We start from the raw sequence: 72,089 nt of genomic DNA, 5'->3' as shown, positions 1-72,089 counted from the left end.
CTGCTGTCTGTCATCTACAACACAACACAGTGTTCCTGTTAACTCTCAAATACCTGGAACGCGCTCGAGTCGCGTTAGATTTGAACCACTTTAACCATTATTTTATGCTTTAACTATTGAAAAATAGCAGATATACAAGCTCACAGCGCGGCACCGAGTGCCGTGCTGCGAGCTGGTAGATCTGCTATTTTTGAAAAATAGTGAAAATGAGTGCAAGTATTTGAATATCTTTGACCTGATCTTTGACCAGACTTCCAAATCCTTCTTCTAAATCATGTTGTTCTCAAACTTTTTCATGTCAAGGACCCCCAAAATTACAGGTATTTGGCCGCGGACCCCCATCTCAAAACATGTTGTTCCAGGGACCACCCAGAAGCAAATATTTGAGTTACAAATGTTCGCTTTTAAATAGGTATATTCTAAGACTTGCAAAGAAATATCATGATTTTTCAAAAATAGCAGATCTACAAGCTCGCAGCGCGGTGCCGCGCTGTGGCCTAAATGGGTTTAATACTGCTGCAGTGTTCCTGTTAAAACTACTGCTGTCTACAGGGTTCCCACACATTTTTACCAATTCATTTCCAAAACCTTTCCAGAATATTTAACCCAATTTCCAGGACTATATAACAATAATTCAGCTCAATAACAGGTCGCTTACTCCTATGTGCAATGCCCAAAGATAAGGTAGTGTAGTGTTTTCAGGCCGTGACCCCGAAATAATCATGTTTTAACTGGGGACCCCGGCACCCTGACGAGCACTAAGAGTTGAGGAATTTTGTATAACACGGTTCTATTGTGAAAATAGCAGATCCACATGCTATTCTGAATCTAAAATGTAGATCGGCTATTTTCACAATTTCTGCCTCTGAGACAATTTGGCCAATGTTTAATTTGTAATTTCAGAGGTATTAACAAAATCAATAACCAAAGACAATGCATAGCTATTTTTTCCAGGACCTTCCAGGACCCTTGATACATTCCAAAACTTTTCCAATACTGGAAAAATATTTTTCTAATTTCAAAATATTTCCAGGAATTTCATGACCGTGGGAACCCTGTGTCTACATCCATATTTTACACTTTATAGCGCAGCTTCTCCCCTTGTTAACTTGTTGTGCTTATTTAACTGTCAACCTGTTAATCACAGAACACTTAATTCCATTAGGGAAAGGATTCCAAATAATCTCCCTTTCTTTGCATAGCATCTTGTTTCTTGGATATGTTGTTCTATTTTCTTTTTCATAACAAGTTGCTAATAAACTAAACACTGTTGTTACTTCTAAATAAAGCAATTCTCTAAGTTGAAAACTGCTTGTGCTCATCAATTACCCATAATAATCATTACATGTGTATGTAGCCCTATGTTGAAAAATAGCTGATCTAGCAAAGGCCTATAATGACATGCCCGAAATATAGACACCAGGTTGAAAACAGAGATTTTCACAGTCCTTTTTTAAGAATCAGTGACCCATTTGTCATAGGTTTGCTATAAACAAATGACAAGACAACTGAAGGCAGCAGTATTGTCCATGTACCTGGTCTGTCAGACTCCACCTAAACCCATAGCACTACTTTAACACTCCCCTTCCCTCGATGACCACACATGAAGCTAGATAGCATTTTTAGGTTTTAGAAAAGTTTTGTGCGTGGTCTACCTATGTTATTGTTTTTCTAGATTGATATTCCTATGCATTTGTTGTATTGTTGTTGATGTACTGACATATTATCTTGCTTATTATAGTGATGTATTACCTGCTTATTGCAAGTCGCTTTGGATTAAAAGCGTCTGCTAGTCAGAGCACTGCATGTGAGTGTTGGAGTAGTGTTGTAGAACATGCTACATACATGTACCTGGCCTGTTGGAGTAGTGTTGTAACATACTACATACATGTACCTGGCCTGTTGGAGTAGTGTTCTAACATACTACATACATGTACCTGGCCTGTTGGAGTAGTGTTGTAGAACATACTACATACATGTACCTGGCCTGTTGGAGTAGTGTTCTAACATACTACATACATGTACCTGGCCTGTTGGAGTAGTGTTGTAGAACATACTACATACATGTACCTGGCCTGTTGGAGTAGTGTTGTAGAACATACTACATACATGTACCTGGCCTGTTGGAGTAGTGTTGTAGAACATACTACATACATGTACCTGGCCTGTTGGAGTAGTGTTCTAACATACTACATACATGTACCTGTTCTGTTGGAGTAGTGTTCTAACATACTACATACTACATACTAGGGATGCCCCGATCAGGGTTTTTTTGCTCCCGATCCGATACCGATCAAATATTATTGCTTCCGATTCGATCCCGATCTTTCCCGATCCGATCTTTTGGCAAGGCATTAAGAAGAAAAAAAAAATTCTATTCATTCTATCACTTGGTTCTCAACCTTTTCAGGCCGTGACCCCCAAAATAATCATATTTTAACTGGGGACCCCCGACCCTGAAGAGTTGAGGAAGTATATTTTGTATAACACGGTTCTATTGTGAAAATAGCAGATCTACATGCTCACAACGCCTCGCAACGCGAGGAGTTGTGAGCATGTAGATCTGCTATTTTCACAATTTCTGGCTTTAATATTTGACAATTTGGCCAATGTTTAATTTGTCATTTTAGAGGTATTAAAAAGTCCTTAATTTTTCACTTTCGAAATGTGCAGATACCCTCTATACACTTAAACTTTATGTTGATTTGTTTACTGTTGAGAGAGAAAACAATGTTGCACATTAAGTTAATCATCTGGGGACCCCCCCAAAATAATTTGAGGACCCCCCTGGGGGTCCCGACCCACAGGTTGAGAACCACTGAGCTAGTTGACAGTGCACAGAGACATAATTGCCTTCCTTTGATCCATTAGCAAGGGGCCAATTACTACTTATTGGCATCAGCTGCCAGCTGTACACAGAGTCTGACACAATCACCTTCCCTCTGCAGTGCTCTGTCTGTCTCATTTCTCCAAAAGCCCTTGAATATGATTGAAAATGATTAAGGATTACTGTGATTATGGTAAGCTTACATTTCATATCGCATTCACCTTACCTGTAACTTTCAGTACTCCCAGAAAATATTTTTTTGAAAAAAAAAAAAAAAAAAACTTTTTTTTTTTTTCGATTTTTTTTCCCCGATCTCCGATCTTATAAAAACGGCCATATCGGCGGCCGATCCGATCACGTGATCGGGATCGGGCAACACTACTACATACATATATATATATATACTTATATATTATTCGCCCCCTCTATTGATGCACCTTCTCCTTATTGGTACTGTACTGCTCTTGTCTTTGTTTTGTTTTTTTCCCCTCTTATCTATCTTTCTTACGTCTCTGTAACTTTGTAAATAACTGTATACTGCTGTGCTACTACTGGACAACTAAATTTCCCCCTTGGGATAATAAAGGTATCTATCTATCTATCTATCTATACATGTACCTGTCCTGTTGGCGTCACACTGCATGTGAGCGTTGGAGTAGGAGTCCATGGCGTGGTTGGTGACGGAGCCGTCCGGCTGGATGGACAGCTGACACATCTTGTAGTCGTCGCGGGACTCGAACCCATGCAGGCTCTCGTCCACCTGGCCCGCCAGGCCGCCCAGGTCCACGCCGCCGGCCCCGTTCACGCCGCCGCCCCCGCCCCCCCGGGCCCCCTGGTGGTCCCCGGGCCGCTCCCCCATGCCCCCCGGCCCGCCCATGGAGCTCATGGAGGTGAGCGGGGCGAACACAGACTGGCTCACGCCCTGGCTCCCGGAGTAGGTGATCTGCAGCTGGTCGATCAGCTTCTGGGCCGAGCACAGGCACTCCTGCAGCGTCTTCAGCTCCCGCTCCGACACCTCCAGACGCACCTGAAGCAGGGTGGGCCAGATGGAAAAATACAATATCACCTGAAGCAGGGGTGGGCCATATGGAAAAATACTATATCACCTGAAGCAGGGTGGGCCATATGGAAAAATACTATATCACCTGAAGCAGGGTGGGCCATATGGAAAAATACTATATCACCTGAAGCAGGGTGGGCCATATGGAAAAATACTATATCACCTGAAGCAGGGGTGGGCCATATGGAAAAATACTATATCACCTGAAGCAGGGTGGGCCATATGGAAAAATACTATATCACCTGAAGCAGGGTGGGCCATATGGAAAAATACTATATCACCTGAAGCAGGGGTGGGCCATATGGAAAAATACTATATCACCTGAAGCAGGGTGGGCCATATGGAAAAATACAATATCACCTGAAGCAGGGTGGGCCATATGGAAAAATACTATATCACCTGAAGCAGGGGTGGGCCATATGGAAAAATACTATATCACCTGAAGCAGGGTGGGCCATATGGAAAAATACTATATCACCTGAAGCAGGGTGGGCCATATGGAAAAATACTAGATCACCTGAAGCAGGGGTGGGCCATATGGAAAAATACTATATCACCTGAAGCAGGGTGGGCCATATGGAAAAATACTAGATCACCTGAAGCAGGGTGGGCCATATGGAAAAATACTATATCACCTGAAGCAGGGGTGGGCCATATGGAAAAATACTATATCACCTGAAGCAGGGGTGGGCCATATGGAAAAATACTATATCACCTGAAGCAGGGTGGGCCATATGGAAAAATACTATATCACCTGAAGCAGGGTGGGCCATATGGAAAAATACTATATCACCTGAAGCAGGGGTGGGCCATATGGAAAAATACTATATCACCTGAAGCAGGGTGGGCCATATGGAAAAATACTATATCACCTGAAGCAGGGTGGGCCATATGGAAAAATACTATATCACCTGAAGCAGGGGTGGGCCATATGGAAAAATACTATATCACCTGAAGCAGGGTGGGCCATATGGAAAAATACTATATCACCTGAAGCAGGGTGGGCCATATGGAAAAATACTATATCACCTGAAGCAGGGTGGGCCATATGGAAAAATACTATATCACCTGAAGCAGGGGTGGGCCATATGGAAAAATACTATATCACCTGAAGCAGGGGTGGGCCATATGGATAAATACTATATCACCTGAAGCAGGGGTGGGCCATATGGAAAAATACTATATCACCTGAAGCAGGGGTGGGCCATATGGATAAATACTATATCACCTGAAGCAGGGGTGGGCCATATGGAAAAATACTATATCACCTGAAGCAGGGTGGGCCATATGGAAAAATACTATATCACCTGAAGCAGGGGTGGGCCATATGGAAAAATACTATATCACCTGAAGCAGGGGTGGGCCATATGGATAAATACTATATCACCTGAAGCAGGGGTGGGCCATATGGAAAAATACTATATCACCTGAAGCAGGGGTGGGCCATATGGATAAATACTATATCACCTGAAGCAGGGGTGGGCCATATGGAAAAATACTATATCACCTGAAGCAGGGTGGGCCATATGGAAAAATACTATATCACCTGAAGCAGGGGTGGGCCATATGGATAAATACTATATCACCTGAAGCAGGGGTGGGCCATATGGAAAAATACTATATCACCTGAAGCAGGGGTGGGCCATATGGAAAAATACTATATCACCATATTTATATACAGCACCACCTCCCCTAACCCAGGGGTGGGCCATATGGAAAAATACTATATCACCATATTTTCCCAAGCTGTATCACGGTTTTATCACGATTCTTTTTCGCGTTGGTTTTTATGGTTATTTTTCAAGTTACTTGACAAAAACTAGACTCTCTGGGTTCCTTTTTGGAGGTCTAAATTGAACTTTACAAATATGTAACTCTGACAGTATACAAATGAAACCAAATGGACCCTTACAGGTCCATTTGGTTTCATGTGTATACTGTCAGAGTTAATATTAATAATAATAGAGTTAACATTATATATATATGATACCTCTGAAAAGGCATATCATGGAGACATTGTATCGTCTCAACGATAATTATCGCCATATCGCCCACCCCTAGCCTAAAGTGTTCCACAATGACATTTCTTACATTTCTTCTCGTTTCCAAAGCATTGTATCCCATTTCCAGGCCTATAGCAAGCATATACGGGGCAATAATGAGGCTCTTGAACCAGTGTTAAAGGACAACTTGTTTTTTTTTTTTCTTTTTACAACCAGGGTTCATATTTGAGATTGTAATGAGAGAAAAGAAAAGAGGAGTGTTAAAATGTTTTCATTCACTGCTTTCTATCATTTTAGCCATTTTAGAGATTTTGATTTCAGTGGGTGGGGGGCATGCGTACAAGTGGCTAAATATGCCTTTTCAGACACCATTCCAAAAACACACAGCAATCTTTCATGGGCAGAAATCAGCTGCTTATTGTGTCTAAAAAGACACATTTAGGTACTTGCACGCATGCCCCCTCCCATCAAAATCGTGGCGCGTTTCGATCTTGTGGATCTGCTACTTTTGCTACATCTGCTATTTTACAAGACATTTGATTAATAACATTTAGAGAAAAAATAACGCACATCCTCCTGTGCTGAGCTGTAACTGACAGTGCAGTAATACTAAGAACAAACAAGGTAGCTCACACTCACTTTCTTGGTCGCTCCAATTTTTATTTAGCAAGCAGCAAAAAATAGACGTTTCGACCAGTGAGGTCTTCTTCAGTAGGTCGTGTCGATACTGAAGAAGACCTCACTGGTCGAAACGTCTATTTTTTGCTGCTTGCTAAATGAAAATTGGAGCGACGAAGAAAGTGAGTGCGAGCTACCTTGTTTGTTCCTAAAATGGGTTTAATTCCAAACCCTTTCCAGGTGTGGAACAGTGACAGGCCTCACCTTGAGCCTCTGGTTCTCCTGCTCCTTGTTGACCACCTCCCCTAACCCTCACCTTGAGCCTCTGGTTCTCCTGCTCTCCCCTAACCCTCACCTTGAGCCTCTGGGTCTCCTGCTCCTTGTTGACCACCTCCCCTAACCCTCACCTTGAGACTCTGGTTCTCCTGCTCTCCCCTAACCCTCACCTTGAGCCTCTGGTTCTCCTGCTCCTTGTTGACCACCTCCCCTAACCCTCACCTTGAGCCTCTGGTTCTCCTGCTCTCCCCTAACCCTCACCTTGAGCCTCTGGTTCTCCTGCTCCTTGTTGAGCAGCTCCTGCTGGGTCTCGTTGAGCACCAGGACCACCTCCCCCAGCAGGGTGTCCACGCAGGCAGACATGGCCGTCTGGATGGTGGGCGCCAGCCGAGACTTCAGGGACGTCACCGTCATGTTACCCTGGGGACACAGACCCAAAACGCATCCGACGTCACCGACTTCAGGAATCATCATTAGCTGGCGAAGAGGCCACAGCTAGTCTTCCTAGGGTCCATATAGCAAGCAGAGGTTCCTTTTTTTGTCTCAGGTCACCCCATAAATATTTTTTTTAATCCGAGGCACCCCTACATTATAATTCTCACTCCCAGCACCTTATATTTATAGCATATCGACGTTGTCGGGTGGAAACCTTGTATGTCCAAAACCGTTCGTTTTGTATTTATCATCTATAAAATGAACTAAACTAGTGAAAACAGCAGATCTAAAAGCACACACTTGCGATTTGTGTGCTTGTAGATCGGCTGTTTTCACTAGTTTTGTGCGACAGAGGTTTCTGCCCGACAGTGATGATATTTTAGTGATTATGTTGCAAGGAAAACGTTGAGATAATAGCCATTTTGGTTAGAACTGACTGAAAATAACTTTGTACTTCAAGTTTAAAATGACACTAAGTGTCCAAATAAATTCCAAATATTATCAAATTATCTCACGGCACCCCAGGGTGCCCCGGCACCCCAGGGTGCCCCGTCACCCACTTTGAAACCCCTGCCATATAGGATACATACCTCTGTCCTCTGCTAAATGCCTACATTATATAAACTAAAGCAAGGGTTCACAAACTTCTTTGGCTCAGGGCACCCCTATAAATATCATTTTCATCTGAGGCACCCCTTCGTTATTATATTCCTCTCAGCACCTTATATTTATAGCATATTTTAGCGATTATGTTGCGAGGAAAGCAAGATAACAGCCATTTTGGTTAGAACTGACGAAAAATAACTTTGTACTTAAAGTTTAAAATGATACTAAATATATTTTTAAATGTCCAAATACATTTCAAATATTATCAAATTATCTCGCGGCACCCCAGGGTGCCCCGTCACCCCAGGGTGCCCCGTCAACCACTTTAAAAACCCCTGAACTAAAGTATTAAGTAAGAAAAAACATTTTAAAAAACTGTTCAGTGTGCCTGCAGCTGGCAGCAGACTGAACTCTTGTGCTTTGATTGTGGAAAAACTGTTTCGAAAAACTGTCTGGAGACTTTATTTGTAAGAATTAAAGAGATTTAAAAAAAAAAAAGAATGCCTGGAGCGAATGCTAAAAAGGAATGGTGATAATCATTGATCAATTCCCCTGAGGAAACGTTTCAGCAGTGAAGCTGTGTAGAAGGCACAACCAAGTATACAGAGACATTAAAGGGGAAGACCACCCATTTTCAATATTGAACTATGTCATTATATACCTTTAAAAAGTTCCCCCTCTTCTGTGTTGCCTAGAACTGGAGGATTGATTTTGGGGGTTTGTATTTGTAAGGTACAACGGTGTGATGTCATCATGTTGTGATTTGCAATACAAACCCCAAAATCAATCCTCCAGTTCTAGGCAACACAGAAGAGGGGGAACTTTTTTTCTTTAATTTCCACACTCCTCTAAGGTATACACACTCCTCTAAGGTATATTAATGACATAGTTCAACATTGAAAATGGGTGGTCTTCCCCTTTAATGTCTGCACAATGTATATACATTTAGTATACAGTACACATTTTGCAGAGACATTTGTATGTACAGGAGTACAACTCTGCATGGCCGCACTAAATCTTTTCAAATGGCAGTGAGCAGACAAATACATTCCCTTGGCATTCCTTATCAGCAACAGAGTGTGAAAGATACGTGTGTATATATTATTATACACATTGTGCCAATCAATTTTGGGAAGCATTGAAGCTTCCCAAAAGGTCTGGCTCTGAAAACACACTGATGATATTGCTGTCAATCCATGAAGCCATCGATGAAATCAATGGGAATAAAATGGATATGATGTAGTAGTGTTGGGGGTCCCAGCTTCATTTCTCTATCTCTACAACAGTATTATAATGCATATGATGTAGTAGTGTTGGGGGTCCCAGCTTCATTTCTCTATCTCTATAACAGTATTATAATGGTTATGATGTAGTAGTGTTGGGGGTCCCAGCTTCATTTCTCTATCTCTACAACAGTATTATAATGGATATGATGTAGTAGTGTTGGGGGTCCCAGCTTCATTTCTCTATCTCTACAACAGTATTATAATGGATATGATGTAGTAGTGTTGGGGGTCCCAGCTTCATTTCTCTATCTCTACAACAGTATTATAATGGATATGATGTAGTAGTGTTGGGGGTCCCAGCTTCATTTCTCTATCTCTATAACAGTATTATAATGGATATGATGTAGTAGTGTTGGGGGTCCCAGCTTCATTTCTCTATCTCTATAACAGTATTATAATGGATATGATGTAGTAGTGTTGGGGGTCCCAGCTTCATTTCTCTATCTCTATAACAGTATTATAATGGATATGATGTAGTAGTGTTGGGGGTCCCAGCTTCATTTCTCTATCTCTACAACAGTATTATAATGGATATGATGTAGTAGTGTTGGGGGTCCCAGCTTCATTTCTCTATCTCTACAACAGTATTATAATGGATATGATGTAGTAGTGTTGGGGGTCCCAGCTTCATTTCTCTATCTCTACAACAGTATTATAATGGATATGATGTAGTAGTGTTGGGGGTCCCAGCTTCATTTCTCTATCTCTACAACAGTATTATAATGGATATGATGTAGTAGTGTTGGGGGTCCCAGCTTCATTTCTCTATCTCTACAACAGTATTATAATGGATATGATGTAGTAGTGTTGGGGGTCCCAGCTTCATTTCTCTATCTCTATAACAGTATTATAATGGATATGATGTAGTAGTGTTGGGGGTCCCAGCTTCATTTCTCTATCTCTACAACAGTATTATAATGGATATGATGTAGTAGTGTTGGGGGTCCCAGCTTCATTTCTCTATCTCTATAACAGTATTATAATGGATATGATGTAGTAGTGTTGGGGGTCCCAGCTTCATTTCTCTATCTCTATAACAGTATTATAATGGATATGATGTAGTAGTGTTGGGGGTCCCAGCTTCATTTCTCTATCTCTATAACAGTATTATAATGGATATGATGTAGTAGTGTTGGGGGTCCCAGCTTCATTTCTCTATCTCTATAACAGTATTATAATGGATATGATGTAGTAGTGTTGGGGGTCCCAGCTTCATTTCTCTATCTCTATAACAGTATTATAATGGATATGATGTAGTAGTGTTGGGGGTCCCAGCTTCATTTCTCTATCTCTATAACAGTATTATAATGGATATGATGTAGTAGTGTTGGGGGTCCCAGCTTCATCTCTCTATCTCTATAACAGTATTATAATGGATATGATGTAGTAGTGTTGGGGGTCCCAGCTTCATCTCTCTATCTCTATAACAGTATTATAATGGATATGATGTAGTAGTGCTGGGGGTCCCAGCTTCATTTCTCTATCTCTACAACAGTATTATAATGGATATGATGTAGTAGTGTTGGGGGTCCCAGCTTCATTTCTCTATCTCTACAACAGTATTATAATGGATATGATGTAGTAGTGTTGGGGGTCCCAGCTTCATCTCTCTATCTCTATAACAGTATTATAATGGATATGATGTAGTAGTGTTGGGGGTCCCAGCTTCATCTCTCTATCTCTATAACAGTATTATAATGGATATGATGTAGTAGTGTTGGGGGTCCCAGCTTCATTTCTCTATCTCTACAACAGTATTATAATGGATATGATGTAGTAGTGTTGGGGGTCCCAGCTTCATTTCTCTATCTCTATAACAGTATTATAATGGATATGATGTAGTAGTGTTGGGGGTCCCAGCTTCATTTCTCTATAACAGTATTATAATGCACCCATTGTGTAGATCAGTGGTTCTCAACCTTTTCAGGCCGTGACCCCCAAAATAATAATATTTTAACTGGGGACCCCCCCCACCCTGACGAGCACTAAGAGTTAGAGTTGAGGAATTACATTTTGTATAACACGGTTCTATTGTGAAAATAGCTATTTTCACAATTTCAGTCTCTAATATTTGACAATTTGGCCAATGTCTAATTTGTCATTTTAGAGGTATTAAAAAGTCAATAAATTGTCACTTTACAAATGTGCAGATACCCTCTATACACTTAAACTTTGTTGGTTTGTTTACTGTTGAGTGAGAAAACAATGTTTCACATTAAGCTAATCATCTGGGGACCCCCCAAAAAATTTGGCGACCCCCCTGGGGGTCCCGACCCACAGGTTGAGAACCACTGGTGTAGATAGATATCTTCAGCAACAAAAATAAAAAATGAAGCACTCGTAAACAGAAGAACAAAAAAACTGTGTAAAAAAGTATTTACAATAGAGGGGTGAGGGTGAGGTGAGGCTAGGTTTAAAAGTATTTACAATAGAGGGGTGAGGGTGAGGTGAGGATAGGTTTAAAAGTATTTACAATAGAGGGGTGAGGGTGAGGTGAGGATAGGTTTAAAAGTTACCAGTTTCGAGCGGCTGCCGCCTGTAATATGAATAACCAAACCAACCTGGTGGTTAGCAGCTGCAGGGTAGGCTGTAGGCCTATATTATAAACTATATTAATATTATTAACCAATGTGCAGGCTCCCAGCTCCATGGCAGGCTGTCCAATATAAACTATATTAATAATGTTAATAATATTCATATTATGAACCTACCTGGCTCCCAGCTCCATGGTAGGCTGTATATAAACTATATTAATAATGTTAATAATACCTGGTTAGCTCCATGGTAGGGTGTATATAAACTATATTAATAGTAACCTACCTGGTTAGCTCCATGGTAAGCAGTGTTCTTGTATTAACTATATTAATAACATTAATATTAATAGTAACCTACCTGGTTAGCTCCATGGAAGGCAGTGTTCTTGTATAAACTATATTAATAACATTAATATTAATAGTAACCTACCTGGTTAGCTCCATGGAAGGCAGTGTTCTTGTATAAACTATATTAATAACATTAATATTAATAGTAACCTACCTGGTTAGCTCCATGGAAGGCAGTGTTCTTGTATAAACTATCCAGTGGAAATAAGCTTAGTCTTTTCATGGATCTCCTTTTAGTAGACAGTGTACCAGTGAACTGTACCGTCATGAAACTGTACCTTTTCCTATGCAATCTTCTAATAAAGTCTTCAATCAATCAATCAAATCAATAATATTCATATGAACCTACCTGGTTCCCAGCTCCATGGTAAGCAGTGTATAAACTATATTAATAATGTTTATAATATTAATATTAATACCTGGTTAGCTCCATGGTAAGCAGTGTTCTTGTATAAACTATATTAATAATATTCATATTAACCTACCTGGTTAGCTCCATGGTAAGCAGTGTTCTTGTATAAACTATATTAACTATATTAATAATACCTGGTTAGCTCCATGGTAAGCAGTGTTCTTGTATAAACTATATTAACTATATTAATAATACCTGGTTAGCTCCATGGTAAGCAGTGTTCTTGTATAAACTATATTAACTATATTAATAATACCTGGTTAGCTCCATGGTAAGCAGTGTTCTTGTATAAACTATATTAACTATATTAATAATACCTGGTTAGCTCCATGGTAAGCAGTGTTCTTGTATAAACTATATTAACTATATTAATAATACCTGGTTAGCTCCATGGTAAGCAGTGTTCTTGTATAAACTATATTAACTATATTAATAATACCTGGTTAGCTCCATGGTAAGCAGTGTTCTTGTATACACTATATTAACTATATTAATAATACCTGGTTAGCTCCATGGTAAGCAGTGTTCTTGTATAAACTATATTAACTATATTAATAATACCTGGTTAGCTCCATGGTAAGCAGTGTTCTTGTATAAACTATATTAACTATATTAATAATACCTGGTTAGCTCCATGGTAAGCAGTGTTCTTGTATAAACTATATTAACTATATTAATAATACCTGGTTAGCTCCATGGTAAGCAGTGTTCTTGTATAAACTATATTAACTATATTAATAATACCTGGTTAGCTCCATGGTAAGCAGTGTTCTTGTATAAACTATATTAACTATATTAATAATACCTGGTTAGCTCCATGGTAAGCAGTGTTCTTGTATAAACTACATTAACTATATTAATAATACCTGGTTAGCTCCATGGTAAGCAGTGTTCTTGTATAAACTATATTAACTATATTAATAATACCTGGTTAGCTCCATGGTAAGCAGTGTTCTTGTATAAACTATATTAACTATATTAATAATACCTGGTTAGCTCCATGGTAAGCAGTGTTCTTGTATAAACTATATTAACTATATTAATAATACCTGGTTAGCTCCATGGTAAGCAGTGTTCTTGTATAAACTATATTAACTATATTAATAATACCTGGTTAGCTCCATGGTAAGCAGTGTTCTTGTATAAACTATATTAACTATATTAATAATACCTGGTTAGCTCCATGGTAAGCAGTGTTCTTGTATAAACTATATTAATAATATTAATATTAATAGTAACCTACCTGGTTAGCTCCATGGTAAGCAGTGTTCTTGTATAAAGTATAAACTATATTAATAATGTTTATAATGTTCATATTAACCTACCTGGTTAGCTCCATGGTAAGCAGTGTTCTTGTCCATCTTGCGCTCATAGCAGTCCTGCTGGCTCCTGTTGGCGGTGTTGATGATGCTCTGCTTTCTGTTGGATCCTCCGGTGCTGCTGTTGTTGTGGACCGCCGAGCTGCCGCTGCTCCCCGAGGCCCCGTTGGCCTCCATGCCCGCCGCATAGCCTCCTCTCCGGGACGACATGGTGCCAAACAACACCCCGCTATAGCCTCTAAAGCTAGGCTAGCCTAGTTAGCTTTATAGCACCGAGCTAACACAACAAGCTAGCTCCGGCCTCGGAGAGTCCGTGTCTCTTCAGTGACCGTTATGTTGCACAATATTACTATCTTTTAGTTTATTTTTCTTATGAACGCGACATAACGACCAGGGGTTTCGAGCCTTGTCACATTGATAGAGGCCAGTAGAGAGAATGAACGGTAGGGCCAACCAAGCCTCTTCTTCTTAGCCTAGCGGAGGAGGAGGGCCGCCCGGTGTTGTTGTGCTCTGAAGCCCGGATGGAGGCTTCCTCTGTCGGCCTCTGGCTGCTGCTGGCTGCTGGTGTTAGCATTAGCATTAGCCTGCTGGCTGGCTGGCTGGCTGCAGGGCTCTGCTGCTGGGGTGTTTTCGGGTTGTTTTCGGGGTGTTTTCGGGGTGTCTACAGACAGTCCATGGTGCTGCTCATGTAGTAGCAGGGTAGGGTGTTATTTCATGATGTTATTTCATGGATGAAGATTAGAAGCCAGCATCCCATCCTCCTGCAGAACGGCTGCTCATTGGACGATCATGAAGGAGAGGAGAAGAAGAAGTTTGTGTCGCACGTAAATTACGTCATTATAGCGTCATAGAGTTGGTGAAGTTTTTCTTTTTTTCTGGGGACCCCCCAGGGGCCGGGGGTCCCCAGACTCTCCCCAACTTAATGTGAAACATTGTTTTTTTTCTCTCTCAAAAGTAAACAAACCAACATAAAGTTTAAGTTTATAGACTCTATACACTATAGAGGGTATCTGAACATTTCTAAAGTGACAATTTAAGGACTTTTTAATAAGCCTACCTCTAAAATGACAAATTAAAGATTGGCCAAATTGTCAAATATTAGAGGCAGAAATTGTGAAGGCGTTGTGAGCATGTAGATCTGCTATTTTCACAATAGAACCGTGTTATACAAAATGTAATGCATCAACTCTTAGTGCTCGTCAGGGCACCTCCGATTCCTCCATCAAGTGGGAAAGGTCATTGCCCTTTATATACTGAATAAAGTTCCCCCATATTTTCTCAAACAGCTCTTGTTTGTTTTTGAAAGTGTATGTGATTCTTTCCAATGGAAGGCACAAAGACAGTTCCCTAAACCACTGAGCGATGCTAGGTTTCCCTGTCTTTTTCCATGAAAGGGCGATAACCCTTTTGGCTTGTAGGAACCGAAAATCCAGAGATTTTATCTCGTTGTTTTTTATCCAATGGCCGATCGGGTAAAGGCCTAATAAGAAGAGTTTTGGATCTAGCTCAATGTTAATAAGTAGTAGGCCTATCCGTTGTAGCTCCTTTCTAACCTCCTCCCAAAAATCCTTTATTCTTGGTCATGCCCACAAACAATGGAACAGAGTGCCTTTATCATCGTTACATCTGATACAAGTGTCCGGGATATTAGAATTAAATTTGTTCATTTTTTCTGGTGTGATGTACACCCTCATCAACCAATTATATTGCAGCAGTTTTAAACAAGTATTACTAGTCTGTGCTTGGGCCTCCTCACAGGCTGTGTTAAACTCATCCATTGTCAGTTCCCCTTGTAAATCAGAGTTCCAGGCATTAAATCTAGATTCAGATGTTTCAGGCGAGAAGTCCACCAGGAGGGTATAAAACCCAGATATGATGCCCCTTTCAAAGGGATTCCTGATGAGAGCTCTTTCTATTATCGACAGAGGAGGAATCGTCAGAGACTGTGCTTGTTTAACCTTATAAAGTCCCTGAGTTGGAAAAATTTAAACAGGTGTGTTCTAGGAATATTACATTTAGCCATAAGTTCTTCAAATGAGAGCAGAGTCTTATTTTTGCCAAAAACATCTTTTAGTTGTTTGCTTCCTTTTCCAGCCCAAAGCTTAAAACCTCCATCCGCCCTACCCGGGACAAATGCGTCATTCCCCCAAATCGGGCTCAAGCGAGAAATGGGGATGATATCGCACAAATATTTCCGAACATCTTTCCAGACCTTAATCATGTCTAAAATGCCCCAATATGCTGTGGTACTATTGGGCAGCACAGCTGAGAACTATAATGTTCTACTATACAGAGGAGGGGTCTCCTAGTTGGAGAAACATTGAATCAGGTTCTTTAAAGATCCCGATGCCCAATTATCTTTACTCTAACTCATTAAGTAAACTTAAAAGAGCTACAACCAATCCTATTGCCTACCAGGCTTTCTGGGGGAAACCTGGTGTTCGTTCACAACAGGCCGTTTGGTTTCCGCCCAACGAGAGGCCGTTTGGTTTCCGCCCAACGAGGAAACCACTAGAAGAAGCAGCGTCGCTTTGATTTGGTTCCCTCCGTTTGTTTCCCCAATCCCTATTAAAATGCTCTAGTAGCCTATAGCAGGGGTCTTCAACAGGGGGTCCGCGACCCCTAGGGGGTCCGCGGAGGTACTGCAGGGGGTCCGCAAAATTACTGCTAAAAAAAAAAAAAAAAAAAAGATTTCAAATCTTTTTTTTTTTTTTTTTTTTGCCATTTTTCACATTTATGTTACAAATAAATCATGATTCTATCCATTTTGAATAGCTTGAATACATGATTACTATGCAATTGACAGATTGTTGATATTATTGACATTGGTTCTCAGTTAATAAGTAGTATGTTTAGAAATTGTAGTGGTACGGCCCACCCTGCTCGCTGTAACTTGTACATGTTTAAAATAAAAAATATGTCGTAGCCCCGACCCCCCCATCCTACGAGGTGGTAGGGGGTCCCTGCTCCATCTCCCCATCAGTTTGGGGGTCCCCGGCCTGAAAACGTTGAAGACCCCTGGCCTATAGTGTAGTCTTTCCAGTCGCTACGAGTTGGACTAAAATATGCATATACCAAACTAATTTTTCAAAAGCAAAACTACTCTGCATCAAGGAGTTTATTAGGTAGGCCCTAAGTCCTTGGTCTCATTCACTTACTATAGGCTACACTGTACTATAAGGGAAAAAATCACTCCCAAAAATATGCTTTAAGTAGCATGTTTGGGGTCTAACTAGGTGTTTTTCATTATTCTGAATCCATTGCAAGCATTTGTTTTGCACGAAAAACATTCATTGGGCCAAAATCAGATGAAAAAAAAACGATGGTTTAGTGATGAGTCATCACTTTTCACAAGTCCATTGTGTCCATTTTTGGCCCAAGGAATGTTTTTCGTGCAAAACAAATGCTTGCAATGGATTCAGAATAATTAAAAACACCTAGTTAGACCCCTCCCCTTTGGGGAGTGATTTTTTCCCTTATAGTACAGTGTATAGTAAGTGAATGAGACCCAGAATTACCCTAGCTGTCAAACATTTTGCTAGGGATGTTGAATTTCAATCTTTGTTAGATATGTTACTAGACACCTTTACAAACACATTGGTGAAGAAATTGTTTGGTAAGGAATTTATTCCCAGATTTGACAGGTATTCTGCAAATGTTCCCTGACTACATCGGTAGACAGTATCTCTACAGTCATGGGATCGACATGGATCTGTCTGATTTGTCCATATTCCATCCTGATTGGCTGAGATTGGCATTTACATTGAAGTGAATGAACCCAGTAGAGGCGGCTGTGATACTAGTTTTATTTTATTTTTTAAATTGGCCTCATGGTTAGCGCTATAACAGCCCATTTCACATTTTGGCCCATAATCACATAGGTTGTACATAGGCTATTTATGCCAGACTGGATTTTTTTTTCTTCTTCTTTTTTTGCTATTACTAACATGGTACACATTATCTAGCGGGTCATGAGATCAAGATGAATCAGTCATATATTTGACTAGTTTTATTATTATGATCTTTTTCTGTGTAAATGCTTTCGTCACACCACGGTCACAGGTTGTTCTGTTTGCTGTGTCATGGTCAGCAGTTCCGGAAATAAATAATGTAGCTGCCCTGCAGGAATGTGTTGAGTCATTATTCATTAGAACAGAGGCTTACTCAACTCACCCAGTGGCGTCAGTTCAGCAAAAGCTAGGGTATGGCAAAGATGGGAGTCCTCATGGAAAAGAGGCATTACATTTTGTATAACACGGTTCTATTGTGAAAATAGCAGATCTACATGCTCACAACGCCTCGCAGCGCGAGGCGTTGTGAGTATGTAGATCGGCTATTTTCACAATGTCTGAAAAAAAGAAACAAGTTTTGACAGTTTTTTACACAGGTTTCTTGGGCTGGATTTGGCAGCCTGGAATGGTTGTTCAAGTGCAGCTAAACTTGGCGGTTACACCCCGCCATTCCGAAACACCGCTATTCCGAACGTTGACTTCTAACCCTAACCCTACCCCTAACCCTAACCCTAACCCTAACCCTAACCCTTACCCTAACCCTAACCCTAACCCTAACTAACCCTAACCCTACCCCTAACCCTACCCCTAACCCTAACCCTAACCCTAAACCTAACCCTAACCCTGCTTCGGAATAGCGGTGTTTCGGAATGGCGGACTGTTGCCAAACTTGGCATGTTAGTAAACGTGCCACAATTAACAACAATGCATTGCACCTGTGCAGCTGACCTGCGGAACCTGGGAATATACCTTTCTGTTAAGATGGGGAGAATACAAGTGTGGACCGAGAATATAATTATAATACCTTGTTAAAGTGACCATTTTGTTACATTTTGCATTTGTAGTTATTTTACTGTAATTTAACAACATAATAACCAGCGCAGATAGACAAAGAGACATTCATGGATTTATATTTAAAAGTAACTTTTATTTCCCCCCCTGGACCCAGGGTATGGTAGCTGCATACCCCTGCCACACCCAATTGACGCCCCTGAACTCTCCACACAGAGACTGAATGAATCTCACTCAGTGTGGTGAGTAAGATACTTTTCATTCAGTGAATTGTCGTCACACTGTGACCAGGCAGGAACGTGGCAAAGCGCTCGTCCACTCATTGCCTACTTCGTAGTTACGACAAATATGGAAAATACAAAATAGCAGATAGATGGCCCATCCCGCCTGTTTGGTGGTCATTTGGAAACACTGGTCAACGCATTAACGGCAAGGAGTGGGAGTGGCCCTGGTGAGGTCATGCAAACTTCATCCTCTAATTACATGTGTGTGTGTGTGTGTGTGTGTGTGTGTGTGTGTGTGTGTGTGTGTGTGTGTGTGTGTGCGTGCGTGCGTGCGTGCGTGCGTGCGTGCGTGCGTGCGTGCGTGCGTGTCTAAAGGCGCCTTTTATGCCTCTTTATATGGTTTCCTTTAAGGGTGTTTTGAAGGGGATCACCACTGTCTAAAAGACAATATAAACACACAAAAAAATTAAAGAAAAAAAAACTGTCAATATCCCTCACAATCACTCAAGGAAATAAAAACGACTCATTATGGGATCTGTGTGTATTGAGTTTGTGTAATATATGTTGTGATTTTTTAAGAGGTGAAAGCCGCTTCCAAGGAGTGGCTTTGTGTGTCCCGTATGTCCATATATGGTCATTCCAGTCCAGAATGAACAGGCTTTGTCTGTCCCGTACATGTCCCGTGCATGCAGAATTGAGGATTGGTCAAGCTTCACATGACAATTTGGCCCTCCAGATAAAATCATTCAGAATTCAGAATTCATAAAAATATAGAACTAAAGCACATAGAAAGTATAGATCTAGAACACAGAATGTATAGATCTAGAACACAGATTTCATTTTTTATATCTATCTATCTATCTATCTATCTATCTATCTATCTATCTATCTACGGTATCTATCTATCGCTACCTGCTAAGGCTCGAAAATGTATCGATATCGAGGTATCGACATGCAAGGTATATAGGCCTACATATCGACGAAGGCGGCTTGAAGTTAGGTAGGCCTATTGGTGTATGTGTCAAATTAATTAACAGACACACTATGCATGCACGTAGCACATGGTATCTATCTAAAAGGTCTTATAGCACCATCCATCATGGAACATCCATCAGCCTCTATTCTGCAGGAAAACAAAAAACACCGTCCCACTCCCTCCCAGCTTGCCTCATTAGCCAATAAACCACCCACATCATGTTGCTCAACACATTCCACGAACGGCCCCCAAAAACCTCTTTAAAAGTATCATATTTACATTTACCCCAGATCTTCCTTTCTCTTGTTAAAGAAGACGGCATTAGCCAATACTTACAGTTAAGGGCTGTCAAACGTTCTGTTGGTGGTTTAACGTTATTGATTATACTGTAGGAGGAAGGAATGGCTAACGCCAACATGAATATTCTAATGTAAATGTACAGGCCAATATTACATTCTAATGTAAATGTACAGGCCAATATTACATTCTAATGTAAATGTACTGTAGAATATCGTATCGTTTGACTTTGTATCGTATGGAATCGTTTTGCAATGCAAATAATCGATTGAATCATTTGCGCGCTGTATTTAGCCATTTTACATATCGCTACATTTGGTTTTGATAAATGTCTGTAGGCTAATCTGTGTGTTCATGTCAAGATGCGGGTTTGTCAATATGTGTGCAAATATACTGTATGTATTTACCAGAGAATCATTGTGTTTACTTATTTATATCCATAATAATATTTTTGTCCCTTAACAAACCCACAATGCACACTCCACTCGTTTCACACAGATAAAAAAGCGAAATAGTTACTCTATGATTTTAAATCATGCGTATCGTATCGCTGTTAATATGTATTGTTACAGTAGCTTGAAGCTCATTTTGACCGCTTTCTTTTCGGTCCGACCTCGCCTTCCAACAATTCAGAGCTTTAAAAAGAACAACAACCACTATATTGCAGAACCAATCTAAAGTCTTTAGGGCACTGGTTCTCAAAGTGGGGTCTGGGGACCCCCAGGGGTCCCCAGACCCAGGCCACAGATGGTGGCATCTGTGGTAACCGAGGGACTAAAATGGGAGAATGGACAATATGACTTGCAGAGAACTGTACACGCCCTGACCTTTTCAGACTCCACCTAAACCCTTAGCACTACAGAAAAATCAATGCCCATATTGAAGCTAGTTAGCATTTGTTTTTTAGGTTTTTAGAACTTTGATTATGTTGTGTTTTTTCCTAGATAGATATCCATTTGTATTTGTTATATTGCTGTTGATGTACTGACATATTATCCTGTTTATTATTGTGATGTTCTATCTGCTTATTGTAAGTCGCTTTGGATTAAAAGCGTCTGCTAAATGCCTAAACTGTAAACTGTAAACTGATACTATTTGGGAAATCATGTGAGATAATGGATCCTAAATGATCACACCTTACAGTACAATCATTTCATAGTAAAATGTTGCTCAGATATTCCACAGTGAGCTCAGTGTTCCAACTAGCTGACTGGTGTTGGTGATGTTACTGTTGCAGTCATTCTGTTTTTTCCCATTCAACATGTCATACATGTCAAGGCAGTGTGGTGGCTGTCAGTACTAACTGGGTACTGACCCAAAAACTAACTCTGTGCGTAGGAATTCAGGGAGTTGGTCCTCAAATGGTGTGTCATGTTTAATTGGAACTTTGAATGAGATTTTGTATAAAAAATGTCCCAGTTCTTTTAACCCAAGTGAAGCAATTGTTGTACGGTATGTGAGGTAGGGCAATAACGAAAAAGTCGACAAGTCGAATCAGTCGACTTCATTACACAAGTCGACTCACACCAGACAAAGTCGAAAGTCGAAGTTGAAGAAAAGAAACGTTCTATTGTGAAAATAGCAGATCTACATGCTCGTTGCGAGGCGTTGTGAGCATGTAGATCTGCTATTTTCACAATTTCTGCCTCTATATATTCGACAATTTGGACAATGTTTCATTTGTCATTTTAGAGGTACTAAAAAGTCCTTAAATTGTCACTTTAGAAATGTGCAGATACCCTCTATCTATACACTTAAACTATATGTTGGTTTGTTTACTGTTGAGTGAGAAAACAATGTTGCAACATTAAGTTAATCATCTGGGGACCCCCCAAAATAATTGGGGGGTCGTGTGTGATGTGATGTGATGACGTCATCAAACGATAAAGTCGACTTCAACTCAACTTTTTACTGAGTCGAGTCGACTTGCAAAAATCACAAGTCGTTAATGCCCTAGTGTGAGGTAGATCGGTCACTTGGGAATCGGAAATCAAGGTTCTTGGTTCAATCCCCAGCTAGTGTGACTCCCCGAACTGAAACAAAATAAATTAGTCTCTAAAAGTGGAGTATGCATCGGCCCTTATTGTTAAAGGACCAGTTACCAGGACAGACCAATGTTGCAATCTTGCATGTTTTATGACTCACATTACTATTGACCATTTTTCCAAAGCATGACACGGTGTGTTTGGTCTGTGAGGAAGCCAGTGTTATCATTTTTGTACGGTTTGTTTGAATCAACTTGCAGATACTTGAAACTAACATGAGCTGCATCGATGCATCACACTAAATATCACCGTGTCATCATCTTCTGTCAACGTTTCACTATTGTTGCATTTTATTGCATTTTAACATGCAATTAAAATGTCCATGTCATTTGAACAGATCCTTTTATAGATCTTACAGTTGTTCAGGTATAAGTTCAGTATGGCATTTTTAGTTACTGGAGAAAACAGAAACAGACGTGAAATTTATTGTATTTGTTTTAATACAAATAACATTTGTATTTATTGTATTTGTTTAATACAAATCCCAACTCTTTACAAAAGGTTTTGTCTCAGTCAGTCAATCAATGAATCAATCAACGCACCATGACACATTGTGACCGGCTTGTAAATTGGCTAATAGCTTAACATCCATCTAAGAAAAAAAAATATATATATATGAAAATTCCCAGCTGTTTTGCAATCGAGCGGAGGAGGGGAGTTCCTCCGCTAGTCTGGTCTAGATGGTTTCCGCTGCAGTGAGTGGTCTCTGATGGATCTGTGGGTTGGTGCACACACACTGTATCGTTGATGTCAGCCACAAACCACGTTTCTCCATATTTCATCATTTTATGATGAAATATCATATGTTTCATCCCCTACACGCACATGCACAACGGGTGCTGGATCAAAACAAATGTAGACCGTCTCACAGCTCCCCGTATGATTTTATTAAACAGCGGTAAATATCATGTCATGCACACCTGACCAGCTCAGAGACGGGAGCGTAGACAGGGATCAGACGTCTAGAATGCAGTAAAACGACCCGCACACCGTCTACATTCTAGGACAGTGTTTCTCAACCACTGTACCTGGGGACCTTTGGTGTGCCCCTGAGAAGGGTCAAGTGTGCCCCTTGAAACTGCTTGAAAGCCAGTATTGTATTTACCATTTTAAAAATGATTTAAACTAGTGAAAACAGCCGATCTACAAGCACACAACGCCTCGCACCGCGAGGCGTTGTGTGCTTGCAGATCTGCTGTTTTCACTACTGTTGTGCGACAGCCTTGTATGATGAAGCAGGGCTTTACTTTGCCAAGAAACATACAAATTTGAAACTTGGAAAATACAAGGTTTCTTCACCGACAGTGACGATATTTACACCCCCGTATTATGTTGGTGTGCCCATGGATTCTTGGGACATGAAAAGTGAGCTCATGCAGAAAAAAGGTTGAGAAACACTGGTCTAGTGATTCTACACTTTAGGTGTAAACAGACCTTCTTCAGGCATCTTCAGATTTTTGAGCGGTGCTCCCGGAACGAGCTAAGCTACATCCAGCGTTGTCCAAAGTGTGTTGTACGCCCAGGGTCACAACGAGCTAAGCTACATCCAGTGTTGTCCAAAGGGTGTTGTACGCCCAGGGTCACAACGAGCTAAGCTACATCCAGCGTTGTCCAAAGTGTGTTGTACGTCCAGGGTCACAACGAGCTAAGCTACATCCAGCGTTGTCCAAAGTGTGTTGTACGCCCAGGGTCACAACGAGCTAAGCTACATCCAGCGTTGTCCAAAGTGTGTTGTACGCCCACTCATAAATAGCACCGCTCACTTCACACTCGGTGTGATCTTTTTATGACTCTGCCCTTTACAGTGTCGCACACAAGTAGCGACAAAAGCCAATCTACAAGCTCACAACGTCTCACAGCAAAGCGTTATGTGAGCTCGTGGATTGGCTATAGTATTTCCACCATTCTTTCAAGTGTTTGAATATTGGTTTGCCTCTAATGGTGGGTCTGAGGGAGTCCAGGTTGTGAAGGGATTAAGAGCGTCTGTAGGTTTTATATACATATATAACCCATGGAAAGTATTAACAAGATCTGACTGACTGAATATAATAACTAACCACATTGGAAAATCTTCTGAAAAAAACTAAAAAACTAAAAACTAAAGAATAATGGATTTGGTTTCCGGTCTCTTTTACTGACAACAATAAAAGTGTCAGTGGAGGGAAAAGTACTCACATATTTTACTCAAGTAAAAGTATCAATAGGCCTACTGCAGTATAGACTTCGTTACAAGTAAAATTCCGGAATTCAAAATGTACTTGAGTAAAAGGATGAAAGTGTTGGCTCCAAAATGTACTTAAAGAACGAAAAGTAAAAGTACTATTAATGTTTGAAAATAGCAGATCAACAAGCTCACAGCGCATGGCGATGCGACACGTTGTGAGCTTGTAGATCGGCTATGTTCAAACAGCCTAGGTGTAAAATAGGGCTAAAGTCGTTAATGTATGTTTTGTGATATCATAATTTATATCTGCAAAGTAACTATAGTAACTAAAGTTTTCAAATAAATGTAGTGGAGTAAAAGTTCAATATTTTGGATCCGAGATGTAATGGAGTAGAAGTGAAAGTATTGGAAATACTCAAGTAAAGTACAGATACCTCCAAATTGTCCTTAGGTAAATGTACTTATAGTTACTTTACACCACTGAAATGTGTTCTTCCGGTCTTATTTCAAGACCCATACTGTACTTACCCTGGTCACCCCTCAGTGCTCTGGTACAGTATGGAGCAGGGGTTTTCAAAGTGGGTGACAGGGCACCCTGGGGTGCCGTGACGGCAGTCCAGGGGTGCCGCGAGATCATTTGATAATATTTGGAATTTATCTGGACACTTGAAAAAAATATTTAGTATCATTTTAAACTTGAAGTACAAAGTTATTTTCAGTCAGTTCTAACCAAAATGGCTATTATCTCAACGTTTTCCTCGCAACATAATCACTAAAATATCGTCACTGTCGGGCAGAAACCTTGTATCTCCAAGTTTCGAATGTGTACGTCTTTTGGTAAAGCAAAGCCCTGCTTCATCATACAAGACTGTCGCACAAAACTAGTGAAAACAGCCGATCTGTGTGCTTGTAGATCTGCTGTTTTCACTAGTTTAGTACATTTTATAGATGATAAATACAAAACGAACGGTTTTGGACATTTTTTCAACCCGACAACGACGATATGCTATAAATATAAGGTGCTGGGAGTGAAAATTATAATGTAGGGGTGCCTCGGATTAGAACAATATTCATGGGGTGCCCTGAGACAAAAAATCGAACCTCTGTTCGAAGTGGAGCTGTGTGTGTGTGTGTGTGTGTGTGTGTGTGTGTGTGTGTGTGTGTGTGTGTGTGTGTGTGTGTGTGTGTGTGTGTGTGTGTGTGTGTGTATTGCAGTTGATGCTCAGGGCAGGCTAGACTCAACAGCACCTCTCTGGTCACCCAGGGTTACTACATACAGGCTACATACAGACCCACAGACCCACCCACCCACCCACATACCCACATACCCACATACCTACACACACGGCCACGTATAGGGTAGCTTGTGTTCCACACAGCTCCAAAAAACGTTTGGGAACCCCTGCAGTAGAGTACAGTAGAGTACAGTAGAGTAATTAGGTGAAGGGTTGAGAGAGGATATGGGCCGAACATTCAGCAGAGTAGTCCTCCTGTCCTGTCCTGTCCTGTCCTGTCCTGTCCTGTCCTGTCCTGTCCTGTCCTGTCCTGTCCTGTCCTGTCCTGTCCTGTCCTGTCCCGTCCCGTTCCTCCTGGGTGATAACAGGGTATTAATAATGTCAATACAATCACTGCTACTGTTCTGTTCTATTCAGGTTGCCTGCAACGCTCTGACAAACAGCCTCATTAAGGCCCTCAGTGGAGCGTTTCTCTAGAGCAGCACACGCCAGAGGAATGCATGAGGAGGAATGCTGCGGTGGGACCATGTGAGAGAAGCTCACCACCAGTTTACTCACTGAGTTATGAACCACCAGTCCTGTGAGAGAAGCTCACCACCAGTTTACTCACTGAGTTATGAACCACCAGTCCTGTGAGAGAAGCTCACCACCAGTTTACTCACTGAGTTATGAACCACCAGTCCTGTGAGAGAAGCTCACCACCAGTTTACTCACTAAGTTATGAACCACCAGTCCTGTGAGAGAAGCTCACCACCAGTTTACTCACTGAGTTATGAACCACCAGTCCTGTGAGAGAAGCTCACCACCAGTTTACTCACTGAGTTATGAACCACCAGTCCTGTGAGAGAAGCTCACCACCAGTTTACTCACTGGGTTATGAACCACCAGTCCTGTGAGAGAAGCTCACCACCAGTTTACTCACTGAGTTATGAACCACCAGTCCTGTGAGAGAAGCTCACCACCAGTTTACTCACTGAGTTATGAACCACCAGTCCTGTGAGAGAAGCTCACCACCAGTTTACTCACTGAGTTATGAACCACCAGTCCTGTGAGAGAAGCTCACCACCAGTTTACTCACTGAGTTATGAACCACCAGTCCTGTGAGAGAAGCTCACCACCAGTTTACTCACTGAGTTATGAACCACCAGTCCTGTGAGAGAAGCTCACCACCAGTTTACTCACTGGGTTATGAACCACCAGTCCTGTGAGAGAAGCTCACCACCAGTTTACTCACTGGGTTATGAACCACCAGTCCTGTGAGAGAAGCTCACCACCAGTTTACTCACTGAGTTATGAACCACCAGTCCTGTGCCCGGGGGTGTGCCATGCCCATGAGGGACTGAATGTAGGAGTCTCAGAAGTAATGTTGGAGAACCCAGACCAGTGCCCGTTGGGCAGAACAGTCACCATCCATGTCCAGTTGTGCGATACCCGCTGTATCCGTCTGTCTGGCTGGCACTCTTTTATGCCCATATTATAGACCAATTTCTTGTTTACAAACATTGAGACTAAATGCACAGATGGCTGTTTCATGTAATCAATTCCCAACAGATCCCCAAACCTTTTGGGGAGTGCTGGTTTCAGTTCATTCAACCTCTCACATGGCCTCACCAATGCAGCAGCTCTGAGCTTGGAGGTCTGCGCGCGACACCGTCGCAGGACGGAGCATAAATGATGCTTCATGGACTGCAGCTGGGCGAGCAGTAGACGCTCTGGTGATCATGAGGAGCTCCCTCTGTTCTGACGGTGAATGGAGGTGGGGTTTAAAGGACAACTGTTTTGAATCGCTATTATTTGGTACCGACCTGCGTGCGCATCTAGCTTCTTATCAGTTTGACGTGGACCAGAAATGATTTCATATGGTGTTCCGTGTCCAGGCCAATCTGTGATGTGATCTCCAAATTTGGGCACTGTAGTGATGTCAGTCAGTGATGTCAGTTGGGCATTGTTACCATGGTAGTATCAGTGATGTCACCCAGCAGACAGACGGCGGACGGACAGACAGACATTCGGTAAATGAATAGTTAGATGTGAGTGAAGCTAACCAGCAGTTTACTCACACACTGCGTTATGTCGAGGATGCTCACCCTCTGTGGTGGAAACTAAGCATTAAGCAAGCACATTCATTCATACTGTGGCCTACTTAAATGACTCTTTTTCTATTGATTACTCATGAGTTCAACACCCCGCCATTCCGAAACACCGCGATTCCGAACATTGATTTCCATTGTTAGGAACCCTAACAACCCTAACCCTAACCCTAACCCTAACCCTAACCCCAACCCTAACCCTAACCAACCCTAACCCTAACCCTAACCCTAACCCTAACCCTAACCCTAAACCTAACCCTAACCCTAACCCTAACCCTAACCCTGTTTCGGAATGGAGGTGTTTCGGAATGGCGGTCTGACACCGGGCTCACATGGAACACCATGTATGGGCACAAAGATCTACCCTTTGGCTGCTCCTCATTGGCTGAGGGCCCTGCCTTTGTACTGTCGGTACAACATTTTGAGGAGAACTTGATATTTTATATCAATAATGAAGATAACATACAGTATAGTATGTATTCAAAAGAATAAATGTACCCCCATTGATTCCGGATGGAGACCCAAATGCATTTGGGAATCGGAAACAATCGGGGCGAATTTAGAGTATTTCCGTCATTTGATACTTTACTCTTCTCCACTACATCTCAGAGGTAAAACATGTACTTGTTTGTCCACTACAGTTATTTGACAGCTTTAGACGTTGCACCACCGATCCGACCGATATGCCCATATATGGAAATCTCTGTATCTGTTTCTCCATGTCCCTTTTATGCCCATATATGGAGATCCCTGGTGTCATCAGTATATGCCTATATATCAGGGGCATAGTTGCGCCGATTTAAAATGACTCCAATACGGAATAAAAACTTCCTATGATTGGCCGCTAGTTGCGCTGTTTTCCCCCCCGGCCGATCGCAAAAAGAACTGTTCTCCATTGGACCCCATTCATTTTCCCCTTTCGTTTTCTAACCTTAATTAACACTTTCATACATACTTTATGGTTCCTATCACTAGTTAAAAATTGCCTTTCAATCACGATGATATGCGTTTTGTGAAAATAAGGTCCCATTTATTTTAAAATTTATGATAAAGTTGGTAGGGGGCGTGGCCAACTAATATATCTATGCAGCAGGCTGTGTTCTTCTTCGTGTGCTGTATTTCGGGAGGCTCCGACCACATTCTCCTATGTATCCCTGCAGTTGCACGTGACCGTTGGCAGCCAATAGCATCCTCTGATGCTTTTACAATCTATGATGGCAACCCCCATGCCATTGATTGATTGATTGATTGATTGAAGACTTTATTGTCAGTTTGCATAGGAAAAAGTACAGTTTCATGACGGTACAGTTCACTGGTACAAGGTCTACTAAAAGGAGATCCATGAAAAGACTAAGCTTATTTCCACAGGAAACCATTTAAGTATCTCATATAACATTGAATGACAGACGAATAGAACACAGTACTATGCAGTAGATATGTAAAGAGAAGAAAAATGAGAGAACAAAAAAAAAGAGTCTAAACAGTAAGTAAGTAAGTACAAAGAAGGGGCAGGGGAGGGTAGGGTTGGGCTAGGTTAGTTTTTTTACCAGTTGCGAATGGCTGCTGCCTGTAAGTGGTTTTTCAGGGCAATTTTAAGGGATGCTAGTGATCCACACTCCTTTATGGCCTTCGGTAAGGCTTTCCACATTTTGGTGGTATAGCAGAAAAAAGAGTTTGACCCTTTGTTGGTTTTGACTCTGGGTTGAAAGTGATCTGTAGCGCTGCCTCTGGTGTTGTAATTATGGACATCCTTATTGTGTCATCAAGGACCCATATTGTGTCATTTGCGCTGCATAGAAACCAATGGCTTCGCTTTGTCCATATCTTTTATACAGTCTATGCTATATATGGACATGCCCCCTTTTGTGCCCATATATGGAGATGAGGAGACAACCCACAGCTACACATTTACAATTTACAATTTAAGCATTTAGCTCTTAATCTAAATGGCATGTTTGGTCATTGAGGGTGGGCAAGTTCCAGGGTAAGTTCTATGGTCCTAGGTGGAGTCTGAAGAGGTGAGTCATCAGACTACGTTGGAAGCTAGGGAGTGAGTCAGCCCACTGGAGAGTTTATTCCACAGTTTGGGGACCAGGAGGGCGAAGAGTCCGGGACGAGTGGATCGTTCTTAATTATTATATATATATTTTATGGAATTGCTTAGATTTGTTTGTTTGTTTTAAAATACCTTAAAATGATTTTTTTTAAATATATAATATATATATAGTGTATTTTTGAGCGGTGCTAACCGCTCCTACGTCCATGTAAGGAGATAACTGACATCAAGGACAGAGCCGCCCATACAAGGAGATAATGCACCCGTGTCATGTTTGATACCATGCACAGGTGCGATTCTATTTGAAATCTTTTGACATTTCTTTTAAGTTACTGGAGTAAGAGAGGAAACAACCGTTTTGCCTACCCAGAACGGAGATGCGACAGACTAGGAAAGTCTTTTGTACCGGCCGCCCTTAAGCTGTACAACGAGACACACAAAGGTCGATCGACGAGGAATTCCTTCCTAACCTAGGATGACGGAACTATAGTTGTACTGACTCTGACCTCTAAGGACCTTGAGGGAGGGTGCTCACGTGCGTCTGGCTGTGACTCCCTTTCGCACTGATTTTTTTTTTACACTGCACTATTAGGTTGTGTTAGTAGTTTTTGAGTATTTTTGCTTGTGTTTGACATGATAGTGAGATACTTGTTGCACTAACTAACATTGACTGCTTTGGTCACTTTGTTTTGGACACCGTACTTTTTTTGATGCAATAGACTATTCAGTGCTAGTTGCACTAACTAACTAGCATTGACTGCTATGGTCACTTTGATTTGGATGGACACTGTACTTTTTTGATAGTTGGACACTTTATGTATATATATATTTATATTTTATTTGTTCACTCTCTTGATGTAACTTGCTCTTTACTGTACTCTGTTCTTGTTTCTTTTCTTTTCTCTTTTTTTCATACTTCTCTGTAACTTTGTAAATAACCTTATACTGCTGTGCTGCCTCTGGGCAATTGATTTTCCCCCTTGGGATAATAAAGGTATCTATCTATCTATCGATCTATCGATCGATCGATCGATCGATCGATCGATCGATCGATCGATCGATCGATCGATCGATCGATCGATCGATCTATCTATCTATCTATCTATCTATCTATCTATCTATCTATCTATCTATCTATCTATCTATCTATCTATCAATCAATCAATCAATCAATCAATCAATCAATCAATCAATCAATCAATCAATCAATCAATCAATCTATCTATCTATCTAGGAAAAGAATGACGTCGTAGATCATGATTTGTTTGGAACGTACAGCAGTCCCGAGGCTCTCTCCACGTATTCTACGGGAACCCGGAAGCGTCTCAGGGGGATCCTGTCTTCGACGGGCGCGTTGGGCATAACGTAGGAGCGTAGCTCCACGCCGCCGTCCCAGCGCTCCAGAACCAACACCTTGAAGAGGTGCGTGGGCACGGCAACGTGGTTGGGCAGCAACACCTGGTACCTCACGTACAGCCTCCCGTCCACCTCCTCGGTGGGCAGGTACAGCGGTCCCGTGTAGACGTAGACGCTGCGGTAGCGCTTGGTCAGCGAGCGACACATCTTCTCCAGGTCGTTCCACGCGTTCTTGTTCATGTGAGGATCCTGTGGCACGGCGTTGCTCAGGTAGAACGTGTCGTTCACGGCCTCCCGGCTCCACCTGTGGTTGCCCGCCGCGGCCAGGTGGCCCCGGGCGAAGCCGCTGCCCCGGTAGTCTTCGTGGGTCGCCCGGTGGTACGGGTGAACGCTGTGGTCTTCTTTGAAGCGGTGGTTGTTCCTCCTCCTCCTCTCATACTGGGTGACGGAGGGACTCAACCTCTCCAGCACCCAGGAGGCGTTGCGGGTCCGGTGGTCGTAGGAAACCACGTAGGACTTTCTGGTCCTGACGCCGGCCAACGAGGGGAAGCCGTACTCCGTCGCCGCCCCGGCCTCCTCGCTGGGTACGGGGACGAAGGGGACGCGAGACAGGAGACTACTGGAGTGCGCGTCGTGTCCTCGACACTTTGGAAGGGGACAACGGAGACATGGGACAGGAGAGCAGAAGAGTTTGTGTCCTCGACACTTTGGAAGGGGACAACGGGGAGGTGAGAGGAGACCACCGGTGTGTGTGTCCTCTAGGGGGACAACAGAGGGGGGACACTGCAGACCCCCGGTGTGTGTGTCCTCTACCCTGGGTGGGGGGACAACAGAGGGGGGACACTGCAGACCCCCGGTGTGTGTGTCCTCTGCACTGGGTGGGGGGACAACAGGGGGGGGACACAGGAGACCCCCGGTGTGTGTGTCCTCGTGTTGCGGCGGGTCCCTTCTGAAACCGGCCAACAGAGGCCCCAGTGCCATTCCAACTAGCACCGACACCACGGACACAAACCACAGCCACGTCAAAACCAACCGCATTTCACCACACAGTAGTGCGATCGTGTACTGATTGATCACTTATTATAACTCTATGGTACTGATTGATACCAATGATGTTAAGCCCGTTTTTGAGCGGTGCTGAACACTCATGCGTGTCTGGCTTTGTCTGTGTGTTCCTATATGTCTGCAGTGTGAGACTAAGGTCATAGAAAGTATGCAGAGACAGTGACATCATCAAAGCTGATGTCACAGACAGAACAACCCATACAAGGAGATACGCATGTCCATGTATGGAAATAACTGACGTCACGTACAGAGCGGCCCATATAAGGAGATACGCACATCCGTTTATGGAGATAACTGACATCACGGACAGAACAGCCCATACAAGGAGATATGCATTACGTCCATGTATGGAGAGAAGTGACATCACATACAGAGCGGCCCATATAAGGAGATATGCATGTGTGTGGTGTTTGATGTTGGGGACAACTTGCTGCAGTTTGTCTCATGGGTCGCGCCTACATTTGGGCGTGGCTGCACTCTCATTACCATGTTGTCTACCCAGGACGGAGATGCGAGAGACTTGGAAAGTATGGCTCTCAATGCCCATATATGGACATACTGTGTCACGTGTCAGTCTCACGTGGTCTATGATGTCAGACATCTATAAGGTCAGTCATCTCCATATTTGGGAGATTCCCTTTCAAGTCAATGGAGAAAATTAATTCACAATTACATTAATAATATCAATTAAACTATATCTTATTAGCAAAATGAAAGCACACGATTCCTGAAGAAAGATGGAAGAAAAGGTTGGTTGCCCTGTTAGGGTGACCACACTAAAAACATATGATTGGACTCAAGTGAGTAATCAATAATAATAAAAAAAAAAAAAAAAAAAAACATTTGGGAGTGAACTATCCCTTTAATAAGGATGAAGGGGTTTAAGTGATTTAACGCTTTAATAATTATTTACGCAAACATAAAATAATAGTTCTATTATGGGCTTGCCCATCTACTGTACTGTACTGTACTGTACTGTACTGTACTGTACAGTAATGCCTCGCCCCTAAAATAATAACATTCCATTCCTGCCGCTATTAGTTAATCATTAACCAATCATGTTGGTCTTATTGTTGAAAGAGGCTTTGTTAGAGTTGATGAGTCATTGTTTATGCTGAATGCATTATTCACTGGAACATGATGTACTAACTCCATCTACAATCTGGTTACACCCCGCCATTCCGAAACACCGCTATTCCGAACGTTGACTTCTAACCCTAACCCTACCCCTAACCCTAACCCTAACCCTAACCCTTACCCTAACCCTAACCCTAACCCTAACTAACCCTAACCCTACCCCTAACCCTACCCCTAACCCTAACCCTAACCCTAAACCTAACCCTAACCCTGCTTCGGAATAGCGGTGTTTCGGAATGGCGGACTGTTGCCTACAATCTCCAGGCCAGTCTTCACTAGTCATTAAGGGATATTCCACTTTCAACGGGGAGCAGTGGAAGGGGTGCCAAAAAGAAGTTTGTAGTTACAATGGGTGTGTGTGGGGAGAGGCCCTGGGCCTGGAGGGCCTGGTAACATTTACATCAAAAATCTAAACATTCAATCAAGCTGTTCAGGGTGTTCATAAAAGCCTGATTAGACGAGAAAATTACCAAAAGTCTTTTTGAAAGTGAAATATCCCTTTAATGAATCAAGATAAGAATCATCAACCTGAAAAGGTTTTACCCGCATCAATACTAGACCCATTCTGAGGTGAACTGTCTGCAAATTCCTATAATTTATAATTCCTATAATTCCTGCACCTATACTGTAAGGCAGGGGTAGAGCACCCTTAGGCACAGTGCCAACACCAGGGGCATAGTTCTGCCGATTTAAAATGACTCCAATACGGAACTAAAACTTCCTATGACTGGCCGCTAGTTGCGCTGTTTCCCCCCCCCCCCGGCCGATCGCAAAAAGAATTTCCGACCATTGGATCCCATTCATTTTCCCCTTTCGTTTTCTAACCTTAATTAACATTTTCATGAATACTGTATGGTTCCTATCGCTAGTTAAAAAAATGCCTTTCAATCACCATCATATTCGTTTTGTCAAAATGTGGTCCAATGTATTTTAAAATAAATGATAAAGTTGCGGGGGGGGGGGGGCGTGGCCAACTAAACTAATACCAGCCGGCTGTGTTCTTCTTCGTGTGCTGTATTTCGGGAGGCTCTGACCACATTCTCCCATGTATCCCTGCGTTGCACGTGACCGTTGGCAGCCAATAGCATCTCTGATGCCTTTACAATTCTATGATGGCGACACCCATTCCAAGGGGTAGAAAGGGCCATTGGCGCTGCATAGAAACCAATGGCTTCATTTCGTCCATATTGCACAGGGGAAGGGGGGGGGGGGTGATCACTGGCACACTGGCATGAGTGTCAGAGAGGATTTCTTATTTTAAATGAAGAAAATCACACTTAGTGTGAAGTGAGCGGTGCTATTTATTGAGTTAATTTCATCTTGCGTCCAGCTAGCCAATCACAGTGGCGGCGTACCCATAATAGCCGAGTCTCAACCTGAGGTTCAACTCAGAATCCATTGCAAGCATTTGTTTTGCACGAAAAACATTCCTTGGACTAAGAACGGCTTTAGTGATGAGTCATCAATTTTCACAGTCTTTTGGGGTCCGTTTTTAGCCCAAGGAATGTTTTTCATGCAAAACAAATGCTTGCAATGGATTCAGATAATTAAAAACCCCTAGTTAGACCCCTCACATCCCACCTAAAGCAGATTTTTTTGGGAGTAATTTTTGTTCCTTTATAGAGTATAGTGAAAATTACCCTGGCTGTCAAACATTTTGCCCGCATTTTTGTGAGGGACATGGGGTCTAAATCTTTTCTAAAGGGTCCATATAGAGCTCAAATCAATCATCAAAACATCCTTCCCAGAGGATGGTCACAGAACCTCAGGTTGAGACTCTACTTACCAGGACATATTTCTTTTTAATCCCACGATTTTGCAACCCATTTTTTCACCCAGTGTCAATTGTCTAATGTAATCCTGGGCGCTACACTCCCTCTGCCAACCTGGGGAGAGCAACAAACTTCCTTCTATGCATGGGGAGTCCAAGTTGCTTCTTTTCACCTGACAGGGGGGGGGGGGAGTTTCCCCAGTAGGACGTTGTAGGGCGTGGAAGGACCACGTTATTCCAACCAGTTCCTTTCCCCTCCATCTGGCGCCCCAGAAGGAGGAGGCAGTATTGAATCATGTCTTATTATATTTGAATCATGTCGGTAAAAACTAATCATGCATTATTGATAGTTGCTCCGGCTCACCAATGTGGGGCAAATGATCACCTGTCGAATGTATGTATAAAGACATTGTTTCCTGTTTCCTGTTTACACATTCTGTATGCTATGTATAAATTATTGGAATTACATTCCGATACACATGTAGCACATGAAGTGATTAATTAAGTGGTAATTAAATACCTATATGCACATACTGTACTCTAGTACAGGGGTTCCCATACTTCTTTGTCTCAGGGCACCCCATGAATATCTTTTTAATGCGAGGCACCCCTACATTATAATTTTCACTCCCCGCTGCCGCACCTTATATTTATAGCATATCATTGTTGTCGGGTGGAAACCTTGTAGGCCTATGTCCAAAACCGTTCATTTTGTATTTATCATCTATAAAATGTACTAAACTAGTGAAAACAGCAGATCTACAAGCACACAACGCCTCGCATCGTGAGGCGTTGTGTGCTTGTAGATCGTCAGTTTTCACTAGTTTTGTGCGACAGTCTTGTATGATGAAGCAGGGCTTTGCTTTACATAAAGACATACACATTTGAAACTTGGAGATACGAGGTTTCAGCCTGACAGTGACGATATTTTAGTGATTATGTTGCGAGGAAAATATTGAGATAATAGCCATTTTGGTTGGAACCGACGAAAATAACTTTGTACTTCAAGTTTAAAATGATACTAAATATTTTTCCAAGTGTCCAAATAAATTCCAAATATTATCAAATTATCTCGCGGCACCCCTGGACTGCCGTCGCGGCACCCCAGGGTGCCCCGTCACCCACTTTGAAAACCCCTGCTCTAGTATAAAGGGGTTTGGGCAGTCACGATATGCCTAATCCACGATTCGATTCAACTTTTGATTCTATGGTCACGATTAGATCCGAATCAACTTTCGATACAATATAGGATATACTATTTGTTAAAACTCCTTTTTCTCAGCACTGAGAGCTACTGTACTGTATATGACTTTAATTATTCATTTAGGATATCCTTGATTTATTCTAGGTCTTGATTTATAAATAAAAACACTTTCTCAATAAGTCACTTTTACTTGAATAATAACAAATGAGAATTAGAATATCAAAAGGTTTAACATAAACAATATAAACGTTGTGTTTTATGCCCTAACAACTGACATCTTCACGCACGGAAGTGAATCGCGATTCGGGTCGTGATTTCGATTCACTGAATCGAACGTACATTTTTGGTTCGATTCGTGATTCGAATGGGAATCGTGACAGCCCTAAAAGTGATCAGCATTAAATTCCTATTCACATACAGTGCTCTGTTATACAGTGATTATAATGTGGACATTTTGGGCTCCACAACATCAAGCCCTACGGCCTACATGATTGTGGGAGTTTCATAATCATAATAGCTTTTGGGGAGTTCGCTGACCGGCTATTTCTGGAAACCAGATTTGGAAAGGGGGGGGGGCTCAAGCACAGAGCCCTGGGGGACCCCCCCCCCCCTCCCGCTCAGCAAAGTATAAATAGTTTGAAGTGATTAACCCAACGAACTAATTAGTCGACACATTCCTGTGACTGTTAGTCGACTGAGAATGTGTTTGGTTGAGTAAAGTTCTGTATGTGGTAATTCGTGGTAATGTTACTGTTAGGTAATAATTCCCACTAACTCTTCCAGCATGGCTCACTCTTGCACACGGTTGCACACACATACACACACACATGCACGCACAGCCGCACACACATATACAGGGGTGTCGCACCAAATTCTGGGCCCTGGGTACAAAGATTCACTCACATTTTATGCTTTAACTATTGAAAAATAGCAGAGATACAAGCTCACAACGTGCTGCGAGCTTGTAGATCTGCTGTTTTTGAAAAATCGTGAAAATGTTTCTATGTCAGTGGTGCTCACATTTTTTCATGTCAAGGACCCCCAAAAGGATATGTATTAGACCACGGACCCCCATCTCAAAATATCTCGTTCCAGGGACCCCCCCCCCAGAAGCAAAATTTGAGTTACAAATGTTCGCTTAAAAAATACATTATATTCTAAAGATTTGCACACATTTTTCTCAACTTTTCAAAAATAGCTGATCTATAGGGCCTTTCTGTGTGGAGTTGGCATGTTCTCCCCGTGTCTCCTAGGGTTGATACCCTCACAAAAACATGCAGTAATCCTGGTCTCAATAATGCCTCCCCCTGGCCAGCTGGGGCGCCTGATGGATGGGAAAGGAACTGGTTGGAATAACATGTTCCTTCCACGCGCTACATCCATCCCGGGGAAATCCCCCCTGTCAGGTGAAAAGAAACAACTTGGACTACTCATGCATTGAAGGAAGCATGAGGTCAGTCCCCAGGCGCGGCAGAGAGAGAGCAGAGCCCAGGATTACATAGGCAATTGGCACTGGGTGAAAATGGGTTGCAAAATCGTGGGATAAAAATTTAAAAAAGCTAATCACAAGCTCGCAGCGCGGCACTCGGTGCCGCGCTGTGAGCTTGTATATCTGCTATTTTTCAACAGCTAAAGTATACGATAATTAAGGCCCCTCCCTCCACCTTGGGCCCTAGTAACCCAGTCCCACTTCCCCCCCCCCCCCTTGTGACGCCCCTGCATTCGTGGAGGTGGAGCTGTGAGAGACAGAGAGGCAGAGAGAGGAGGAGGAGGAGGAGGAGGGTTTGGGAAGGAGGAGGATTGCTGGACAGATGGTGAAAACATATAAAGAGGCAGAGACCAAGAGAGAGGGAGCAAGTGAAAGAAAAACCTACAAGAGATAAGATTCTGTATCAAGCCTACGAACCTTCACACACCACAGGTAAGTCCTCAAGTTTCTTTCTGTATTTCATGTACATGTTGGTTTTATACATTAGGCCAGGGGTGGCCACACTTTTTTGATGTGAGATCCACTTTTAAAATGACTATCTCAACATGATCTACCCATCCACAATGTTTTAGCTGAGCGCCTGAGGGGGGCTTTGGAATAGCAGCACTGGCGTTACGTTTTAGACAAACACACTTACTGTAAGGGGGAAATAAAATGGGAAATACTGGGGGAAATGTCTTCATCCCATTCTGTATGGAAGTGGTAGGTTTTGGGGTTCTTTGTAATGCTACTGACTCTTGAACAAAGCATTGCATTGGAGGTTTGCCTACTTTGGAAGCCATGAAGGGAGCTGACAGGCCCTTCTTGATGTCATATTGACATGTTCTTTTTATATTTTAATTATATATTTTTAGAGGCATGTCATGTGGTCTACCTGCACACCCTTGGTGATCTACTGGTAGATCACCATCTACCTTTTGGGCACCCCTGCGTTAGGCTGTATGGATTTAAGCTGTTGTATTTGGTAAAAGGGGGAATCTTTTATTCATTTGGGTTCTTGTTCTCGTCTTTTTCCTGCTATAACTAACTTGGGGAATACCTTTAGAGTAATGGTTCTCAAAGGTGGGGATCCAGGGACCCCCTGGGGTCCTTCAGGGGGTTCCATATGGACCCTGACAGGTCCATAATAACACTAAAGGTTACGGGGGTCCTTGAAATTAAAATGTTTGAGACTGAGGCACTGCCTTAGAGCGAGGAAAGAGAATTATTGGGGCTTTCATGCCTTTATTGATAGGACAGTAGACTGACAGGTCTTTATTGATAGGATAGTAGACTGACAGGTCTTTATTGATAGTACAGCTCTTTATTGATAGGACAGTAGACTGACAGGTCTTTATTGATAGGACAGTAGACTGACAGGTCTTTATTGATAGGACAGTAGACTGACAGGTCTTTATTGATAGGACAGTAGACTGACAGCTCTTTATTGATAGGACAGTAGACTGACAGGTCTTTATCGATAGGAGAGTAGACTGACAGGTCTTTATTGATAGGACAGTAGACTGACAGGTCTTTATTGATAGGACAGTAGGCTGACAGGAAATGGGGAGTGACACGCAGTGAAGGTAGTCGGGATCAGGATTCGAACCAGCGGCCTGCCGTCAGGCTACAATGGGTCTGTGTGGTATGTGCCTGGATCGGTAGGCCAGCAGGCCCCTGTAGGAAAGAGAATTATTACTGATGTTGTTTTGTTTTCAAGTTGGGGCCGACCCTGCATATTTGTTAGGCATGGTATCTTATTTCAGGTACCAGCAGCAGTGGTGGAAAAAGTACTAACATGCCTTAATGGAGTAAAAGTATCAATACTGCAAGTAAAAGTCCGGAATTCAAAGTGCACTTGAGTAAAAGTGTGAAAGTATTGTAATCAAAATGTACCAAAAGTAAAAGTACAACATGTTTGAAAATAGCAGATCTACAAGCTCACAACGTGTCGCATCGCGGCGCGTTGTGAGCTTGTATGTGCTATTTTCTAATAGCCAAGGTATAAAATAGGGCTAAAGTAGATTAATGTATGTTTTCTGCTAAGTAACTAGTAACTAAAGTTTTCAAATAAATGTAGTGTAGTAAAAGTACAATATTTAGATCATCTGAGTCTGAGATGTAGTGGAGTAGAAGTAAAAGTATTGGAAATCGGAAATACTGTAGGCTACTCAAGTAAACATACTTAGTTACTGTACACCACTGGGCACCAGTATGTTTATATTAATGGATTCAGTGGAAAGTGCAGATAGAAAGACAGACAGACAGACAGACAGCCAGACAGACAGACAAACGGACAGCGTGTGCGTGCGTGCGTGCGTGCGTGCGTGTGTGTGTGTGTGTGTGTAAGTGGATGCAGCTGACAGCAGGGTCTTGGGTGTGTTAAGGGTTCAGTGTGTTGCACAACAACCCAGATTCCACTGTGGAATGCGGAGCAGTGCCAGAGGAACCATTCACTAACGGGCCGTATTGTGGCAGCTGTGTTGTACGTTCCTGCATAAAAAGGACCTTTGATTGAACCCAAAGTATTAGTACACACTGTCACTGTGTCACCACAGAATACTGTGTCTTATTATTATACACCTGAACATGAGAGTAAAACGTCATAAAAATAAGAGTTAAAATTCTAAACATTATGAGTAAAGAATAGGAGCATTAATAAACCATAGCAAGAAATAATAAGTATAGCAGAAATAGACAGAAAGTATATTGTTGTTGTCGGGCAAAGGTCCCCATATTTTAACTTTTTGTGTTTCTTCTGTGAATTAACGCTACTTGAACATACTACAGCGAAAGTACACAAAGTAGCAGATCTACAAGCTCGAAACGGGGCGCCAAGCTACACACTTTGAGTTTGTAGATCTGCTACTTTTGCTGCTTTTCAAGTTGAATCCTAAAAGTAACACTTTTGGACATTATGAGGTTTCCACTCCACAGAGACGCTAACACAGTTTTTAGTACATTGTTCACATAATTTGGACAAATAAATGATAGTGATCATTTCTCAAACCATTTTGATGCCCACCCACATATTCAGTCTTTAAACCCGCTCATCGCTGAATTCGAGGGGCAGCATGGGTGGACTTGGACCAAGCTGTTTTAAGATTTGCGTCACGCTTTCAGCCACATTTGGAACTTTCCACATGAATAGGCTCGTCCACAAAACCACTTGCTTCATTCTGCAGTAGCTACAGTATGCTGCCCACCGCTTTCACTGAAGCTTATCAGGGGCGTCAATTGGGTATGGCAGGGGTATGCAGCTGCCATACCCTGGGTCCAGGGGGGCTGAAAATAAAAGTTACCTTTAAATATAAATCCATGAATGTCTCTTTGTCTATCTTTGCTGGTTATGTTGTTAAATTACAGTAAAATTACTACAAATGCTAAATTTAACAAAATGTCACTTTAATAAGGTATTATAATTATATTCTCCACACTTGTATTCTCCCCATTAATTAATTGTGGCACGTTTACTAACATGCCAAGTTTAGCTGGACTTGAACAACCGTTCCAGGCTGCCATATCCAGCCCAAGAAACTAAACAGGGGAAAAAATAAAATGTACTTCTTAAAATAAATGCATCATGTCTGTTGCTAAGGTATGGCAACATGACTGGTGTCTTGCACGCGCACCTTCGCGCGCATGCAAGACACCAGTCATGTTGCCATACCTTAGCTTTTTCTGAACTGACGCCACTGAAGCTTATGCTGCTGAGGGCATTCATTAAAGCAGGACAGTGGAAAACAGGCTTTGTAGCCTGACAGAGACACATACCAAATGCTTCTCTATGTCAGCGTTCAGGGGCCTTTTCCACTGGCAAACAACCAGGTTCAGGTTCGTTCTCCTCTGGTTCATCCCATAGGCGGGAGAGAGAAAGAACCTCTGGTTCATCCCATAGGCGGGAGAGAGAAAGAACCTCTGGTTCATCCCATAGGCGGGAGAGAGAAAGAACCTCTGGTTCATCCCATAGGCGGGAGAGAGAAAGAACCTCTGATTCATCCCATAGGCGGGAGAGAGAAAGAACCTCTGGTTCATCCCATAGGCGGGAGAGAGAAAGAACCTCTGGTTCATCCCATAGGCGGGAGAGAGAAAGAACCTCTGGTTCATCCCATAGGCGGGAGAGAAAGAACCCAAACCAGTTCTTTGCCGGTGGAAAAGTCCCCAAAGGTGCTGTGGCACCCTGGGGTGTCGTGATGCCAGAGTGGTGCCTCAGAATACTTTACTTTACTTGCATGCGGCTCTTTAGCGCCACCCTTGTGGCTCCTTGGAGTGTTTTCAAAAATGTATGAAAATGGAAAAAGATTGGGGGAAAAATATGTTCTTTTTAGTTGTACTGTGGTTTCTGTAGGAGGACAGACATGGCACAAACATTCTTAACATTTTCCAATGCTGTAAAAATGTGTAGAATAAATATGTATTTTCAACATTCTCTCCAGGATGCGCTGCAGGGAAAATAAACATTTAATCTTGAGTGCTCATCATGTATTTGTAGCCTACTCATTTTGATAGTAGGCTAATATAGCTAATATAGACATTTACAGCATGTGTTGCCTTCATTATAAGGATTATATAAGGCTTTTAATTTTTTGTGGCTCCAGACAGATTTCTTTTTTCAATATGGCTCTCTCAACATGTTGGGTTGCCGACCCCTGCTCTAGTCTATGCTTAGTAAAACACACCTGATTTGAACTGTACCTGATGAGTTCCTTTTCCATCTACACCAACTCTCTTCACCAAAACTGCGCCGATCTACAAGCTCACAGCGCGTCACAACGTGAAGCTTTGTGAGCTTGTAGATAGGGATGCTGGGATTCGAGTGGTTAAACGTCAAGTTATTTTCAGTCAGTTATGATTGAAGCAGATATTCCTCCATGACATACTGTATCTTAGGGAGAATAATATGACATAAGTTTAAAAAATAATAATGTAATTCAGGGGTGCCGTGGATGAAAAAGATATTTACAGGGGTGCCAGAGTCAACAACAAAAAAATGTTTTAAAAGCCATGCTCTAAGTATACTGCACAGGTCTGGAAGGCTAGAACTTCTTCTCTTAAAGGGGTGTCACAGTTAGGGATGGGTATCGTTCACCTTTTAATCGATACAATACCTTTTTCGATACCTGGGAATCGATACGATACCTTTTTCGATACCATTTTCGATACTTAATAATAATAATAAACATTATAGGCTATTCTCTGCTATTTTCACAGTAATGAGTGTAGCCTACTAAAGCAGTCATTAAACTCTCAGTAGCCCTACGGTTACAGATGTGACTGGCAAGGGGTGCATTCAAAAGTATCGAAACAAGGTATCGTTCGTTTTTACGTGAACCGATACCGATAGTATCGACGTCATTGAATCGATACCATTAAAAGTATCGCCGACGATACCCAACCCTAGTCACAGTGATGAATTAGTTTGGGGTTAAAAAGCTAGAGCTATCTTATGATAATAAGCAGTGTGTGTTCAGTAACAGCCAGGAGTCTCTCCAGCCTTCATCAGATTCAGTTGGACCGTGTTCCAGTGGCAATACTGCATGTCCTCTTATAGTTTTTGTATTATCGCTTGTGGGAGCTCTCTCCTGATTGGATGACATTGGTATCCCAACCTGACAATGTATTTTCTGTTTTTACTAAGAGATGCATTTCCATGATGTCAGTATGATGTGTCAGTATGATGTCAGTATGATGTCAGTATGATGTCAGTATGATGTCATCATTTCCATGATGTCAGTAAACACAAAACACGTTCGCTATTGTCACTGTTCTTTAAAAGGACCTCATTCTGTGGTTTATTCAGTATTCAGTCTTTTATTCTTTGAAAAGTAGTGGAGTGAAACTCACAAGGTTCTACAGCAACAAGTAAATACTACTAAGTACAGGACTTACTGTGGTCTGGATCAAATGGTTATTGGCACCGTTTGTTTTATAGAGTAGAGTGGGGTCCCAGACCAATATGGTTGATGCATATCAACGTGGGGGTCCCTGAATTGAAAAAGGTTCATGCTCCAAAAGAAAATCACTCCTAATTCAGCTTACATGAACAGCAGGGGTCCTTCAGCTGTCTAGAAGAGGGTCTGTACCCATAAGCACACCCCAGGAAAAATTGTCTCCACTACAGTGTAAAGTAGACTAACAAACAGTATAAACAACAACAAGTAGGTCGGGAGTGGCTTATTGTCGGTATCAGCCGGTAACACGCGGGAGTCTGTCCCCGTTACAATGCGCTAAACCCCTGGGAGATGGAGTCTGTCCCCGTTACAATGCGCTAGACCCCTGGGAGATGGAGTCTGTCCCCGTTACAATGCGCTAGACCCCTGGGAGATGGAGTCTGTCCCCGTTACAATGCGCTAGACCCCTGGGAGATGGACTGCTGAGGTGGAGCGCCACACCTACCATCAGCTCCCAGTACTTGCCGCACGACTTGCCAAGCCAGGCTACTCATACGCTGAGTTGGCGGTGCCCGGAATCGAACCCATGACCTTGCGGTACAAAGGCGAGAGCTCTACCGACTGAGCTACCCGGGCAAAGTATAAACAATAATGTTGTACAAATAGTGAAAATAGCAGATCAACTTTTTTAATGTTATACTTTTCTATTTTCACCACACGACACCATCTCTCTTCAACATGGCAGTAAGCACCCTGGGAGACAGTGGTTCCCGGGTCATGAGGTCAGCCCAGAGGTCAGCCCAGAGGTCAGGAGGTCAACTCCTGTTTCCTTAGCATGTGACAGCTGTTTCCTATAAGCTGTTTCCTTAGTGTGAGACATCATTTCCTATAAGTGTGAGGCAGCTTCAAATGCCCACCCTGGATATGATACTTCTATGACACATAGACTTAGTTATGGGCCAATCCAACCCTTGATGCTGAGTGCCAAGCAGCCAAGCGAGGCACTGCCACAGGGTACCATTCTTATAGTCTCTGGTATGACTGCACCGGAGATTGAACCCCGACCTCCCAGTCTCAGGACGGACACTCTAACCACAAGGCCACTGAGCTACTTGTGGACTTCAGTGGTTATAAGCTGGATCCTCTGTGCATTCTGTTAGCCGGAGCATTCAGCGTTTTGGTCTCAACATACGTATACATCAGTGCTTCTCAACCTTTTCAGGCCGGGTCCGCGTCAATATGCCGACGGGCCAGTATGCCGACCAACTAAACCTAACCTTAACCCTAACCTCAGTAAAACTATGCCTAAACCTAACCCTAACCCTAACCTCAGTAAAACTATGCCTAACCCTAACCCTAACCCTAACCTCAGTAAAACTATGCCTAAACCTAACCCTAACCCTAACCTCAGTAAAACTATGCCTAACCCTAACCCTAACCCTAACCTCAGTAAAACTATGCCTAAACCTAACCCTAACCCTAACCTCAGTAAAACTATGCCTAAACCTAACCCTAACCCTAACCCTAACCTCACTCAGTAACTGTGACGCGGGTGATTAGCTAACCTGTAACTAACCTGCCGACGCTGGTGAGTTCCTACTCGGAACAACCGACCGGCGGAACAATGAGCGGACCCCTTCAGGCCGCGACCCCCCAAATAATTATATTTTAACTGGGGACCCCCCAATAATTATATTTTAACTGAGTTGAGTCACATGTGAACGTCTCTCTCTGATCTGCAGATTCCAGCATAATGATGGCATCCGGCAGTGACTCTCCTCTCCCCCTGCTGGTGATCCTAGCGCTCTGCAGCCTCCTCGGATGCTGCTGGTCCTCGGCTGCGCCGGCGGGGACCGCCGCCACCGCACGACCCCTGCGACCGCGCGGCTTCCTGGACTCCACGGAGGACTACGACAGGGACTACGACGAGTCCACGCCGCCCGCGCCGACGGCCACGCGCCGCGTCGCTCCCACGGGCGCGGCCGCGCTCTGCGACTACGACGTCTGCCGCGAGAACCAGACGCCCTGCGAGCAGCTGGCGGCCGCCAGCGGCTGCCTCTGCCCCGGGGTCTCCGCCCACAACGCCCCCCCCGACCCTCCCGTCCTGAAGACGCTCCGGTCCGGCGAGGGCGGCTCCGAGGAAGAGGAGGAGGTGACGGTGCGGTGGTGCGCGCCGTACTCCTCGGTCAGCGGCTACGTGGTGACGGTGGGCGGGGAGGAGCGCGTCGCGTTCGGGAAGGAGCGGAGGAGCGGCGCGCTGGGGCGCGTGGAGCACGTGTCGCGGGTGTGCGTGTTGGCGGTGAACGACGCGGGCAGCAGCGGCGCGGACGCGGCCGAGTCGTGCACCATGTACCGGCCTCCGGACGGCGGCGGCGCCTCGCAGCTCACGGCGGGGCTCATCGGCGGAGCGCTGGGATTCCTGCTGCTGCTGTGCCTCGCCCTGCTGCTCTGGAGGCTCCGCCTCCGCAGGAGGAAAGCAGAGGCCAGGGTCAGCCTGGACCACCCTGAGAGGACAGAGGGACGTTAAACACATTATCTGCCTAACAGAAAGGACAGAGGGACGTTAAACACATTATCTGCCTAACAGAAAGGACAGAGTGACGTTAAACACATTATCTGCCTAACAGAAAGGACAGAGGGACGTTAAACACATTATCTGCCTAACAGAAAGGACAGAGGGACGTTAAACACATTATCTGCCTAACAGAAAGGACAGAGGGACGTTAAACACATTATCTGCCTAACAGAAAGGACAGAGGGACGTTAAACACATTATCTGCCTAACAGAAAGGACAGAGGGACGTTAAACACATTATCTGCCTAACAGAAAGGACAGAGGGACGTTAAACACATTATCTGCCTAACAGAAAGGACAGAGGGACGTTAAACACATTATCTGCCTAACAGAAAGGACAGAGGGACGTTAAACACATTATCTGCCTAACAGAAAGGACAGAGTGACGTTAAACACATTATCTGCCTAACAGAAAGGACAGAGGGACGTTAAACACATTATCTGCCTAACAGAAAGGACAGAGGGACGTTAAACACATTATCTGCCTAACAGAAAGGACAGAGGGACGTTAAACACATTATCTGCCTAACAGAAAGGACAGAGGGACGTTAAACACATTATCTGCCTAACAGAAAGGACAGAGGGACGTTAAACACATTATCTGCCTAACAGAAAGGACAGAGGGACGTTAAACACATTATCTGCCTAACAGAAAGGACAGAGGGACGTTAAACACATTATCTGCCTAACAGAAAGGACAGAGGGACGTTAAACACATTATCTGCCTAACAGAAAGGACAGAGGGACGTTAAACACATTATCTGCCTAACAGAAAGGACAGAGTGACGTTAAACACATTATCTGCCTAACAGAAAGGACAGAGTGACGTTAAACACATTATCTGCCTAACAGAAAGGACAGAGTGACGTTAAACACATTATCTGCCTAACAGAAAGGACAGAGTGACGTTAAACACATTATCTGCCTAACAGAAAGGACAGAGGGACGTTAAACACATTATCTGCCTAACAGAAAGGACAGAGGGACGTTAAACACATTATCTGCCTAACAGAAAGGACAGAGTGACGTTAAACACATTATCTGCCTAACAGAAAGGACAGAGTGACGTTAAACACATTATCTGCCTAACAGAAAGGACAGAGTGACGTTAATCACATTATCTGCCTAACAGAAAGGACAGAGGGACGTTAAACACATTATCTGCCTAACAGAAAGGACAGAGGGACGTTAAACACATTATCTGCCTAACAGAAAGGACAGAGTGACGTTAAACACATTATCTGCCTAACAGAAAGGACAGAGTGACGTTAAACACATTATCTGCCTAACAGAAAGGACAGAGTGACGTTAAACACATTATCTGCCTAACAGAAAGGACAGAGTGACGTTAATCACATTATCTGCCTAACAGAAAGGACAGAGTGACGTTAAACACATTATCTGCCTAACAGAAAGGACAGAGTGACGTTAATCACATTATCTGCCTAACAGAAAGGACAGAGTGACGTTAAACACATTATCTGCCTAACAGAAAGGACAGAGGGACGTTAATCACATTATCTGCCTAACAGAAAGGACAGAGTGACATTAAACACATTATCTGCCTAACAGAAAGGACAGAGGGACGTTAAACACATTATCTGCCTAACAGAAAGGACAGAGTGACGTTAATCACATTATCTGCCTAACAGAAAGGACAGAGTGACGTTAAACACATTATCTGCCTAACAGAAAGGACAGAGGGACGTTAATCACATTATCTGCCTAACAGAAAGGACAGAGTGACATTAAACACATTATCTGCCTAACAGAAAGGACAGAGTGACGTTAAACATCGATCTCTTTACAGAAAGGACGAGAAAGGACAGAAGTGGAACGTTAGAGAGAAACTGCGCCCACAGCTCTGTAGTGGACTGGGGTGAAACGTGCGTGGAAGACTTTATTCCCTGCGTACACACATGGTCACAATTCTTGGGACTCTCTAGTGTTTAGATTAAAGACATTTACAGCTCTCTCTCTCTCTCCCAGAATGATTTCTTAATGAGGGTGAGGGCCCTGTTTTGATTGTCTTAAGTACCAGCCAGGGACGTGCTGGCCATTGGGAAAAGCGGGACAACTCCCGAACGGCCGGTTCATTCCCGGCCGGTCCAGGCCGGCCATTAGAGAATTTCTTTTAAATAAAATGTCGGACTTCGTTCCATTTTGGGGGCTGGGCGGCCAACAAAGTAAATCGTCACTGTCGGGCAGAAACCTCGTATCTCCAAGTTTCAAATTTGTAATTTTTTTCGCAAAGCAAAGCCCTGCTTCATCATACAAGGCCGTCGCACAAAAGTAGTGAAAACAGCAGATCTACAAGCACACAACGCCTCGCGGTGAGAGGCTTTGTGTGCTTGTAGATCTGCTGTTTTCACTAGTTTAAATCATTTTTTAAATGATACAAATACAAAACAAACGGTTTTGGACATACAAGGTTTCCACCCGACAACGACGAAATATAACTCCTGTAATTGGCCCACTGGCTTGTCACTTATCATGATCTGAAATGGCAAATCTTTGAGTAGCAGCAGCAGCGCTATAGAGAGAGATCTCTCTCTATAGCGCGCAATGAGGGCCTCTACAACTCTTTTTCCCGGGCTGAATCAGAGGCCCAGCACGTCCCTGGTACCAGCTGTCTCGTCTTATGACTTAACATAAGAAGTGGACGCGTGGCAAAAGCTGTGTAGCCATTCAAAACAGCCAAATAGCATTGGCCACGCCTCTAGATCTTAAGTTAAGTTACAAGACCTCCTACTTAAGGACCATGGGGTCCTTGAGGGGGTTCCAGGTGCATCCCCAATTAATGTATTGATGGTGAGGAGGAACCAAATGGACCCTTATGGGTCTGTAACTCTGAGGGTGCTATCTTGCACAGCCAGCACTGTATCCCTTAATGCCTAATGTTATTAGGAATGTTTCATTATATTGAAAAGCCTTCATAATAGATAAAATTGACGATCTACAAGCTCACAATGTTCACAATTTGAAACTTTTTTTCCAAAATTATTAAAAAAAGGCTAATACATGTAGGCATAAGGGACAAGGCACCATGCAAGATATACGGCTCTGAGAGTATACAAAACAGGTCCTTTTGGTTCCATTTGTACTCTCAGTATTAAATGAACATAGGATTTTACAGGGTAGATTTGGGTCCAAAAGTTTTATGGAATGAAGCCTGATCAAACTGAGCGACCATGTAATTGAAAAGGTTTATGAGTCACTGTTTTAAACATAAGTGGTAAATGGTAAACTTTACATAGATTGCTCATTATACATTCACCCATTCACACACACATTCATACACCAATGGAGGAGGAAATCCTCTTCGAATTTGAAATTAAAACTTCTGGGAACGACTGGTCTGTAGATCTTAAATGTAAACTATGCAAGACACAGAGCAAAATAAATGTAAAAAGGGCATTTAATTTATCAGGGTGACTATCAGCTATGTACCACAACGGGTAGGTGGGTTTTTATTATTATTATTATTATTATTAGTGGCCAAGGCCACGAAGTGGCAATGCCTTGGCCACTCATTGTTATTGGACTTCATCACTATTATTATTATTAGTGGCCAAGGCCACGAAGTGGCAATGCCTTGGCCACTCATTGTTATTGGACTTCATCACTATTATTAGTGGCCAAGGCACGAAGTGCCCGAAGGCCACTTATTGATATTGGACTTCAGCACTATTATTATTCTTCCGCCACTTTTGCTCTAGCGGCTAGACTGTGCAGTCGCTTTTTACGAAACTCGGCAGTATGGCAGAGGACTATGCCAAACGGCTAAAACGCGAAGCTCGCAACAATCGGCCAAAGGGTGGCGCTGTAGGAAGCCTTCGAAAGTGCAAACTTTGAACAGATATAGCTCATTCTGTGTTTGAGGTACAGCAATGAAACCTGTATACACTTATGCGTCTCCTCATGCCGAACAACTTTTACGCTCTGACTTTTGACCTCTGACCTTTACTTCTCCCACCATTTTGAATTATATGAAAAACAGTAAAAATCTATCTCCTCCTGGGATTTTCGCGTAACGTGCGCGAAACTTTTTTTACATGAACTTTGGACCAATGCGGTCATCGCACAGCGGCCGGATTTCTTTTAAAGCGAAACATTATTTTTTAATAATTCACTCTATATTGCAGTTTTATGCAAATTATTCTTCTGCCTCTAAATCATACTTGCAAAGTGACACGTTCATGGCATTTGGCAAATATGTAGAGGGTTAGTCCAAATATCACTGAAAGCAATCTTACTCTAATTGGCCAAAGGGGGGGCGCTATACGAAGCGTTTGAAAACTCAAACTTTAAAGGGGCTTAAGTCATGCCTCGTTTCGTTTAAAGACATGCAACTTGGTTACACGCGTGCCTTGACTCAAGCGGAAGCCATCCGTGTCTTTGTTAAGTAAGCTCCGTCCTTAGATTTTCTGCCATTTTGAGCAGTTCGTAAAACACTTAAACACGCTTTTATTCCGGAACTTTCGCGTCACGTGCACGGAACTTTTTTTACATGAACTTTGGACCAATATCTAAAGATCTGTCAGATCGGATTTTTTTAAAATTGAAACATGCTTTTTTAATAATTCAATGAATATTGCAAGTATTATGCAAATTATTCTTCTGCCTCTAAAACATACATGCAAAGTAAAATTTTCATGATGAACTACTACTACTAAATTGTGATCTCAACTGTCAGCAGAGGAATGTGGTGCCACCTTGTGGATTCATGTTTAAACAAATTCTTCCTAAAAATATATAAATATACAAGGAGCCAAATGAGCCAGTCTTTTGAACGGCTCTTTTTAGTGAGCCAGATCGATGGTACTGTCTCACTTCAAAGAGCCATAAATCCCACCTCTAATGCAGAATAGAAACAGCTGCCCAGCAATTGGCAATCAAACCACACCCAGTATAAAGCCAGTCTTTTCTGCAGTAACTTGCTCAGTGTGGTGCACAACACTGGAGGTGTTACAGGCAGCAGGTATGTACTCTTTATTTATTTCAACAACTATTCCAATTTTTGACAGTTTAATTCATTAATTATTTATACTTACCCATGCAATCATTTGACTTTTAGATACCATACCTACCTGATCCACTCGCTACACTGGCTGTGTGAATGAGGAACATTGTGACTTGGTGAGTGACCATGTGCTCTGTAATGTAATGTTTCTTTGGGATTTAAATGTAAAAAATATTTATTTTTGAATGTAATGCTTGTATGTAAGCTGCTAAATTGATTATTGAATTGATGTATTTTGAGTTTAAAGTAGATCAGCAGATTAGCAGAATATTTTTTTAAGCTGGTAGATCGGCAGATTAACTGAATTTGTTATTTTGTATTCATTTTATTTTATATTCATTTTGCCTTTTTCTCTGTATCCAGTCCAGGTTTTTTGGCTAGGAACTGAACTGAATGATGGCAAGCCAGCCCTGTACAATCCCTGTATGATCCCAGTCCTGTTTCACCTATGGTCATGGGTAGGAAACTCAGCGGCAGCAACTCATACACAAACATTCCCCCCAGTTCTCTCAATCCCAATCTCCACTTTGCCTTATGAACATTGAACACTCTGATTGACTTGACTACCAAGAACTTTGACCGGACTGATATTTGGGAATCAAATGTGAATATCAACTATGCATTCATGCTTTATTTTCCTTTTCCTTTTTCAATATAATCTCTCGCAATACAGTTTGGTCTCTTGAGTTTTATTTAATGTTGTCATCAATGTAATTCCTCCAACCAACACCTTCTTCTGCAACAACGGGTGTAGCATATGCTTTGTAGAGGGAAAGTATAAATTGCTAGTGGACCAAACTACAAGCCAATGCATTTTAATGTTTATGCCTGCCAGTTTATTGAATGATTGGGGTGGTGGTTATAATGGGTGTGGCCACTTATCCTGGGTCTCTCCTGGACTGCTGTGGGCTGTTCCTCGAGTAATAGGAACATGCCAAGTGCTGAGAAGGGGTTTCAAGGGTTTCAGAGTAATTTGTTTGTTAAAATTGTTAATGAGTTTCCATCCAAATTATATTTGTTTAATAGTAACGCATCTTTTTTGTGACATGTATGTGTTTAGCTGTGAAATTGAAAAACCAATAAAAACAATTTAATAATAATGCATTTTTAGTGTATAGGTTAATTTTAGGCAATGGGTTATTTTGGAAGTATTTAAGTATTGTTGCTAATTGGGGCTTTGTCCTGTGGTACAGTCCACTTCTATTTAAAGGAGGCCACAGGGACAGACAAGGTAGTTAGTTGGACCTGCACTGAAGTGAGTTATGGAAGAGAAAAAAAAGGTATTTAGCTGCAGACCCCATCTCAAAATATTTTGTTCCAGGGATCCCGAAAGTAAATGGGCCTATTTGCGTTAAAATATTCACTCTAGATGCCGAATAGATACACGAAGCTCAGATCTGTTGACAAATGAAAATTTCAACTTTTTTCAATAAAAACAATTTAAGTTTAGTTTAGTCTGACTCTGCTAGCCACTTACAGAAAATAATGCTGCTATAATTTGCAATTGCAAATCTTTGTGTAAATAAACAAAAATTCATAGTATTGCATGACTATTTCTTTATCATGTTTCACAAGCATCTGGGTCTACAATGCCAGTGGTGTAAAGGTAACTGAGTACATTTACTCAAATACTATCCTTAGTATAATTTTGAGGTATTTTATACTTCACTTGTATACTCTTACTTCTAGGCTACTCCAGTAAATGCTCATGCGTTGCATTGCATTGTGAGCTTGTAGATCTGCTATTTTCAAAAAATTTCAAGTTGATGCCAATACCTTTGTACTTTTATTCAGTATTTATCTCTATATATTCATGTTATTCCTGGCACCGCCCCCGTTATCCTGTTCATATCCTGAAAGAGGCGGAGGCTGAAAAAGCTGTCCTGAAAAACATCATTTGGTTTCCTGTTGTCCTTGCATTAAAGTGTCAGTAGTTGGCGCTCTGGGCTCTGAATGTAGCTGGGTTGCCATGTCTGCTTATAATAAGCAATTTGTGTCTCTAAAAATACTATAGTTGCTTATTGGGCATTCTAATATTTTTAAACCAGTGTGTGAAGTTGGCTGATGGCATAGGCTCTAAAGAATGGCTTAAGAGGGGTGTTTTAAGATTTTCATTTATCCAGCCTCCTCCATGCAATTTTGTAGCCTACAATGAAACCCAAAATTCAAAAATAGCAAAAATAAACTTTGACAAAAATAGAACTCAGGAACAAAAGGCAAAACTCAAGATAAAGGAAAAATAATAAACACTGCCCATGGAAAGGGCCTTGCAGCTCTCTCGCTGTGTGGCGTGTGTGCATGCGTGTGCGTGCAATTTTTTTTTTTTTTTTAAACAAACATGGTTAACAGATCCTGTGGCTGTCTAGTGTAGTGGTCAGGGCATGTGCCTTTCATGCAGAAGGACGTTGGATCGAATCCCGCTTGGGGTTGATATAAGCTTAAAATCATGACATTTGGTAGACTTTACAGTTTGGATCCTTGAACAATGTCTGATATGGAGCCTTCCCAATAATAATAATATCCGCCATTACTAAATAATGTAGTTTGCATCATAACTCCTGAACCAAGCATTATAATACAAACTGTGATGTCTACACCTATGTTGTGATGACCAAGGATTGCAATGATATCATGTACCAGCTCAGTGGTCTAGTGGTTTCAGTGTCTGCCCTGAGACTGGGAGATCGGGGTTCAAACCCGGGTCGTGTCATACCAAAGACTATACAAAATGGGACCCAGTGCCTCCTGCTTGGCACTCAGCATCAAGGGTTGGATTGGGGGTAAGTCCCTGCGACATCCAGGGGGTGTATTTGTACATCAAGCTGCCTCATGCTACATAAACAGGAGATAGGCTCCTGCCCTGTGAGACTCATGGCTCAGCCGAGTCATATGGTCTTCATGGCTTGGCAAGGCTTACTATGTACAGTATCAAACTGGGTGAATAGTATCACAGTTTATGTCTGTTGCATATAGTATTTTGCATACATGTTGTGTAAAGGTCAATTTGTGCTTTTACCTATAACTCCCCCGATTAGTGTAAAACGTTGTATGCACACTTCCCAGAGGCCAAGGAAAAACCTGTGCCCTGCATTTTTCACATCTGCCACCAGAAGGCCGAAAACACATTCTTCGATATTACTCCTTCAGATTTGATCAGAAAATCACACAAATCAGTACACACAGTATCTCTACAGTGATGTAATCATGACGGATTTGTCCGATATCATATTCTATCTAATTGGCTAACATTGAATTCCAAGGTTTGCAGGATTGCTCCTTTTTGAACAAAATGTCTCAAATCATGAACGTAGCCTGCTATGCGTGTGAGATTTTGCACACACATTCCCACTAGGCCAAGGAACAGATGCCACCCTTCTCACATTGGCCTGTTATAGCGCCACCAGCGGGTCAACTTTAGCAAAACACATTTTTGGAACAAAATGCCTCAAATCCCGCATGCAGCGTACGATTGCCGTGAAAGGCCCAAGAACGCATGGCACCCTTTTCACTTTGGCCTATTATAGAGTCACCACTAGGCCAAAAAAAACCTACCTGACCTGCCGGAGTCCTGTTCGGAAGAACACTGCTTCTAGTTTTTCTTTGATATTCTTCTTTGCTTTCCCTTGATGCCTTTTTGCTTTCCTGCTTTTTATGCCTTGGACACTTTATCGCTGCTTGCAGCTATATTTATTATTATTATTATTATTCCGCCACTTTTTCTCTAGCGGCTAGACCGTGCAGTCGCTTTTTACGAAACTCGGCAGTATGGCAGAGGACTATGCCAAACGGCTAAAACGCGAAGCTCGCAACAATCTGCCAAAGGGTGGCGCTGTAGGAAGCCTTTGAAAAATGCCAACTTTGAACTGGTGTAGCTCATGCCCTGTTTCAGGTACAGCAATGAAACCTGTATACAATTATGCGTCTCCTCATGCCGAACAACTTTTACGCTCTGACTTTTGACCTCTGACCTTTACCTCTCCCACAATTTTGAATTATATGAAAAACAGTCAAAATCTATCTCCTCCTGGGATTTTCGCGTAACGTGCGCGAAACTTTTTTTACATGAACTTTGGACCAATGTGGTCATCGCACAGCGGCCGGATTTCTTTTAAAGCGAAACATTATTTTTTAATAATTCACTGTATAATGCAGTTTCATGCAAATTATTCTTCTGCCTCTAAATCATACTTGCAAAGTGACACGTTCATGGCATTTGGCAAATATGTAGAGGGTTAGTACAAATATCACTGAAAGCAATCTTACTCCAATTGGCCAAAGGGGGGCGCTATACGAAGCGTTTGAAAACTCAAACTTTAAAGGGGCATAAGTCATGCCTCGTTTCGTTTGAAGACATGCAACTTGCTTACACGCGTGCCTTGACTCAAGCGGAAGACATCTGTGTCTTTGTTAAGTAAGCTCCACCCTTAGATTTTCCGCCATTTTGAGCAGTTTGTAAAACACTTAAACCCGCTTTTATTCCGGAACTTTCGCGTCACGTGCACGGAACTTTTTTTACATGAACTTTGGACCAATATCTAAAGATCTGTCAGATCGGATTTTTTTTAAATTGAAACATGCTTTTTTAATAATTCAATCAACATTGCAAGTTTTATGCAAATTATTCTTCTGCCTCTAAAACATAGATGCAAAGTCACATTTTCATGATGAAATACTGTAGAGGGTAAGTCCAAATATCACTGAAACCAAAAAGAATCATATTTGAACTGGGGACCCCCCACCCTGACGTGAGTAGGGGTTTCCCATGATCTGGGCCTTAGGCTAGATGCAGAATAGAGCTGGGACGTTCGCGAACGAATCGAATCTTTTGAACGGCTCTTTGAAGTGAACGATGGGATCCGGTTTGCGCAGTAGAGAGCCGTTCATTTGGGGGGAGACCCCCTCCCCCCAATTCAACATCTCCTTGCTACTCCACTGAGTACTGACTGAGTACAGTGAGTGAGTGAGAGAGAGAGAACAAGTGGAGGAGCGAGTTCATTGTTGCCTGCTTGTTTTTTTTAGGTGTTTTATGAATAACAAAAGTCAAGGTAGCTTAATTTACACACACATTTTATGAAAAGGGTAAATACTAAATTGTGATCTCAACTGTCAGCAGAGGAATGTGGTGCCACCTTGTGGATTCATGTTTAAACAAATTCTTCTTAAAAATATATAAATATACAAGGAGCCAAACGAGCCAGTCTTTTGAACGGCTCTTTTTAGTGAGCCAGATCGATGGTACTGTCTCACTTCAAAGAGCCATAAATCCCACCTCTAATGCAGAATAGACCCAAACACAGCTGCCCAGCAATTTGCAATCAAACCACACCCAGTATAAAGCCAGACTTTCTGCAGTAACTTGCTCAGTGTGGTCCACAACACTGGAGGTGTTACAGGCAGCAGGTATGTACTCTTTATTTATTTCAACAACTATTCCAATTTCTGACAGTTTAATTCATTAATTATTTATACTTACCCATGCAATAATTTGACTTTTAGATACCATACCTACCTGATCCACTCGCTACACTGGCTGTGTGAATGAGGAACATTGTGACTTGGTGAGTGACCATGTGCTCTGTAATGTTATGTTGTTTTTGGTTTTGGGATCTAAATGTTAAACAATTTCTTTTGGAATGTAATGCTTGTATGTTAGCTGCAATGTTGATTATTGAATTGATGTATTTTGAGTTTAATGCCAATGCCTAGTTGGGCAGATTAATGGAATTATTTTGTTTCAAGCCTGTAGTGCAGCAGATTATTTGAATTTGTTGTTTTTCTATTCATTTGGCCTTTTTCTTTGATCCAGGCCAGGTTTATTCCCTAGAACTGAATCTGAAAGATGGCGAGCCTGCAGAAAGACTGACACAATCCTGTCTGACCTATGGGTAGGAAAAAGCAGCCGCAGTGACACTCATTCCTATTTTGATTTTGAAGTAATGACTTTGAGTTTCTTTATAAAGTAATGATGTTTGAGTGCATTCATTTATTCATTATTTCAAACCATGCAGGGGAAGCTCAGCCTCACACCTGAAGCCCATCTGACAATCAGCTGACAATCAGTACCAGCTCCCAGATTGCTTCATTGGAGCCAAAGAAAGGCAGTGTAAGTGGGTTCATTATTCTGAACTGTGTGGAACGGGCAGATTGAACACCTCTTCTCTACCTTGTGGCTCAACTGTAATTATTCTGAAGTTCACCTCATTTCTCTCTCCCTCCCCCACCTAGGCTGGCTGGGTTCCAACACCCCCCAATTGGAATCCATAGTCTGCTCTGCCCACAGGACAGCAGCCCCATGTGAGCCCCTAAAGTTCCAAGTTTTGACCCCCAGCCGCCTTCCCCTCAACGTTTTTCAATAAAAACAATTTAACTTTAGTTAAGTCTGACTCTGCTAGCCACTTACAGAAAATAATGCTGCTATAATATTTTGCAATTGCAAATCCTTTGTGTAAATAAACTGAAATTCATACTATTGCATGACTATTTCTTTATCATGTTTCACAAGCATCTGGGTCTACAATGCCAGTGGTGTAAAAGTAACTGATTACATTTACTCAAATACTATCCTTAGTATAATTTTGAGGTATTTTATACTTCACTTGTATAGTCTTACTTCTAGGCTACTCCAGTAAATGCTCATGCATTGCATTGTGAGCTTGTAGATCTGCTATTTTCAAAAAATGTCAAGTTGATGCCAATACCTTTGTACTTTTATTCAGTATTTACACTGAACAGAGGCCACCCTTCTCACATTGGCCTGTTATAGCGCCACCAGCGGGTAAATTTTTGCAAAACACATTTTTGGAACAAAATGCTTCAAATCCTGCATGCAGCGTCCGATTGCCGTGAAAGGCCCAAGAACACGTGGCACCCTTTTCACTTTGGCCTATTATAGAGTCACCACTAGGCCAAAAAAAAAACCTGCCAGAGTCCTGTTCGGTCCTGTTTTTCTTTGATATTCTTCTTTGCTTTCCCTTGATGCCTTATTGCTTTCCTGCTTTTTATGCCTTGGACACTTTATCGCTGCTTGCAGCTATATTTAGTGGCCAAGGCCACGAAGTGGCAATGCCTTGGCCACTCATTGTTATTGGACTTCAGCACTATTATTATTATTATTATTATTATTCTTCCGCCACTTTTGCTCTAGCGGCTAGACCGTGCAGTCGCTTTTTACGAAACTCGGCAGTATGGCAGAGGACTATGCCAAACGGCTAAAACGCGAAGCTCGCAACAATCGGCCAAAGGGTGGCGCTGTAGGAAGCCTTCGAAAGTGCAAACTTTGAACTGGTGTAGCTCTTGCCCTGTTTCAGGTACAGCAATGAAGCCTGTATACACTTATGCGTCTCCTCATGCCGAACAACTTTTACGCTCTGACTTTTGACCTCTGACCTTTACCTCTCCCACAATTTTGAATTATATGAAAAACAGTCAAAATCTATCTCCTCCTGGGATTTTCGCGTAACGTGCGCAAAACTTTTTTTACATGAACTTTGGACCAACACGGTCATCGCACAGCGGCCGGATTTTCTTTAAAGCGAAACATTATTTTTTAATAATTAACCGTATAATGCAGTTTCATGCAAATTATTCTTCTGCCTCTAAATCATACATGCAAAGTGACACGTTCATGGCAGTATGGCAGAGGACTATGCCAAACGGCTAAAACGCGAAGCTCGCAACAATCGGCCAAAGGGTGGCGCTGTAGGAAGCCTTCGAAAGTGCAAACTTTGAACTGGTGTAGCTCATGCCCTGTTTCAGGTACAGCAATGAAACCTGTATACACGTATGCGTCTCCTCATGCCGAACAACTTTTACGCTCTGACTTTTGACCTCTGACCTTTACCTCTCCCACAATTTTGAATTATATGAAAAACAGTCAAAATCTATCTCCTCCTGGGATTTTCGCGTAACGTGCGCAAAACTTTTTTTACATGAACTTTGGACCAACACGGTCATCGCACAGCGGCCGGATTTTCTTTAAAGCGAAACATTATTTTTTAATAATTCACTCAATGTTGCAGTTTTATGCAAATTATTCTTCTGCCTCTAAATCATACATGCAAAGTGACACGTTCATGGCATTTGGCAAATATGTCGAGGGTTAGTCCAAATATCACTGAAAGCAATCTTACTCCAATTGGCCAAAGGGGGGCGCTATACGAAGCGTTTGAAAACTCAAACTTTAAAGGGGCATAAGTCATGCCTCGTTTTGTTTGAAGACATGCAACTTGCTTACACGCGTGCCTTGACTCAAGCTGAAGACATCTGTGTCTTTGTTAAGTAAGCTCCGCCCTTCGATTTTCCGCCTTTTGGAGCAGTTCGTAAAACACTTAAACCATCTTTTATTCCGGAACTTTCGCGTCACGTGCACAGAACTTTTTTTACATGAACTTTGGACCAATATCTAAAGATCTGTCAGATCTGATTTTTTAAAAATTGAAACATGCTTTTTTAATAATTCTATCAACATTGCAAGTTTTATGCAAATTATTCTTCTGCTTCTAAAACAAACATTTAAAGTAATATTTTCTCACTGTGCAGAGCTGTGCATAGCTCACATGGTAAGGCCTTTGTCTATCATTCCAGAAGTCCCCTGTTCAAGCCTTACCTCATGCATTTAAAATACATTTTACAACATTTTGCCGTGAAAACCCTGGTACTGCAACTGAACATGGCAACCCGACCAAACATGGCAACCTTCTTAAGCAAGGGTATAAATAGTGGTTGAGTTGAGGCCACTCCCCCCCTCTCAGATTGTTTGAAGCCGCATGGTGCTGGTGGTTGCTGCTACTCACTGCTACATTATGCAGCAGCTGCAGGTCTGTACACTGTTCATTATTCCAACAACTATTCCAATTTCTAACAGTTTCATTCATTATACTTACCCATACTATAATTTGTCTTTTAGATTTACCTCACCTGAACATACCTACCTGATCCACTCGATACACTGGCTGTGTATGATGGAGGAACAATGTGTCACTTGGTAAGCTGACCATGTGCTCTGAAATGTTATGTTGTTTTTGGTTTTGGTATCTAAATGTTAAACGATTTCTTTTGGAATGTAATGCTTGTATGTTAGCTGCAACGTTGATTATTGAATTGATGTATTTTGAGTTTAATGCCAATGCCTAGTTGGGGAGATTAATGGAATTATTTTGTTTCAAGCCTGTAGTGCAGCAGATTATTTGAATTTGTTGTTTTTCTATTCATTTGGCCTTTTTCTTTGATCCAGGCCAGGTTTATTGCCTAGAACTGAATCTGAAAGATGGCGAGCCTGCAGAAAGACTGACACAATCCTGTCTGACCTATGGTTATGGGTAGGAAAAAGCAGCCGCAGTGACACTCATTCCTAGTTTGATTTGATTTTGAAGTAATGACTTTGAGTTTCTTTATAAAGTAATGATGTTTGAGTACATTCATTTATTCGTTTATTGTTTCAAACCATGCAGGGGAAGCTCAGCCTCACACCTGAAGCCCATCTGACAATCAGCTGACAATCAGTACCAGCTCCCAGATTGCTTCATTGAAGCCAAAGAACGGCAGTGTAAGTGGGTTCATTATTCTGAATTGTGTGGAACGGGCAGATTGAACACCTCTTCTCTAACTTGTGGCTCAACTGTAATTATTCTGAAGCTCACCTCATTTCTCTCTCCCTCCCCCACCTAGGCTGGCTGGGTTCCAACACCCCCCAATTGGAATCCATAGTCTGCTCTGCCCACAGGACGGCAGCCCCATGTGAGCGTCTAAAGTTCCAAGTTTTGACCCCCAGCCGCCTTCCCCTCAACGTTTTTCAATAAAAACAATTTAAGTTTAGTTAAGTCTGACTCTGCTAGCCACTTACAGAAAATAATGCTGCCAAATATTTTGCAATTGCAAATCCTTTGTGTAAATAAACTGAAATTCATACTATTGCATGACTATTTCTTTATCATGTTTCACAAGCATCTGGGTCTACAATGCCAGGGGTGTAAAAGTAACTGAGTACATTTACTCAAATACTATCCTTAGTATAATTTTGAGGTATTTTATACTTCACTTGTATAGTCTTACTTCTAGGCTACTCCAGTAAATGCTCATGCGTTGCATTGCATTGTGAGCTTGTAGATCTGCTATTTTCAAAAAAATTCAAGTTGATGCCAATACCTTCGTACTTTTATTCAGTATTACTATTTATCTCTATATATTCATGTTATTCCTGGCACCGCCCCTGTTATCCTGTTCATATCCTGAAAAAGGTGGGGGCTGAAAAAGCTGTCCTGAAAAACATCATTTGATTTCCTGTTGTCCTTGCATTAAAGTGTCAGTAGTTGGGTTCTGGGTTGCCATGTCTGCTTATAATAAGCAATTTGTGTCTCGTTAAGATTTTTATTTATCCAGCCCCCACCATGCAGTTGTACAGTGAAACCCAAAATTCAAAAATGGCAAAAATAAACTTTGCCAAAAATCTAAAAATGAAGAACTCGGGAACGGGAACAAAAGGCAAAACTCAAGAAAAAGGCAAAAATAACAAACACTGCACTAGGCTATGGGGCCCTTGCAACTCTCACTGAGATTTGTTCATCTCGCTCTGCAGCTATAGACAGAAAATCACACAAATCAGTACACAGTATCTCTACAGTGATGTGATCATGACGGATTTGTCCGATATCATATTCTATCTAATTGGCTAAAATTGAATTCCAAGGTTTGCAGGATTGCTCCTTTTTGAACAAATTGTCTCAAACGCAGCCTGCTATGTGTGTGAGATTTTGCACACACATTCCCACTAGGCCAAGGAACAGATGCCACCCTTCTCACATTGGCCTGTTATAGAGTCACCAGTGGGCCAAAAAAAACACCTGACCTGTTCGGAAGAACACTGCTTCTAGTTTCTCTTTGATGTCTTCTTTGCTTTCCCTTGATGCTTTTGCCTTGGCCACTTTATCGCTGCTTGCAGCTATATTTAGTGGCCAAGGCCACGAAGTGGCAATGCCTTGGCCACTCATTGTTATTGGACTTCATCACTATTATTATTATTATTATTATTCCGCCACTTTTGCTCTAGCGGCTAGACCGTGCAGTCGCTTTTTACGAAACTCGGCAGTATGGCAGAGGCCTATGCCAAACGGCTAAAACGCGAAGCTCGCAACAATCGGCCAAAGGGTGGCGCTGTAGGAAGCCTTCGAAAGTGCAAACTTTGAACTGGTGTAGCTCATGCCCTGTTTCAGGTACAGCAATGAAACCTGTATACACTTATGCGTCTCCTCATGCCGAACAACTTTTACGCTCTGACTTTTGACCTCTGACCTTTACCTCTCTCACAATTTTGAATTATATGCAAAACAGTCAAAATCTATCTCCTCCTGGGATTTTCGCGTAACGTGCGCAAAACTTTTTTTACATGAACTTTGGACCAACACGGTCATCGCACAGCGGCCGGATTTTCTTTAAAGCGAAACATTATTTTTTAATAATTAACCGTATAATGCAGTTTCATGCAAATTATTCTTCTGCCTCTAAATCATACATGCAAAGTGACACGTTCATGGCAGTATGGCAGAGGACTATGCCAAACGGCTAAAACGCGAAGCTCGCAACAATCGGCCAAAGGGTGGCGCTGTAGGAAGCCTTCGAAAGTGCAAACTTTGAACTGGTGTAGCTCATGCCCTGTTTCAGGTACAGCAATGAAACCTGTATACACGTATGCGTCTCCTCATGCCGAACAACTTTTACGCTCTGACTTTTGACCTCTGACCTTTACCTCTCCCACAATTTTGAATTATATGAAAAACAGTCAAAATCTATCTCCTCCTGGGATTTTCGCGTAACGTGCGCAAAACTTTTTTTACATGAACTTTGGACCAACACGGTCATCGCACAGCGGCCGGATTTTCTTTAAAGCGAAACATTATTTTTTAATAATTCACTCAATGTTGCAGTTTTATGCAAATTATTCTTCTGCCTCTAAATCATACATGCAAAGTGACACGTTCATGGCATTTGGCAAATATGTCGAGGGTTAGTCCAAATATCACTGAAAGCAATCTTACTCCAATTGGCCAAAGGGGGGCGCTATACGAAGCGTTTGAAAACTCAAACTTTAAAGGGGCATAAGTCATGCCTCGTTTTGTTTGAAGACATGCAACTTGCTTACACGCGTGCCTTGACTCAAGCTGAAGACATCTGTGTCTTTGTTAAGTAAGCTCCGCCCTTCGATTTTCCGCCTTTTGGAGCAGTTCGTAAAACACTTAAACCATCTTTTATTCCGGAACTTTCGCGTCACGTGCACAGAACTTTTTTTACATGAACTTTGGACCAATATCTAAAGATCTGTCAGATCGGATTTTTTAAAAATTGAAACATGCTTTTTTAATAATTCTATCAACATTGCAAGTTTTATGCAAATTATTCTTCTGCTTCTAAAACAAACATTTAAAGTAATATTTTCTCACTGTGCAGAGCTGTGCATAGCTCACATGGTAAGGCCTTTGTCTATCATTCCAGAAGTCCCCTGTTCAAGCCTTACCTCATGCATTTAAAATACATTTTACAACATTTTGCCGTGAAAACCCTGGTACTGCAACTGAACATGGCAACCCGACCAAACATGGCAACCTTCTTAAGCAAGGGTATAAATAGTGGTTGAGTTGAGGCCACTCCCCCCCTCTCAGATTGTTTGAAGCCGCATGGTGCTGGTGGTTGCTGCTACTCACTGCTACATTATGCAGCAGCTGCAGGTCTGTACACTGTTCATTATTCCAACAACTATTCCAATTTCTAACAGTTTCATTCATTATACTTACCCATACTATAATTTGTCTTTTAGATTTACCTCACCTGAACATACCTACCTGATCCACTCGATACACTGGCTGTGTATGATGGAGGAACAATGTGTCACTTGGTAAGCTGACCATGTGCTCTGAAATGTTATGTTGTTTTTGGTTTTGGTATCTAAATGTTAAACGATTTCTTTTGGAATGTAATGCTTGTATGTTAGCTGCAACGTTGATTATTGAATTGATGTATTTTGAGTTTAATGCCAATGCCTAGTTGGGGAGATTAATGGAATTATTTTGTTTCAAGCCTGTAGTGCAGCAGATTATTTGAATTTGTTGTTTTTCTATTCATTTGGCCTTTTTCTTTGATCCAGGCCAGGTTTATTGCCTAGAACTGAATCTGAAAGATGGCGAGCCTGCAGAAAGACTGACACAATCCTGTCTGACCTATGGTTATGGGTAGGAAAAAGCAGCCGCAGTGACACTCATTCCTAGTTTGATTTGATTTTGAAGTAATGACTTTGAGTTTCTTTATAAAGTAATGATGTTTGAGTGCATTCATTTATTCGTTTATTGTTTCAAACCATGCAGGGGAAGCTCAGCCTCACACCTGAAGCCCATCTGACAATCAGCTGACAATCAGTACCAGCTCCCAGATTGCTTCATTGAAGCCAAAGAACGGCAGTGTAAGTGGGTTCATTATTCTGAATTGTGTGGAACGGGCAGATTGAACACCTCTTCTCTAACTTGTGGCTCAACTGTAATTATTCTGAAGCTCACCTCATTTCTCTCTCCCTCCCCCACCTAGGCTGGCTGGGTTCCAACACCCCCCAATTGGAATCCATAGTCTGCTCTGCCCACAGGACGGCAGCCCCATGTGAGCGTCTAAAGTTCCAAGTTTTGACCCCCAGCCGCCTTCCCCTCAACGTTTTTCAATAAAAACAATTTAAGTTTAGTTAAGTCTGACTCTGCTAGCCACTTACAGAAAATAATGCTGCCAAATATTTTGCAATTGCAAATCCTTTGTGTAAATAAACTGAAATTCATACTATTGCATGACTATTTCTTTATCATGTTTCACAAGCATCTGGGTCTACAATGCCAGGGGTGTAAAAGTAACTGAGTACATTTACTCAAATACTATCCTTAGTATAATTTTGAGGTATTTTATACTTCACTTGTATAGTCTTACTTCTAGGCTACTCCAGTAAATGCTCATGCGTTGCATTGCATTGTGAGCTTGTAGATCTGCTATTTTCAAAAAAATTCAAGTTGATGCCAATACCTTCGTACTTTTATTCAGTATTACTATTTATCTCTATATATTCATGTTATTCCTGGCACCGCCCCTGTTATCCTGTTCATATCCTGAAAAAGGCGGGGGCTGAAAAAGCTGTCCTGAAAAACATCATTTGATTTCCTGTTGTCCTTGCATTAAAGTGTCAGTAGTTGGGTTCTGGGTTGCCATGTCTGCTTATAATAAGCAATTTGTGTCTCGTTAAGATTTTTATTTATCCAGCCCCCACCATGCAGTTGTACAGTGAAACCCAAAATTCAAAAATGGCAAAAATAAACTTTGCCAAAAATCTAAAAATGAAGAACTCGGGAACGGGAACAAAAGGCAAAACTCAAGAAAAAGGCAAAAATAACAAACACTGCACTAGGCTATGGGGCCCTTGCAACTCTCACTGAGATTTGTTCATCTCGCTCTGCAGCTATAGACAGAAAATCACACAAATCAGTACACAGTATCTCTACAGTGATGTGATCATGACGGATTTGTCCGATATCATATTCTATCTAATTGGCTAAAATTGAATTCCAAGGTTTGCAGGATTGCTCCTTTTTGAACAAATTGTCTCAAACGCAGCCTGCTATGTGTGTGAGATTTTGCACACACATTCCCACTAGGCCAAGGAACAGATGCCACCCTTCTCACATTGGCCTGTTATAGAGTCACCAGTGGGCCAAAAAAAACACCTGACCCTGTTCGGAAGAACACTGCTTCTAGTTTCTCTTTGATGTCTTCTTTGCTTTCCCTTGATGCTTTTGCCTTGGCCACTTTATCGCTGCTTGCAGCTATATTTATTATTATTATTCCGCCACTTTTTCTCTAGCGGCTAGACCGTGCAGTCGCTTTTTACGAAACTCGGCAGTATGGCAGAGGACTATGCCAAACGGCTAAAACGCGAAGCTCGCAACAATCTGCCAAAGGGTGGCGCTGTAGGAAGCCTTTGAAAAATGCCAACTTTGAACTGGTGTAGCTCATGCCCTGTTTCAGGTACAGCAATGAAACCTGTATACAATTATGCGTCTCCTCATGCCGAACAACTTTTACGCTCTGACTTTTGACCTCTGACCTTTACCTCTCCCACAATTTTGAATTATATGAAAAACAGTCAAAATCTATCTCCTCCTGGGATTTTCGCGTAACGTGCGCGAAACTTTTTTTACATGAACTTTGGACCAATGTGGTCATCGCACAGCGGCCGGATTTCTTTTAAAGCGAAACATTATTTTTTAATAATTCACTGTATAATGCAGTTTCATGCAAATTATTCTTCTGCCTCTAAATCATACTTGCAAAGTGACACGTTCATGGCATTTGGCAAATATGTAGAGGGTTAGTACAAATATCACTGAAAGCAATCTTACTCCAATTGGCCAAAGGGGGGCGCTATACGAAGCGTTTGAAAACTCAAACTTTAAAGGGGCATAAGTCATGCCTCGTTTCGTTTGAAGACATGCAACTTGCTTACACGCGTGCCTTGACTCAAGCGGAAGACATCTGTGTCTTTGTTAAGTAAGCTCCACCCTTAGATTTTCCGCCATTTTGAGCAGTTTGTAAAACACTTAAACCCGCTTTTATTCCGGAACTTTCGCGTCACGTGCACGGAACTTTTTTTACATGAACTTTGGACCAATATCTAAAGATCTGTCAGATCGGATTTTTTTTAAATTGAAACATGCTTTTTTAATAATTCAATCAACATTGCAAGTTTTATGCAAATTATTCTTCTGCCTCTAAAACATAGATGCAAAGTCACATTTTCATGATGAAATACTGTAGAGGGTAAGTCCAAATATCACTGAAACCAAAAAGAATCATATTTGAACTGGGGACCCCCCACCCTGACGTGAGTAGGGGTTTCCCATGATCTGGGCCTTAGGCTAGATGCAGAATAGAGCTGGGACGTTCGCGAACGAATCGAATCTTTTGAACGGCTCTTTGAAGTGAACGATGGGATCCGGTTTGCGCAGTAGAGAGCCGTTCATTTGGGGGGAGACCCCCTCCCCCCAATTCAACATCTCCTTGCTACTCCACTGAGTACTGACTGAGTACAGTGAGTGAGTGAGAGAGAGAGAACAAGTGGAGGAGCGAGTTCATTGTTGCCTGCTTGTTTTTTTTAGGTGTTTTATGAATAACAAAAGTCAAGGTAGCTTAATTTACACACACATTTTATGAAAAGGGTAAATACTAAATTGTGATCTCAACTGTCAGCAGAGGAATGTGGTGCCACCTTGTGGATTCATGTTTAAACAAATTCTTCTTAAAAATATATAAATATACAAGGAGCCAAACGAGCCAGTCTTTTGAACGGCTCTTTTTAGTGAGCCAGATCGATGGTACTGTCTCACTTCAAAGAGCCATAAATCCCACCTCTAATGCAGAATAGACCCAAACACAGCTGCCCAGCAATTTGCAATCAAACCACACCCAGTATAAAGCCAGACTTTCTGCAGTAACTTGCTCAGTGTGGTCCACAACACTGGAGGTGTTACAGGCAGCAGGTATGTACTCTTTATTTATTTCAACAACTATTCCAATTTCTGACAGTTTAATTCATTAATTATTTATACTTACCCATGCAATAATTTGACTTTTAGATACCATACCTACCTGATCCACTCGCTACACTGGCTGTGTGAATGAGGAACATTGTGACTTGGTGAGTGACCATGTGCTCTGTAATGTTATGTTGTTTTTGGTTTTGGGATCTAAATGTTAAACAATTTCTTTTGGAATGTAATGCTTGTATGTTAGCTGCAATGTTGATTATTGAATTGATGTATTTTGAGTTTAATGCCAATGCCTAGTTGGGCAGATTAATGGAATTATTTTGTTTCAAGCCTGTAGTGCAGCAGATTATTTGAATTTGTTGTTTTTCTATTCATTTGGCCTTTTTCTTTGATCCAGGCCAGGTTTATTCCCTAGAACTGAATCTGAAAGATGGCGAGCCTGCAGAAAGACTGACACAATCCTGTCTGACCTATGGGTAGGAAAAAGCAGCCGCAGTGACACTCATTCCTATTTTGATTTTGAAGTAATGACTTTGAGTTTCTTTATAAAGTAATGATGTTTGAGTGCATTCATTTATTCATTGTTTCAAACCATGCAGGGGAAGCTCAGCCTCACACCTGAAGCCCATCTGACAATCAGCTGACAATCAGTACCAGCTCCCAGATTGCTTCATTGGAGCCAAAGAAAGGCAGTGTAAGTGGGTTCATTATTCTGAACTGTGTGGAACGGGCAGATTGAACACCTCTTCTCTACCTTGTGGCTCAACTGTAATTATTCTGAAGTTCACCTCATTTCTCTCTCCCTCCCCCACCTAGGCTGGCTGGGTTCCAACACCCCCCAATTGGAATCCATAGTCTGCTCTGCCCACAGGACAGCAGCCCCATGTGAGCCCCTAAAGTTCCAAGTTTTGACCCCCAGCCGCCTTCCCCTCAACGTTTTTCAATAAAAACAATTTAACTTTAGTTAAGTCTGACTCTGCTAGCCACTTACAGAAAATAATGCTGCTATAATATTTTGCAATTGCAAATCCTTTGTGTAAATAAACTGAAATTCATACTATTGCATGACTATTTCTTTATCATGTTTCACAAGCATCTGGGTCTACAATGCCAGTGGTGTAAAAGTAACTGATTACATTTACTCAAATACTATCCTTAGTATAATTTTGAGGTATTTTATACTTCACTTGTATAGTCTTACTTCTAGGCTACTCCAGTAAATGCTCATGCATTGCATTGTGAGCTTGTAGATCTGCTATTTTCAAAAAATGTCAAGTTGATGCCAATACCTTTGTACTTTTATTCAGTATTTACACTGAACAGAGGCCACCCTTCTCACATTGGCCTGTTATAGCGCCACCAGCGGGTAAATTTTTGCAAAACACATTTTTGGAACAAAATGCTTCAAATCCTGCATGCAGCGTCCGATTGCCGTGAAAGGCCCAAGAACACGTGGCACCCTTTTCACTTTGGCCTATTATAGAGTCACCACTAGGCCAAAAAAAAAACCTGCCAGAGTCCTGTTCGGTCCTGTTTTTCTTTGATATTCTTCTTTGCTTTCCCTTGATGCCTTATTGCTTTCCTGCTTTTTATGCCTTGGACACTTTATCGCTGCTTGCAGCTATATTTATTATTATTATTACCCACAATGCATTTTCCTTAACAATAAAGACTTTTTACTTTTTCCACAAGAGTGACATATCGTTTGTGAGTCAACTCTATCACTACTGTACCAAAGAGCAGTTTGTTTGAAGTTTATTCATCATTCCAAAAAGAATCTCTCTTCTTTTCCCACAAAAAGAACGTTGGTTCTAGGCCTGGTTCCATCCTAGATTCTTCGACCCGTGATGCTTTCACAGAACCGACGGACATTCTTTGGTTCCAGTTCTGAAGCGGTTCTGAACCGATTCACTTTCAGTGGAAACACTCTGAACTGGTTAGGACTGGGAACGCATTAGTACTTTAACCATTATTTGATGTTTTAACTATTAAAAAGTTGCAGGTATCACGCTTGTAGATCAGCTATTTCTGAAGGATTGTGTGTTGTTGTTGTTTTTTTTGGCAAATCTTTGAATATTTTTGACACGATTCTATAAATGTCTCCTAAATCCTTCTCAAACTTTTTCTTGTCAAGGACCCCTAGAATTACATGTACAGTATTTGTACATGACCCTCATCTCAAAATATTATGTACCAGGGACCCCCCAGAAGCAATATTAGACAAATGTCTAATTTTGCTTCTGGGGGGTCCCTGGTACATAATAAAAATTGAACAAAAAAAATGTAATAGTTAAAGCATAAAATAATTGTTAAAGTGGTGCCAGGTCTTAATAATGGGTTAATGTAAATCATGTTGCTGGATGACATATTTTTGGGAGTGGTTGTTTCCCTTACAGTATAGTGTATAGTAAGTGAATGAAACCCAGAATTACCCTAGCTGTCAAATGTTTTGCTAGGGATGTTGAATTTCAATCTTTGTTAGATATGTTACTAGACACCTTTACCAACACATTGGTGAAGACATTGTTTGGTAAGGAATTTATTCACAGGGTTTTATTAAAATTCCCTGATTAAAAGCTGTGGTTACATGGACAGTATGTATTCATTCAGAATTAACTCATTCTGAACAGATTAGTTGAGATTAATACCCAACTGTTTACATGGAACCTGAATAAAAGTATATTCTTGATTCAAACTGTATATACCAGCCCTCCAAACCCCAATCTTTCGGAATAGAATGGAATGCAATATTCTATTCCATTCTGAGGTGTTTACATGAGCATTTTTATTCGGAATGAGCTGATGATTCTGAATACAAGTGGAATATACCTGCCCATTTAAATGCAGCCACAACCATCACTCTGTCAACAGGCACGTGTATGAAACAAGTATGTTAAGTCAGGAACAATACCCAGAGATTCAATTATAACATATCTGTTTTTTATGTATCTCTGTGAGGGTGTGTTATATCTAAATTAATAATATGTTAAATAAATATATGGACATGGATAAATCCATAACCAAAATAAGACAAAGACGAGCCAAAGGACTATATCTTAGATTGCTGTATTTGAAGAGAGTCAGACAAGGAGACAAAACAGTGAGCATACCATAGTGGCAGCTTGATAATTCTCTCTCTCCCAAAATGGAAGTTAACATTCAGTATATAAAGAGTACAGTTATAACAGTATAAGTCGTGGGACTCATTGATTCGTTCCCAGATCATAACAAGGAAGACAGTAACACGTAGTGTTGGTAACTTTCCACTAGTGACATACAGTATATCATGATTTCGTAGTCAGGGCAACCAAAGTTACCATGACTAGTAATCAGTAGCCTGAGCTTACAGTATACGACCAAAACATGGTCTCCTATACTGTAAGTTCAGTTCATAATATATCCTTATATGGTCATATGAGCCTCATACACAAATCATACAATTATGCATCATAATTCATATCTAACAGTGTGTGTTTCCTACACTGATACAGCTCAGCGGCTACTAGAAGGATTTAGTACAGGGCAAGGTTGGAGCCAGAACATGACATGATTCTCGACAGACACTCATGAAACTGCAACTCATGAAAAACCTAATCTTAGCCTACAGCAGGGGTCTTCAACGTTTTCAGGTCAAGAGAGAGAGAGATGAAGCAGGGACCCCCACAATCTGTTCATGGATTCCATATAGTTTCATTGTTTGCACGGGCATCAGTGTATTTTGGATTGATGCCAATTTGTGTTTTCAGATATTTAACCACTTGAACCGTCAATACTTAATAAACTTGACCTTTCACTCTGTACTTAGCCTACTCTTTTTGCCCTCTACACCAAACCTCTTTGCCAAAAACAACCGATCTACAAGCTCACAACGCCTCGCCAAGTGGTTGATGTAAAAAAGGTTTCTATCACACAAAGATTTGGAGGACCCCCTGTAGTAACTCTGAGGACCCCCTGTTGAAAACCCTTGGCCTACAGTATATATATATATATATATATCCCCACCCAACACAACAGTAGTCTCCAGGTTGAGTCATAATGATTCATATGGAATGGCACTCGGACCACATCAGAATCCTGGACCTCTATGGGGACCACAGGGTCACAGACAAGGTCAGAGAGAGAAGGGTGAGGCTGGCAGGGCACAAACGGACACTGTGGGAGCCAGGTTAGCCAGCCCAGACCCAGGGCAGGGCCAGGGAAGGAAAGAGACACACTGTGGCGCCACAGTGGAACTAACAATACTGTAGAATAGATGCTAGACAGGAGGGTGAGGAGAGCAGCCATTCAGGAGTCCTGGGTTGGTGTCGGCTAGTCTGCACATCATCCATTCATAACCATGAGTCATATTAAAGCTATAGTCAACTTTTTATTGAAAAACGGATGCTAAAATAAAAAATAATGTTTCAAAAATATTTTATCAAAAAAAA

The 72,089-nt window shown here is 41.9% G+C and overlaps 2 protein-coding genes across 2 annotated transcripts in view; both read right to left on the bottom strand.

Moving 5' to 3' along the window:
- LOC308304961 (uncharacterized protein) overlaps positions 1 to 14,506 on the bottom strand; it is a 16,043-nt gene extending 1,537 nt beyond the window's left edge. The window contains exons 1-4 of the mRNA XM_080749584.1: positions 13,731 to 14,506; positions 7,046 to 7,204; positions 3,446 to 3,854; positions 1 to 14 (exon numbers count right to left, since the gene is read on the bottom strand). The exon at positions 1 to 14 is cut by the window's left edge and continues 1,537 nt beyond it. Coding sequence (XP_080605710.1) covers positions 1 to 14; positions 3,446 to 3,854; positions 7,046 to 7,204; positions 13,731 to 13,934 — 786 coding nt within the window. The 5' untranslated portion in view covers positions 13,935 to 14,506. The remainder of the gene's footprint in view (positions 15 to 3,445; positions 3,855 to 7,045; positions 7,205 to 13,730) is intronic.
- Positions 14,507 to 30,867: 16,361 nt separating this feature from the next.
- LOC308304960 (endonuclease G, mitochondrial-like) lies at positions 30,868 to 32,007 on the bottom strand (the record flags this gene model as incomplete). The annotated part of the gene is made up of 2 exons (XM_080749583.1): positions 30,868 to 31,674; positions 31,783 to 32,007. The coding sequence occupies 2 exons, from the start codon at positions 32,005 to 32,007 to the stop codon at positions 30,868 to 30,870; spliced, it is 1,032 nt and encodes a 343-aa protein (XP_080605709.1).
- Positions 32,008 to 72,089: the final 40,082 nt, after the last annotated feature.

The sequence above is a fragment of the Nannobrachium achirus genome (genome assembly GCF_963921795.1).
Source record: "Nannobrachium achirus genome assembly, chromosome: 19".
Taxonomy (NCBI): Eukaryota; Metazoa; Chordata; class Actinopteri; order Myctophiformes; family Myctophidae; genus Nannobrachium; species Nannobrachium achirus.
Note: the sequence above shows the minus strand (reverse complement) of the source record. Positions and strands in the feature narration are given on the sequence as shown.